Genomic DNA, 71,923 nt, shown 5'->3' with positions numbered 1-71,923 from the left:
CAGCACAGCCACGATTAATCAACTGCCAAACATACTGTGGTAGTGGTTTCTAAAATGTGAAGTTTTGCTGTTTTAAATCAGGGTAAAATCTTTGGTATCTGGGTTGCTCAGGCAGAAAAAAAAAGTTATTTGAGGAAGTCTTGTTGGGTTCTGGGAACTTTTTCAATATTTTCTGGAGTTTTTTGACAAAAAAGTGAAAAAAATATATATACTGAGAATAGTCATCAGCAACAGCCAAAACTACAAGGAAAGAGTGACTTCATCTGCATTAAATTAAACAAGACAAACGCACTTGGATGCTGCACTGTAGCTGAACAGTAGATGTGCACACCCGATGCCAAACAACAACAGGCAGCTGCAGTGCCCCCTCCCACCTCGCTCCAGATTAGGCTGACAGATTTCTTGACTTTTGTTGTTGTGCATCCCTGCAACTAAGAAGATGATTCTACCTCTGCTGTGGGGTTTGCCAGATCCCCAGATGGTCATCCAGCACGTGGCCGGAGGTGGGCTGTGAAACAACCTCCCAGCTGGACACTATGGCCAGGTCACTGATCTCTGAGCCTCCCCTGACCCCCCACCTCCCCCTTCTCTTTTTTAGGGCCAGCTGCCATCGCCACAGCCGTATCCTAATGGTGTTGAATCACCCCCCACACCTCCCTCTACAACCCCTGCATCAGTGGCTAGCCAGGCCACAGGGAGTGTCCAGCTGCCCTCTTCCCCTCCCTTCCTTGAATCCACTGGCCTTTCACTGGACACAGGAGAGCTGGGGGGGGGGGGGGGCGGGGGGGCGGCAGAGTGTAAAAGGATGGGCTAGTCTGAGCCCCCCCACACCTCCAGTAAAAAAAGAGGAAGAGGGGCAAATGGGAGCAATAGCCACAAGGATGAGCCATGGCCACATAGGCATGACATTGACACGGCCGGAAGAATAGAACCTTTTAACCATAAAAGTGGAATAGTCGCCTCTGGAAATCGGAGGCGACAGTAAATGCGTTTGTGAGTGCCAGAGTGTCTCACTCATTGTCCCCATTACATGTCTCATGGAGTGCCGGGGAGAAGAGGGGGAACAGGCTGTAACTCTATGGGCAGGGAGAGGGGGTGACGCTTAAAAGCATTCTCAGTGACATACGCACACATGCATCTGCACGAAAATGCTGTTCGGTTGTATGCAGCTAATGTGCTGCTGCTTCCAGAGACTGGTACAGTTGGATGACTTGGCATGGGCCCACCCGGCACAGGGGGAGGTACGCCTCTGCTGGGCTGGAGCCTGGCTGCCTACTGAGAGAGGGGGCTTCTGGGTTCGCTTGCCTGGAGTAATGTCGATAAATCAATAGGACACACGTCACTGCAGGCCCAGAGAAGCCACATGAAACTGTCATTGATCGGCATAAGGTGGAGTGTGTGTGAGTGTGTGGAGGGAGAGGGGGTAAGGGAAGGGGGGAGGGATGGATGGTGTTGGGATGGGAGGGGTGAGGCTGTGGGGGAAGGAGAATCCAAACGCGAGGAGCCCATGGGTCATCTATCTCCCCCCTCTCTGCTCCCTCTTCCTCCTCCTTCTTCCTCCTCCTCCCCTAACAATGAAGGCTGGTGCGTGGATGAGGTGTCAAAGGTCAGCGCAGTGGCCAGTGGCCCCTGAACAACATTGTAGAGCCACGTGCCTGTCAATAGGTCACTGTCACAGCTCACAAAACACAGAATGCCTCTGGTGCTGGAGGACAACCGCTGTGTCGTCCACAGTGGTGCAGCTTGCCACTCGCCGACATGCTGTGTTCGTGCTCGCGTTTCACTCCACTGTCATTCAAAGCGAATCCATTGCGGTTTGTCATTCATGACTGCTGCCTCAATGAGAATACATCAGAATGCACTAGTAAAGAGGGGCGACCCCCAAAGAAACGCGCAAGAGCTGGATGTGTTGCGTACAACACTCTCAGAAACCGCCATTTCCTCCTCTGCTGCAATGTCGGCAACCACAGCAGCCTGATACAGGGGCGCTGACCATAGCGAGAAGCCGCAGCTGATTGCCTCCCCTCCCACTCGTTCTTTTGCTCTCTTGTTCTCAATCCTGCATTTTCAGCAGTAGTTTCGATTGGCGATCAATACGGCACATGATCAACACGGGCCCCAGATCATGATATCCATCCCCTTCACTTAGGGGCCAACCAGTCTCAGCGCCATGGCTCTGGAGCCTATGAGCCTTCGGTTCAAAGGGGCTTGGAAGTTCAATGCCCACCGCAGTCAGACAGACGGAGATTCACTGATCATCTGGGTGTCAAGTTCTCCTGACAGTCTGTCTGGCTCGGCCTGCTGGAGAAAGCTAACCTCAACAACGGCACCGCTCCCACCCTCCTGCCTGCGTTCACTCCTCTTCTGTATTTACGCCGTTATATTTCTTTGCTCTTGCGCCTACAGTTGCTCATGGCGAGCTAATGGCTAGGACATTGATCATGCTTGCCCGACCTCCAAATTGGGGTCAAAGCACAAAAAGAGGCCCAGTCTACAATATCAGGAAACAACTGCTGATTTCAAACTGTCATCTGTGCATGTTTTTTTCCGGAAAATAATCCAGACACCCGGATTTGCACCCTAGTTTGCCTCCCAGCGTCCTCCATCCCACATCACGAAGAGGAGGAGGTCACCAAAATCCCCCCAGCACCTCATGCCCTCGCTCCCATTTTTCAGCACTGGTTTCCAGCGAGCTATTAACCTTTATGTAATTTCTTTAATTGTGGAAGTTGATGTGGGCTGGAGCACCACGTCACCTTTGCATTCGTTTCCCTGACACTTTCATTATCACAATAGGTATATGAAATAGACAGGTGCAAAATGCATGGCAGCCCTCTGTCCTTGCTCGACCGGTTGCCATGGAAACGGCTGATAGAGTAGGTTATCGATCGCTGTGTCCAGTCCCCCTCCATTCCCCCACCCCCTGTACTGACTTTTTTTCTGCAGTGATGGGCGTAGATCAATAGCCTGTATATTGTATGCTTTTCTCGCCATTCGTCCTCCATAATAGCAAAAGAGAGGGAGAGAGACAGAATTGTAAAAAATGTAAGTGATAGTATTTAACGGGAAAGAAGAAGGGAAAAAATGTGATCAAATCAAAAGAAAAATGCCTGGAGTTTGATGACATGTAAATACAGTTAAAGTGTTACTGTGTTTTGAGCACTGGGAATCCCTTCTGTTTTATGGGGAATGAAATGAAAAGAAAGAATTAAGTGAAAAGAAAGAATGACTAGAAAGAAAGAAAGAAAGAAAGACTGCAGGGCCCTCAGCATTCCTTCTCTCTTTCTGTCACAGCCACTTCAAAATCTACCCTTTTCTTCTCTTGCTCACTGTTTACACACACATGTCACGGCACATTTAACCACATATGTATGTTTTTATATCATTTTATCCAAATCTTCTCTTTTTCTTATTTAAATACATTTTACAATTAACCCTCAGAGAGAGCCAATTCATGTCTTTAAAACGTGACGATGAATAGAGGAGCCGCAGTGGACCTGGGGGAGCTCGTTTAAATCTCGCCTGAGGGATCCCTCCAGCGAGGGGTCATGGTTGAAGTCATGGAGCAGCGGATTTAAAGGTGGGCACTCCTCAAGGTGTCTCTGTCGCCCCGAGGCATGGTCATCACAATTCCAAGAGAGGTGGAAATAAAAGTGCACTGAGGACACAAAGGCTTTTGGAGACTTCTGGAGAAATTAGCCGGCCAGCTTACTGACGGTCAACAACCTTGGCTTAGCTACAAACAGTCCCACACCCCCCTGGTCTACCCTTCTAAACGACTTGATCCCATACATCACAATTCATCTCACCATTTCTCTGTTCAGTATTGATATTACACTGACAAATGAATGTGAAACAGACAGCTTAGCTGTAATGACTTCAGGGGAGTGATCTAAAAAGCAAGAGAGCCAAAGAATAAAGGATATTGCATACATTTTTACTTCAACCTGCCAACTTCTCCATGAATATATCACCTCAGCCCTCAAATTCTTAAATTTTACAGCCATATTTACCCTGAAATCGAAAACATAACACATGTAGACTGAGGTTGAGTCTATATGGAGAGCCACATTGTCCATTTTTCTCCTTCAGCACCAGGCTGATATTATATACAGTCTCTCCCCCTACACACATATATCAATATGTTTGGTCTTCACTGGGAGGAATGTGCCCTGAGGCTCCCATATGAAATTAGCAGACCATTCCCATGTTGGCTCCCTTTCATGCCCCCGCTTGCAAAGCGGCCGACGCCACTGTATCAATAATTCAGCCACAATTTAGTTGTAGTTGGGCCACATGTTACGGGTCAGTTGTAACGGGCGCTATTGCCACTGGATGCTTGATTTGTCTGGTTGGTTTGTTGAAGGTTTGTGGCCAAATGGCCTCCATGTCCTGCCACGGACTAATGCAGGTCTGGAAGTAAGCCTGTTGAGCTCTGTCAAGAGGCTTTCAGAATAATGTATAGGCATAGAGTATCAGTTTCAAATAAATATGCCTGTTTCTGTGCACAAAGTGAGTAGATGCATAAGTTCAGCTAAAGCCTAAGCCGTCGCTTTGTGGATTTAGTATTCAGTAGTATTTGCTTTAAGATTTTCCTTTCTGCAATTTTCAGTAGCACAACACAGTAGGTACAGAAGGCTTTGTGTTGTTCTGTTCCAAATATCGTAAAAAAATATAGATATTATAACTTACTGTTTATTCAAAAAACAGTGTTCTAATTGCCACTGAAGCTGAGGAAATAGTCCTTTATGAAACTGTTGACAGAATGTTTTGTGGATTATCCACAGTACTGAGGACTCGGATTCTGGAAAAAGATGTTGCTGATGAATTTTTTAAATGTCATTTTTCACTGCTGTAAGCATCACTGATTCAAATTGGATTCACCTCCGCTGTCCCAGAGTAGACAGACATCTCCAAAAAGGATACCAAATAACAAATAAAATAGATACCACTTTTTTGCCATTTATGATCTGCTCCGGTTCATTTAGAATGATTAGAAGAAGAAAATAATTAGAACTATTGCACTATTAGGCATAAAAATAAAAATTTATAGCATGTAGTGTAACAACTATGGAGTAGGTGTAATGTCTTGGGTTCAAGAGATTCATCTCTATCAACCCTAACTTCAAACAAAAAGACCCCGTCATTGATCAGTTCTCCATCTTAACAATTAAACACTGAAAGTCTGCACTTGTCCTATTTTACGTGGTGAAGAAACCTCCTCGGATTAAACAGCTTTCTTCAACATAACACTTCTAATGTCTTTATCTAAAGCCCCACAGAGCTGGCTGTATGTGAGGCCATCAAGCTGACAACAAATTGACACTTTGCAACACAGCTCATCCTAAACAACCACGTGTGTTTTGAGGATTCATCCACAGAATCCACAGTGGCCTCAAACAAGTCTTGGGGGATCTTCTCCCCCGCATGCATCCCACCAACACTGCTGGATGCTTGCCCTCCTGTCTTAAGCCAGCCTTGGGGTGGTAGGGCTGCTAATCTCATGCTATAGCTGAATTGGAAATCCGCATGTGTATGCACATGGTGGATGGGAGGAGGAAGGGGCTGGGAGGGGAGAGAAGTGGCTGCCCTTGCACCTTGGCGAGATGAAAAGCTCTCAAAGCCTGGAGAGGAGGAAAACACTGGCAGGGCAGAAGTCAAACTCCCAAGGCCGTCAGAGAGACAGCGAGGGAAAAACTACCAAACTTTTTCTTCTCCCCTCAGGCACATGTGTATGTGTCAAACTGTGGACCTGGTGTGGAATCTGAGTTATTGTATATGAAATGTACATTCAGTGCCACGGAAAAAAAAAAAAACTAACTTCTGAGCAACTTGTGAAAGGCTTCCAGACTGCAGTGACCTGCTTTTGTGTTTCGTATTTCACTGTATGTCAAGTCTGACAAATGCACTTTCTGAGATTTTCAGTGCTGTTTTATTTATTTGCCTGAGGTCTTGCATCATGCAGGACTTTTTTATTTAATTTTGGTCAAGTTGATTATGAAATGTTTTGGTATTCTGTGTGGGTATCTGTTCTGTCTGGAGGTAGTATCCTGAACGTATCAAAACAAACTTGTAGTAATTATTTAAACTGGGAATTACATTAATCATATAATATGATGGCATGAAAAGATTTTGTCGATGCTCTATTTTACCAAGTGATTCCATCATACACATTTTGTGAGACATCGCAATATCTGTGTGACTGAACGTGTACCCTGCAAAAATGCACTGATCAAGCATTTATCAAATTTATTACAGCCTGATAAATAGATTTAAGTTTCAATGTTTTAGAGACAACTGATATTTTTTAAAAAGTGTGGACTTAAAGGGAGTAACCTGAGTAATTTTAAACCCACAGTGGCTTAAAATCATAATTTAAGGAACCTAAATCAGCGTCTGTAATAGTGTGTTCTTCATAGAAAACACCATTACCGTCCAAAGAACCATGCTGGTTATTTAATGAAACAGGTGTCGGGCTTAGTTTTTTCCTATTTTTTTCACTAGTTAATAAAAGTGGATGGGGTAGAAAAAGGGGAGGTCAACAGATCAACAGATTTAGCACATGTCACAATTACAGTCAAAATGTAATAATGTATAATAATAATATTCATTTGGTTCTTTGATTGTGTCGCAAAAGAGACCACACAGTATCTGAAATCTGATAAAACCACACACATGCAATGCTAATAAACCATATTTTAGTGTTGAAATATTAGTAATTTGCAACTGACAAAGCTGTTTTAACTTTTGTTGCTTTTTAAATTCATGAATAATGAGTGTTACAGAACAGTCCTTGAAACGTCATGTATTCAAAAATCAGTTTTTCTTGTTGTAACTCCACTTTGTTTGACCTTCACAGGTACAGAATGATGTATGAGCAAAGTTTTTATATTCTTTTGCTAAAAGTTTTTTCTTAAATTGAGTTTAGCACAAGTATGTATCAACAGGAGTTTTGTGGGAGTAATTTGATGTGGAAATGTGAAACCTAAAGTGCACGTATATACTAATAATGGATGAAAAATCTTCTGCCCAGCACTACATTTTTTTCAGAAACAAAATATACTAGTATTTGCATATTCAAAAGTTAGGTGTGAGAAATATATCAGAAACAAATTCTTATTCAAAGTTAAGGATTCATGCATGTATTGAAACATGTCTGGTGCGTTTAAGATTTGACACTGAACTCAGGTCTCGTTTTCAGTCTGTAACAAAGTAGCTGAAAGCTGAACTGCAGGAAAGTTTTTGATTAAATTATCTGAAAGAGAGAGACAGTATCAATAACATATCACAGGAGAATTCATCACGACATATATTATTATTTGCCACATTCCCTTAATAATTAGGCTTAAAGACACTAATTTGAAAATTGAGCATTTGCACTATTTGTTTTTACACTTTAATACAAGCTCAAGTGTACAGCTGGAATAAAAAAATAGGGCTACCTAAGACAGTAGTGGGGGTGCAATACCAGCTAAAATACTTAATTCCTGCTAATTTCAAGACTAATTTATCTAAATTAAAGCTAAGTTTATCAGATGAAATAGAAACGCAAACAAGAATGTCTGAGGGCACTTTTTGTTTCATAGATGTAGTTTTTTCAGTTTAGTTCCTGGAACTGTTTGGTCAAAAGGGACCATAATATTATCACTCCAGCTCAAAAAGAAACAACTAAAACAAGGGAGAAACTGATAAGATAATCAAATTGACAACAGAGTTCTCAGTAACCTCAAAAATGTCCTGCAAAGTTGTGCCTTTTCTCTGTCCTTCTCACAAAGGACTTCACCGCCAATTCACCTGCTTTAATGCTTTTAACATTTTAAAGTCATGCCTCCAGCACTGGCACTGACAATAGTAATTTATTTGTCCATTTTCAGAAACTACAATAAATGCTCTCATTTAAAACGAACAGTTCAGAGAGAAAAAAAAAACACTGCAGATGTCTAAACAGCTGATGTTAGAGGTTAAGTTTTCTTGAGTGCACATAGAGGTATGTGTGCAAAAAAAAAAGAAAGAAAGGTGTAAAGCACGGAAGTGATCTATGTCCTTAAGCACCAGAGTGTGCTTTGCTGGCACTCTTGATGAGTTGTTGCTATGACTGGGTGGAAAAACAAGTCTAAGTGATGTGATCCTCCAGTCACCTGACCGTCAGCACTGCCATTGTGGGCCCCTGGCTGGCCCAAGCCCGCATGGCACGGCGACATATTGCGCAGGTATAAGGCAGTCAGTGGTTATTCATCATCCATAATGTTAACGATTACAGCATGTCGATAACAAACCCAGGAGTTAAATGAGTTTGTGCACTCAGCTACGCCTGCACCTCGGCAGTTCAAGGTCACTCCCTCCCATCCCTGACAGGAGGGATGATTCCCGGGCCAAGCTGCAAGCACACACATCTTGCCTCAAGGTCAACTGTGCCACTATTTAGAAAAAATAGATACATAAAACACTCAATCTTGTGGGTGGGTAAAGTATGGACCAAGACCTTGGGCTGGGATAAAGTTGGCCAGCAGCTCGTATATTTCGTCCTGTACTTGTATTTCAGCTTGACACTTTGTCACCCCACACCTCATCCAGCCGCCGTCTTCCCCCATCCACTCACTTTAACGTTTCCAAGTCCCTCTTATGTGACTGAACGCAAAAAGTTAGCATTGATTTTTGTCATGTAAGAGCTCACCGGAGTGCAATGTGGACGTGGTCTTGAGCGTCTCAGGATGACAAACTGTGTTTATCATTCGGCCCGGTGGCCAGCTGAATTTAGACTCGGCAGCCTCCTCTAAGCTGCTCTCTCAAACATACCATGACCAAAGCCGCTATTCACCTATGGATGGGTGAAAAAATAAAAACACAGAGGGCCTTTGTGTTTGAGCAAGAGCAGGACAAGTCGAGGGCGCGTGGTGAGAGGATACACTTGATTTGGAGTCAGTTAGCAGCTCATGCCTATCGTAATGGACAATGGGGCAAGGGCAAGTGTCTCCCTCCCCTTAGCTTTCCTGTCTCCCTCACCCTGTCTCTTGGCGTGCTTCCCCCAGGAGACACGAGCCGGGGGCTGGGCGCTCTGATGGCCAAGCGTGACATTTAAACCCCTGCCCTGTGGTAGCTTTAGGGGTCTTTGTGGAGGAGATGGAGGGAGGGGGGACACAGAGAGGTCCATCTGAGCACAGAGAAAGAAAAAAAAAGGGGGTACGGACACTGGCTCACCCTACAAACCCCCTATTACTCGAAGCACACGCACCACTCACCCCCACCACCACCACCACCACCACCACCACCCTCCTCTGCTTCCCCCTGCAGAAATCCTCACTGTGTCAGTGCGGTGGGGGCCCCATTGTGCGCAGGCCTGCCGCCAAAGAAAAGGGCCCTTTGGTGGTAAACAATTCAGCTGTCCACTCTGATCACAATGGGGGCACATCCCATTGCTTTGAGCATCTGTTTCGAGTAGGTATTGGTCCCCTTCGCCGCTCTGCAGCGCTGACCATACATCCACGGTGTGCGACTAAATCCCTGAATCTGCAGGCCCACTACCACCTGCTCTCAGCCTCCCCTCCTTTTATCATTCCTTATTCGGATCAATACTGTTGACTCCACTGCAGTATCTCTCAAAAGACAAGTTGAATAGCCTCGTGTTGGCTGTTCAGTAGGAATGCATGCTTTTTAAATAGTGTACAGTGCGGAGGCCAACTGTACGAGCTGTTTAAGGCATGCATGAGAAAGGAGATGCTTTTCTGTCATGACATAAGGCACCAGGAGTTATCTGTGGGGCCTCATTCTTGCAGCCCAATCCATGGCTACTTATCGCCCCCTTGTGGTGATTCAGCATATTTTATGCCTGCTTGTAGACTAGTTCACTGTTAACAGTTTAGATTGATGATTATTTAGTTATCTGGATGTGAAAACACAAGAGGGAAGAATTATTGAGATCTTTGACTTAGATAGCCTTAGAGTCTCATTGTGATAAGAATCTTCTCCTGGTATCAATCCTGCATTCAAAACTTTACTTAAATTCTTAACTTATGATGCTGATGAGATATAAAAGAGCATGAAATTGTTTCAGAAATTTGGTCCAACTCATTGATCATTCCGATCAAGTTTTTTACATTTTTTATATTTGTGTTTTATTAAAATCACGCAGTCATACAATTCAATGCCACTGCATTCTTAGTCTCCTGGTTAATCGGTTTTGTTAGTTTTTTGCTTCTTTTTATCGTCTCTTTCACTCATTTTACATCCTGAATTGTATGTGTGTGTATTTTAATTCACCCTGGGCTTCTTTTCTATCTCGTTTTATCATCTTTTTTTAAAGCACCTTGAATAGACTTTTTATTAGAAAAAACACGTACAACTATTCTTGCCTTTGATCAGCCAAATGTACACTACTGTCCAACCTAAACGCATTCATTATGTAGAATGGATATTTTAGAGTGTAATAAAACTATAATGTCACTGATGCATATTCAATCCCAATTAGGATTTTTTTTTTTTTTTTGCTGAAATCGGTTGACTTTTTTTGTTTTAACATAACTGTTCAAATAAATGTACTGGAATAAAAAGGACAATATTCCCCACTGAAATGAAGTGTAATGGAGAACAAAGGGAAAATCCTAAAGGAAAAACACCTCCAAACTGAACTTAAAAAAGAGTACTAAAGTATTTTCTTACTTTTGACAGATGATTACATTGCTATTTTTATGTAAAAAAAAAAAACAAAAACAAAACAAAAAAAACGTAAAAGAATGTTCAGTCTTCTTATACATTTAATTAAAGTTAATGCTTGCTTTAACCTAATGGGATTCTTCTTTTTTTAAAGTTAAAGTATAAATATTACAAAATAGTACAAAAATATTTGAATGACATATTCCCTCGATTTCCTCCAACACCTCTGCCCACTACCTAATTCCAAAGGGTTAACAGTGAGCGGGGTACTCTGTTGGGGAAGCGCTAATCAGCTCGGAAACATTTGCTGCCCTTCTGGCAAGGTCAAAGGGGTCACGGTCCCTGGGCTGGATGTCCACTCCATCCCTCGCTCCTCCCCCTCCTGCTGTAAAGCCCAGCCCCCCCTTGGGGCCTATTGGCCCTGCAGGCACAATCACTGCACCACGGCTATAGGCTCACAGGAGCTGCCTTTAATCTATATGGAGCCCTGGGATGGACTGCGGCTGTCTGTCCATCAGCCTGTCGGTGTGTCTTGCCTTGACCGTGCACAGGCGACCCTGGACCTGAGCTATCGACTTAGAGAAGCCGAACCCAGATTTGCGATTGGTCTGCAGAGGCGTCCAGTGGGCCCCTCCTGCTGTTTGACCAGCTGATTGATCTGTTAACACTGGCCGCTGGACGTGTGTCCCTGAATTTAATTTCAGAATTCATTTCTGGGAGACGTGTGTGTACAGAAATGATGTAGAGTCCCAGGATCGGAGTGAAGGATTGAAGGTGGAGGCGAAGTAAAACTGCAATTTAGATTTCTCACCCCCCCCTATTCTCAGATATTTGGAACGTGCTTGACAAGAACACTGGCCTACTCTTAAAACATGCTCTTACGTCGTTTTTCAATTTTCAACTAAAATGTGATTGAAAGTGGTCCATATTCGACTCTGTGAGCCTTCAAGTGTCTAATCTCCAAGAGTTAAACTCCTTTGGGGGCTACACAAGACAATTTCTCAATATGTGTCTTTTTCAGTGTACTTTTCTTTTTTATTTTCCAAGCCATTGGGCCCATTTTGCCCTTTGGGCACTATTTATCATTTCATTTTTGAGATACAGCATTGTTGTAATGTAAACTGAGATATTGGCTATCTACAATACATGACTAAACCTGCAAAGGAGTCTTTACCGTCATTGTATTTCATCACTTATCAATACCCAGAGAACCCCCTGCTGTTAAAATAATAAAAAGTGTTGAAAAATGCCACTGGAGTCAGGCTGTGAGGTTGGGTAACCCTGATTCATTTCACAGTTCATAAAGAGCGCCAGTGCATCAGTGAGTGGGTATTATCCACCATGGATTTCCCAGTTCATTCTGCTTTATGCTTCTCTGTTATCAGAAATGGCCATAAAAACACAGAGACTATGAAATAAATGTGATGACAAAAGACAATGCCGGTGTTAGGAAGTGAGGGCTGATTTGATGGAGTCTCTCTTTTGCACCCCCCCCCGGCCTGCTGCAGACATGGGGTGAGGGGGTGGAGGGGGGCTGCTTGGATATGCATCACAAAGGCTTCCTGCAGTATTGATCTGCAGTGGGTTAAGGCAGTCTATCAGCAAACGTCCCTCTCTCTGGGAAAAACAATAGGAGATTAAAAACACACAGCTTGCCGGGCGGGAGGCTGCTGATGGGCCCTTATCTGGGCCCAAAGGTCACTGTGTACAGATATAATCCACTTTCACTTAACAGCTTCATTTAAGGCACCTCGCATGCAAATGTTGGCATTTCAGGGTCTATTCAAAGATGGAGGTTTGTTTTCCTAAAGGAAGACAAAGTTTAATTTCGTTTTTCCTGAGACCATTTAGGCAGGAATGTGAAAGTGCAGCTGATGACTGCATTTCTTTTTTAGTCTTACAGCGCCTTAATGCTGATGGAAGCAGATACTGAGACTGTACAGCATGGCCTCCGAAGCTGCATTTCTGCACTTATCAGTCAATTCACTTCACTGCAGACTACAGGCTCATAATGAAAATGATGCCATTTTTAAAATCTGAACATCACACAAATGTATAAACACAGACATGTCATATAAACAATTCTATGTAAAAACCCACAATTATCACCTGTTTTCAGAAATGAACAAATGAACTCCAAAACCTCGACTATTTTGTTGTCTACTTTCTCAATTCACTTTTATACAAGATTCCTTTCCATTAACACACTACTGAAAAGAGAGAAGCAACTTTGCATGTATTTTTGTATTTTATTGAAGCTTGCAGTCCTGCTTTATGCACAAGTAACTGAGAATATTAACAGTAAAACAAGGATAACTCTTGAAAAGTAACACTTTTTTGCAAATTAGTATTCCAACACTTTATAACATGCAGGTTTTCTTTGAGATGTGTGTCATTCAACTAACTGTAAAACAAACACAACTACAGTTAGGTCAAACTCAAGATGCAGTTAAAACATCTTCAAACGGATGTGAGATTCGCTTCAAAGAAACGAGAAACGGTGTAACTTGTGATCAAAAGTGAAATTTCAAAAACATCAATGTAAATCGATAGAAAGGCGCTGCTGCTGTGTTAGCAGTGGGATGTGAGGTCAGTAGTGTTCTTTGGGCTCGCTGAATTTGCGTTTCTTCTTAGGTGCAGAGGAGGATGGCGTTTCCTGGCTGCTGGGAATGTCATATTGAGAAACCTGAAAGCGGCAGAAGAAACATGCAGTTGACATTCAGTAAACCACAGTATTTCATGTGTCTACTGACAGACAACATCCCACTCAGAGAGACCAAAGCGGTCGGTGCTGACTCATCTGTGAAACAAAAACAGGGTTCCTACGCATTTTCCACTTCAAAATTCGTCCTAAAGACATTTTTCTTATGCAGAAGTACAGCTGTTTCATCATCTAAATCAACTGGTGCTTTTTTTTCCGAATCAGGTTGTGGGCTGTGTGCGCACATTTTTCCACCCACAGTTAATCTTTAAACAGCTGGACACTGTTTTAGACCTCAAAATTATCAATGCACTTTTTCAGGCTTGCTACATACACAAAGAAACACTGTATTGTTAATAAAGAGGCCACAAGCACACAGTAGCTGCCTTTTACAACTTTAAAATTATATGAATATAATAGTATCACATACATATGTTAAGTTGTTTAAATATTTAGATCATTAAATTAGGATCAGGTCAGAGTTAGAAAATGCTGCAAAGAGTTTACCATTTTTTCCTTCATAGCTGTCGATTTGTTGCTCTTCTCAGTAATCCTTGTCTCCTACCACATAAACACACACTATTTTAAAAACTTGCTTAAATATGTAAGTTTTCTATATCAAATATACACTTCTAAAACAACTAAACAGTCTTGTAAGTAAAAATACCATTAATTTATCCATTCCTCTATAACTCACTCACAGTGATTTCTCATTCAAATATGTGTATCCTTGAATTAACATCATCAGTGAGCTAAAATAACCTGATTGTGCTCATATCTGACTAAGATAACTGGTTAATTCAAATAATAAAATATCTGCTACATAAAGAAAACAAGAACACTTCTTACACTTAAGACTCAAGACTTAACAACTTAATAGGTAGAATTTGGATAACTGCAGTTGAGTTTTAAATGGCTGACTGACCGTGGTAGACTTGATGATTCGTCCACTCCTGGTCCTCTTCAGGCCCACCTCCATGTCGGACGTCGTCTTCACCAGAGTGTCCATCTGACAGGGGGGACAGATGGTCTGTAATGCCAGCAACCATTAAGTGCACTCAAAGTGGCCTTTTGCCTCATGTTTACACACAGCCTACAGCCATTCTGCACTTTTGAACTGCTGAGAGGCCCTTCATCTCTTTAAATTCTCAAATACGACCACTGATGATGCCTTGTGCTGAGGGATCATTGCACTGATAGCTAAACTGGCTATCAAAAGATTTCAAATACAGCTCTGCTCCCCACAGAGGTTTAAAAAAAAAATAAACAAAAAAACCCCCAGAAATTTTAAATTCAGTATGTGCCCGGATGCAAAACTGACAATATTTGGCTTATATTCAAAACAAAAGAGGTTACATCTCATTTGTTCTCCTTTTTGTACCGTCTACAGCATTGTTTTTTTAATGAGGCACGTTTACTTGCTACTGATTAGCACTTGCTATTCTTTTGCTTTTACATTTTGATTCCTCACTGCCCATTTCCACTTGATGGTGAACAGCGATGTATACATAAGTATGTAGGATTAGGGCATTTTAATGTGCAAGTGTAGCCTTTTTGTTTTGAAATCATTTTATGCGCCACATGCTCATTATGTGTTGAGTTCGATGGAGTTAGCGTCATACATACCTCCATGACTCCCTCACAGGTATGGAGCTTCTCATTGCAGCTCATCGGGATCTCTTGAAATTATGAAAAATACATGTGATACATGAGTTTCGTATTGTTTAGACATTATATGAGTCAATATTAGAATTTAGAGTCTGTATTATGAGAATATCTATAAATTTAACAGTAAAGCTAAAGGCTTTGTCAGAGAGAATACCACTGTTATTGCAGTGTAGGAACTTAAACATTGTGAAAATCACAACTTCATGTACAATTACCATGAAAAATCATCTACTTTTTTGAAACCCACTGATACCAATTTGTACATTGCTACATTCAGTACATACAGTCAGTATAATCAGTATGTCCCACATTACGAAAACACTACACTACAAAAACAAAGCCTGACTGAACCCCAGAGAAGTTATTACGTATTATTTACCAGTGTTATCCAGGTCGGTGCTCTCATCGTCAGGCTTCTTCACATCTTCAATCACATGACTCTAAAGGATAAAGCATGTTATCTGAACACCATGATCTGAAAATGTCAGCATACTGACCACAACAGCAAACAGCTGCTGATAACACACACTGACATCTGACCTGTAGCCTCCCTCGCTTTTGCAACATTTAAGCATTTCCCAATTTATATGTTAATCCTAACACTGTTCAGTGCCTCGCAGTTATCTACATTATACTTTTTATTTACAAATGTTACACTGATCTAAAAGAGCAAAAAGTAATCAAAGCAAAAACAAAATTCATAAAATAATATTACCTTATTTGTGGGTTAAAAGGTATTACGTCTTCTAAGCTCATATCAATAACATCAATAACAACATCAATAAAAGCAGATGTATCTATGTTTTTTGAGACATCAGATCATGAATGACCTAAGGAGCCCTTTGCCCTGCCAAGCGTAAAAAAGCTTGTCTGAGCTGATAGTGTGCTGACCTGCATCAGGCTGTCATCCTCGTTCATCTCCTGAACCCACTTCTTGGTCACATGAATACTCTCCTCCACCTGCAGACATGAAGCACCACGCATTGCTGTGAATTTGCTCCCCAAAGTGCTGATTGCAGCAAACTTTATGAATTATGAGACTTGTCAAGTCAAGTCACTGTTTTTCATAGACCCGTTTTTAGTGCTGAAGTGCTTTCCAGTAAAAAGGATTATGACAGGTGTTACATATTAACCTAAAAAATTTTGCTGAAATGATTAAAGCCCTACAAAACAATAGAAAATACTACTTTACCTGATAATATACAAAAAAGCTGAGACTCCACAGTGTTAATTATAGACAACAACCTACCAAATGTAATCATGTAATTGAGACGCTATGAATTAGAGAATTCCACCAAAATAACAGAAAACATTTCGTGCTAAAAGTTTGACTTTAAAAATAATTAAACCAACATCCAAGGATTGCGAGGATCCACTACTAGTACACTTTGTTTATATTTTAATTTTTACTTCTTGTAGATTGTCTTAAGTTGCACGTTCAAGACAGTGAAAATGTTATTGGAGACAAAAGTCTTAATCTGTTCTCCAATGACAAATACTATTCCTCTTTTCTATGCCTCTGTCTCATTCACCTGCTCCAGTCTCCTTCTTTCTGTGACCATGTCCAGCCTCATACCATGGAAAGGGGTGACAACCTCACCCATGGTCAGTTTGATGGGCTCCTGCTCAAACTCCATGGTGTCACCATCAGACTCTCTAAAGCCTGGAGGCTGGTAGTCCTGAGGAGTGACTGGAATACAGACATTGAAACAAAGACAAACAAAAACTGAACAAGAAACATGTCTGGTAGAGTGATAAATGTTAATGGCGGACAGATCACACACCCATTCACCGGCAATGTTTGTTCTTGTGGTCTGACCCTCTGAGTGTAAATGCAATATTTTAATGTCGTTACACTACGAGACAAAAAATGTCATGGTTCATAAATCAAATACCTGAAAACAGACCATAATAACACACAGCGATATTCTCTGAAACTCTACATTTTTTTTACTGTTAATTACGGCAGATTAACATAAACCCACAAAATCTTATTGTGGATGACATAAGCAACAACAGCAGTCACAAATACATGCAGTAAAAAATGAACAGGACAACATACATGTAAAAACTGAAAGTGGAGGAAAACTTTGACAGATTTGGAGGAAAATACAATGTATAAACAAACACATTAGAATGAGTAAATGAGTAAAAGCTATATATCAATTGCTTACCCTCTGTGCTTGCATGTATCATTCTCTTATATATTTATACTTGGACAGTACTTTTTAAATCTCCTTCAAAAACAAGGATAACAGCTATGTCTAAAATTGTGCATGAATGCCAACAAAGACCAATATTGTAGCATGTAAGAGTTTTAAGCAGTGCAGATAAAAAAAAAATAGGAGTTCATAGATGTTCAAAGCTTTCAAAAATGTGACATATTTATGCTGTGCTGGTGGAACATTTAATTCCACTGTGTGTGTCTTACCATCATCATAGTACGCCAGCCTCATGTTGAGAGAGACAACATCTGGCAGTGGATTCAAGTTCTGCATCAGAGTGTAGAGCTTCCTCACCAGCAGGATGCAGGCCTTCTTAGTGTTTCCACACGACATTGATGACACCATGTCGTTGTTGTTGCTGATAAAGAAGCAAAGCAGGATGAGAAATTAATACAAATCATCAGGCCCGTCCTGCTTACATGTAATACATGCAATAATAACTGACATAATCAGACATCTTTATTCCAAATTTGTAGCCACTTGTGAATAGTATGAGTTAAAGGTGTTAATTAATTTAAGCCCCAACTGAATAACAATTACACAGAACATCAAGTTGCTTCCTCATATGTGAGTGTGAGCCAGCTGTCAAGCATGAAAATATCCCACCTTTCGAAATCCATTTGGGCCCCTTTTGCAGTGTACTGGATCCTAAACTGGTAAAACTCAGTCACTTTCTAACAGAGAAGATGAGACACGTGCTGTACGTGAGATAGGCAATAATTATCTACAGCGAGATATCTGTAGAATATCTTAGCATGGCAAGAAGACAACCTGAACATTACCTGAGGGTTCTTTTGGTCAGTATAAATCTAAAAAATGGACAAATGGACAAGCATCAGCCTCATGAATATTCACAGATTTCTTAAGGCAAGCCTAATAGACAAAGGTGTGAAGCATCTGTTTGGAACTTTAAAGGAGTAAGTGCAGTTGCAGTTCTTAGTATTTGCCTGCTTATCTTTTTGCGATGGTCACTCCTCCAAGCAGACTCCTCACCCTGATGTATTTATCTCAATTCAAACATTCAATATTAAGGACACACATAAGAAGTCAAAGATCAGCTAAATACTTACAGACATAATAACTGTCCGCAGCTGGTGGGGGCAGAAAAATAACAATCATTTTGACCATTTTAGTATGAGACATAATGAAAAAATGTGAATCAAGTCATACTCTGCTATTTAGGTTAATTTGTCTTGCCTAATTCACAGCAACTCAGGTAGTAGTACATTACATATCTTCTGGCTGTGTGTAAAAAGTTGAATGTGACTTACATATTTCTTCTGAATGGCATCAAAACATCCCTGCATCCTGGAAGAAATATTAAAACAATCAACAGTGTCCTCCAACATGTTTCCACATTGGGAAATTACAGTACTTGGGTCAGCATGTCCAGAGTCATCATCACATGTAAAGCCAAGTGCTTTCGTATTTTTAGTCTCTGTGTGTACTGTACATGTGTGTTGTGATAAGGAAAACTACTCAGCTTTGAAGCACAGAAAATGACACAAGTAAATAAATGGAAACTGCAGAATTATTTTTAGGATTGAAACGACAATAAAGGCATTTACATACAATTTAATTAACATTTCTTGGTAATGTGTCCGTTGTCCCTTCCTTCATTTAAACCTGGTGATAGCTTAGTGTACCACCTCCCATTTGACCTTTACTAAGAGCTACAATTATACAGTAATGAACCACAACAATACAATAAGCACAATTTAAATGCTGGGCTTTGTTGAGGTTTGCTCTTTGCATCAAAATGCCTCAGCATTCTGAAAGGCCTTTTTGTATAATTCTGAAATGTACATTATTTTTCAGTTTTGAGTAACCTTACTTTAAAAAAAAAAAAAAAAAAAACAGCAGTGGTGAACTCTGGCAGTTCACCACTTACCTTTGTATCATTTCAAGCTATTCATTGGACTTGAACTACTTGAACTTCAACAAAAAAAAAAAAAAAAGGAAAAAATTGGAGTACTCTACAACTTTTGACCGGTAGTGTACTTGGGCAAGAATATTGGTCCATCTGACTCTGTTAACATCAGTCAGCTCAGTTCAGTTTACGAAAAATTAATATTCAATTTGTTACTGTGGTGACCCTGATTAACAGTTTTGGTTAGCGACCATCAAGCTGCTGTTATTTACCACTGAAGAATCTGAATGACACCAGGACAGCTGCGCTCCTCTCTAAGGACCATCACTTGCTGATCTGTGAGAAAAAACAAAGATAAGTAACAGTCTTCATTATAAAAAAAGGGGGCTGGAGCACGGTGTTAAATTCACAGCCTTTTAATGGCTAAATAGACAGTATTTCAAATTATAGTGCTCTCATCAGAGTTTAAATGAAATATGACATGAGGCTAGCATATCTATTTAACCTAAACCAATGATGCTCCAGCCCTCCTTACTGCATTCTGAATATTTGTTGATGTGAGTAAGAATCTTCTTTGTAAATATTTACAAATATTACATGGAACCTGACAGCTACTGGGATGTGGAGACAGTACATTTATGTCATCTAACCTTCCACATTTCTGGTCCCGTAGGCTCTCCCTGGGAAAATACCCCTGAGGTATGTGATGCCAGACACTGCAATGGCCAGAAGCTTCTTTATAACAACCAAGGATTGCTGCTCTGAGACAACCTGATTAGGACACAGCTGAGCGTCCTGCATGAGTGAAAGATATTAACCACTCAGTACTGCCAACTTTACACAAAACTAGAAAGAAAACAGCTGCATTTGACGAATTTTTTTGAAAATACATGTTTTTCAATTGCAGAATGTAGTATTATCTGCAATATAAGTTTAACATGACAAAAACAGATGTTACATTTTCATTATGGACCTTCTGATGTTTATGACCTTAGGTAAAAGTGGAGATTATCATTTTTGCAACATCTGTGTGGGAAATTTTTATGAGTAATCTTAGCATCTGAAAATAAAAAAAAATAAAGTTGGTGCTGGTGTTAAACTCTGCATACTCAATGATGCAACTTGAAGTCAATAACTACTTTTGAAACGTGTGTAGTATAGTTACAGCTTATGATAACTGTAGCTTATGATGAGTATACCTTACAATGATCGCATACCTTGTATTTCAATTCTGAATATGAAGAGTATTATAGCTACTAAATCAGCGTAGTGTTATTTTCAGTACCATAAAAAGGAAACACAAAAATTATAGTGCATGAGTACTAAACCTAGATGCAATAACTACTGTTACAATTAGGGATAAAACCTAACACAGCACAAACAGTATATACAATAGAACTACAGCGTACAAAGCAGCTCAATTCTGTATTTGCCTTTTAGCTAAGCAGCTAACAGTGTTTTCCATTTATTTGACATGAGCCGCTCAGGTTAGTGTAATTTTACCTGACAAGTTCTCACTTGCTGTGCACATGCCATCTCTTTGGTGAAACAAACAACATAAAAAGCTGCAAAGAACAGAGAGAAGTTAAGTGAAGTTAATCAAGACCAGTTGTTCGCATTAGCAAATTAAGTACCTTTACATGACTGTTAACTACACCGAGCTAGCTGACATTTTAGCTAGTTTTCCTGTTCACTTCCGCAGTGCGGCACTAAGATTGAGCTAATTCTAGCCTAGCCTGCTAGAGTTAGCTCATCTTGTACTTACATGGGAGAAATAAAATAATATTTTACCGAAACAACACAGTACAGACGTATTTAAAATCCTAAAAACTAATTTTTGTTTGCTAGCTAAAACGGTTCCCGCTAACTGATCGCCGGCAGCAATAGCATCACCAGGAGGAAGCCAATCACAGAGCGGGTTGACAGGCAAAGGCCGAAAACAGATAAATAATAATCATGATTCATTTTCAGATCTCAATTTCATGAATAATTCTCCAATTTAATTTGTCCATTCATAAAAGTGACACAGCATGTATAAAATTAAATACCAACATGTTCCATCGATTATATATCTTTTGTGTTGTTCAGGTGATTTGCGTTGATGCAGTGCGGCCCCCGCATCGCACCGAGTCTCCGTACTGTAAACCCATTGGTCGATTCGCTGTCAATCATATAAAGCGTTGCAGTTACTGCTATCCCATTGGCTCTATGTGGAGTACTACTGTTCTCCTATAGGTTACTGTATGTGTCAATTATAAGTGGGACCATCCCACCTTCACCCCCCACCACCGCCACAGTGATGTCACATCTCGTTACGCCATTTTTGTTGGGGAGCAGTCGTGTTCAGAAAAGCAGGATTAGATTCAGTACAAGTACATCAAACGATAGCTCCTGTAAACATCTCTTTAAGTTGTCTTGCAAACAGGACACCTGTTTGTCCACCACGCTCACACAATGTCTTCAGAAAACCTGGACTCGGACACTCAAGTGGACTACGAGGACGAAAAACAGGTGGGTTGCAGACTGTTGTCTTGATGTTGGTAGCTAACCACCGAGCATGCTAGCTAGAAGTGGCTAGCATCAGCTAGCTCAAGTGAAGTGTTTGCAATATGCTTATCGCTGCACCGAGGCAGAGCGGGACTCCTGGAAGATACGTATGGCTGTGATAGTGTGCTCGGCGGGATGAAAATGGTTTTAGTTGGAGCTGTCATAACATGCAGAACACCTTGCCTGTGTGTCACTTTGTTTTGTCCCTTGCCTTGTGTCATTGGCTGACGAGTCCACAGCAGCTCGGGCCTCATTGGTCTGTACTGGGGGGTCTCGAAACGTGCTATAGAGGGTCTGCAGTCTCCTTGTACAGATATAACTTGTGATTTCACTCAGTGCACTTTGAGGTAGTACAGATGCTTGATCTAAAAGAAATCTACCGTCTTTTTCCTGAATGCCACATTGGGCAGAGATCCTAATGGTCTCGTCCTGACAAACCTGTTTCTCAGCAGAGTCCTGCATGCACAGAAACCATGCACTCCACCTCTAGCCATAAAGTCACAGTGAATTGAAACTGTGTGCACATTGCTTTGACAAACAAGGCATTTTATTACTGTTGACATACTTACAGCCAAACACCAATCACAAATCAATGTCACAGAAATTCTGTGTGAACTAGGTAATTTTGTAACAGTGGCTCAAACTTTGCCTAAAGTTGTAGCTTGTCTTAAACCAAACTTTAATTTTTGTCAAACTTTTCTATCCATATTAAATGTGTCAGAAAGATTGTGTATAAAATGATGAATCCAAACTTTTCCATTTGTTTGAACAATTCCGAGTTAAGATTTGACTATTTCACTCATAGCAAGTGAAATACAGCTTCAGTGAGGTACTGGAACAAGTAAATACTGCATATCTGTGAAGTCAAGTAGTGTTGAGAAACTGTTGAATCAAACTTGTGCCTGAGGGAAATTTTCCAGTTCTGCACATAATAGTTATACATAACAGAAAGAGCGAACGCACAAAGAATTTGTTGTTGGATATTGCAGTTTCCCTGCATTGGGACCGAATATAGTAGCTCATAAATTTCTCGTCATGGACCAAAGTGAATCAGCACACTCTGTGCCACACGTCCCCCCTCCTCCTGAGGGAATCTGTTCATCGGCTTCTGTGTCCTTAGTCACATTTTATCCCTGCCCTAGCAAGCTTTACAGGCTGAGTGCCCTATCTTGTCTGCATAGTGGAAGTAGGTCTCCACTGTGTGCTGCTCGCTCCAGGTGTATGTGCAAGGAGTGCATAAATGGCCTTTGGAGTTTGTCCGCTGTAGTCTTACAGCAGTTAACAACTACTGTTTCCTGAAATAGTTTTAATGTGCACTTAAAATACTTGATTCACACTGTGTACACAAGGTGGTGGCCCAAATGATTGGCCTCATTGACTTGAATAATGGGTATCTGACCGGTTTGGCCAGTATTAGTCAGTGGCAACAGCACAGATACATGCTTTGTCTTAACAAGTTGCCACCTCCGAGTTTTAGGTATTGGAAAGCACTGTGAAGTTTTAGTTTCTTTCACAGATTTTTTTTTTCTAAAAACAAACAAGGGGATTCACATTACGAGAAGAAAAGGAATGACAAGATTTAATTTAATATTGATATTTATCATAACCAAAACGTGCTGTTTGTTTCACTGTAACTAAAAAATATTAGCATGTAATAACCTGTGATTTAGCAATTCACAACACTGTGATTGCTTGTCCTGCTTAAGGGGAAGATTCAAAACTGAATTGTAGGTCTATTATGTGCAATTTTTTTTGGCTTTACAGACTTCTCAGACATATAACCATCTGCCGCGTCAGGTTACGGTTCTGATTTAATATAAGTAGATTTGCAAAAAACACCTGTATAGATCTGTGAGCATCAGATTTCATTCTTCAAAGACCAGTCTTTAACAGATACATGCATAATGTTCCTATGCCAAAATCCTTATTAACATGATTTCCCAACAGGGCTTTAGTTGTTATTTGTCAATGTCAACTTCTGAAAAATCTTTCAGGCTTCTTCTTCAGGTTCATGTTGTCCCAGAAGTTGTTGTTCTTTGGTTTCGTCCCAAGGCATGATTTTGATATGAGAGACTGTAACAAGAGAACATTCATGCTCTGACTCATGCTACCATGAAGTGTATTTGGTTCTCAATAGTCATTGTTATAATTTTATCCCACTTCACAGCAGAGGCTTGCAGAAGTAATTTAAGTGTGAATTTTTCAGTGGCATTGCCCTTTGCTCTACAATAGGTTTTACTGCTTAACTGTGGTGTTTTTGTAGAAGCAGCAGAATTTTTGGAATTACTGGGTGACCATAAATGAGTGCCTGTCATTCAACCAGCTGTTCTATTTGTACTAAAAATTTTCCTGAAGCTGCAGCTGACACTCTGAGGGGGCCCTAACTTCTGCAAAACAGCAGCCTCTATGTCTATTTGTTGTGTTTCCCCAGGACTCCCAGGAAAAGAATGCAAATCCAGTGAAGGCAGAGGAGGCCAAGCTGAAGGCCAAGTACCCCGGCCTCGGCCAGAAACCTGGCGGCTCAGACTTCTTGATGAAGAGACTACAGAAAGGGGTAGGTTATCATGTTTTGCCCACGACACCATCTGCCACCGGATTGTGCCTCGTAAAAAATTGGTTAGAGATTTGATGACCGCAGAAGATGTCTTTGAAAAACAACTGAACACTGAAACAAAACTGAGAAAGTTTTGCAGCTATGTGGCCTTGTTGATGTTTGTACTGTGGTCATTCCAGCTCCAATGCATCACTGTCACAGAACCTAAAAAAATGAACTTAAAAAACATTGTTTGAAAAGCAGCTACAGACAACATTGCATACACTGGAAGAGTTTTTGTTGTTCATTCATCAATCCTGCAAGGCTAAATCTACTGAAGCAGAGAGAAAAATAATTTCTCCACCAACTGAACCTCAGTAGACTAGAATCAGCTTCATCAGTAGCATGTGAAATACAGCCTCTTTGAAGGAGTGCTCTTAATTTGTATTTTGAACAGCAGGGCAGAGCACCCCAAGGCAACTCTCTCTCCCCTCTAACTTTTCTCAACCAGAAAAACTGTTGCTCCCTCCACCTACACGTACTGCATATACTACAGAGAACTTCCACCTCTGGAGCTTGTTGAAAGTCATTCTGGGAAACGTGGGAAATCACTGGCTAGGAGTAGGAGTAGTCAAGGCAGGCTGAGGGAAAAGCCAGAACAGAAATTGCAGTACTTTATCATAAGATAATCAACACCATCACAGACTGATGATAAGGTAGGTAACTTCATAGGAAAAGGACTTTAATTTTGAAACTTAGGAATATGATTTGACTAAAGAGCGAAGCATAGTCCCTGTGGCAACCCACACACCATCTTCTTTACTGATGTGTGAGCAGTGTCTGCAAAAATTATAGTGCGTTTTGGTCTGAGTCGTGCTCTTCTGTTGGTGCAGAAGTTGCTGTTTGTCTCCAATCGGTGATTCCCGTTAAACATAATGCAAGAACATGAAAAGACTGCACTAGACAAAAGAGCAGGAAAAGCTGCACGTCTGTTTTACAGTAATATGTCATCATGCTGTAGCATCTCTGCTATTTTCTTCCCACGTCCTCTTGTCATCTTATTTTCTCCTTTATGGTGTGTTTTGTATGGAGCTGTATACATTCAGTGCAGCTGTGGACCATGATGTTTTAAAATTTGAGAGATATTTACTAGCTGCTATTACACAGTTGCACAGGTGTGGAGGTGTGTGGGTTAATGGGGCCTTGCATTAGAAAATATGCAATAGGCTTAACTCAGACTGCTAAAGCCTCATTTGGTTGTAGCACACATGGAGTATGGATTTTGTCCTCCATCTCTTACACTGGGATAGCATTTGGAAGGTTCTACGTAGGGCTTGTCACGACAAGAGCAGCGTTTCAGCGTCTTTGAGTTTTTGGAAAAGCGCTTTATAAATAAAATTTATTATTATTATTATTATTATTATTAAGAGCAAGAGTTTCAGTGAGCAATAATTCTTCTGTTGTAAGACACATGATGTCATTGATGAAAACCACGGCTTGTTTTCTTTGCTTAATTTAAAAGTGTATGTAGCACGTCTCTAATGCTTGGAGCAACTCTTGTGTCTGTTCTCCCACAGCAAAAGTACTTCGACTCGGGGGACTACAACATGGCCAAGGCCAAGATGAAAAACAAGCAGCTTCCTGTGGCAGGACCCGACAAGAACCTGGTGACTGGCGACCACATCCCCACGCCACAGGATCTGCCCCAGAGGAAGTCCTCCTTGGTAACCAGCAAGCTGGCTGGCTAGCCTTGATCGTCCCAGAAGCACCCTCTACCCCCCTGGGACTCCCGGCAAACGTCCCTTCACCACCTCACTTGTGTCCCAAATATGTCCACCTCCCTCCCCTTTTTTCCCTTTTCATCCCCAGGCACCACTGGCTTTAACATATCGGGCAGAGTTGTATAAGTTGAAACTCCATTTGCTTGTATGTGGGTGGGGCGGGGTGGGAGGGATGGAGGTTTAGGTGGCCCTAAAGGTCGCAGCCTTCTTTGCCTTCCTACCACGCACAGCTCTGCCCCCTCTGCACACTCTGCTCTACCGCCTCCCTTATATCTTGGATTTCAGTGTTCCAAGATGCATTACAGTAGGTGTGTGTCACCGGGCAGGGGTTGGATGGGGTGAGTTAATGCACTTTGTATTCTGTATAGTATGTTTTGTTCTTTTTTTGCATCCTGAATGACACCAAAATAATGTGTGTAAGGGAGTTAGGAACCATGATCGCAGCGTGTTCTTTGATCTTCACGTTCCCTTCCTATGCCGGTGGCTGGCTTCAGCTTGACGGTCTGAGGAAAACGTATGTGAATAATTGCTTGCATACCAAATCTGTCAAGGGCAGCTGCCTAGTTTAAGAGATGCTTACAATTCACTGACACCCTGTTGGGAAATGAATAGAGGGTTCCTTGCATCTTTTTTTTTTGTCAGACATAACCTGATGTTAACTGCTGCAGCTCAGCCAAATGGGGATTTAAAAGAGAAACTTTTTCTTTCTCCTTTGCTAGTGTTGCTTTAATTTCATACTACCTTTGCTCCCGTTCTCTCGAAATATGCTGCATGATTGTAAAATATAACAAATAAGAAAGAAATTTAATGTTTTTTTTAGCAGGAGTGGAGCATCTGTTTAGTGATGAAAAGTATCAACATACACACAAAGTCCTACAATGTCCACAGTCACAGTTCGTTCCTTTGCTTTTTGCTGTCCTGACAATCCATGTACACATGCTCCTGTTTGCGGCCCAGGGCAAGAACCAGCTGAGTATATCCTTGTATTATTTTTAAAGGCTGGGAACCCTGCCAGTCTCTGAGCTCAGCCTTAGTTTGGTTGCTATTGAGTTGCATCAAGACGTGTGTTTACTATGAGCCTAAAATATTTGTGGGGGGATAGAAGCACCCCGCATAGAGTATATGCTTCTGTAAATAATAGTCAAACAAGCACGCAATTTGTGATAAGCTTGGCGCTTTGAGGACCAGACCAGCTAGCATGCCTGAGAGAAATGGTAGTGCTAAATCAACTCACTTGGGATTACATCCTGGGATTTCTGGCTTGAAAATTCTTTGCTTTAACAACTGAGCCAAACTCCACACTGCAGCTATCAGGCCCAGAGACTGTGGATACATTTGTCTTTTCAGTGTGACTGTTAGCATCTATTCATCTGATTTAAATTTCAACTGGAGCCTGAGCTGATCTGGTTGATGATATATAGAGAGTGCAGTGATCACACAGATATGTTACTTCCTACTAATTTCTTTGACACACTGATCCAGACACCGCTATAAGTTAACTGCATACAACTACAACATTGAGAAGACAAAAGTTACCACAGTTATAGCCTTCATAGTTCTGTCCCGCAACGGCACATATGCAGATAAAGTTTTTGTAGACATTTGGGACCGACCAATAGAATGACTTATTCTGAAGTTGATTTCAAATTTTGTGCAGGAGATTGTTCTCTCCGTGTGTTAACACTTTTAGAATATATCACAGTCAGACATAGTGGTTCCCTTGACAACTTGCATTCTTTCACAGCAATTTACGTCATGAAACACTAACCTTAGTAAAAGAATCCTACTACTTTACTTCCCTACAACCTTAGCTGGAATATAGACCTACTCTTACTACCAGCACCTCAATAAATATCCCAAACAGACGCACTACACAGACTGATCTTTGATCTCAGGGGTGTCAGAGGGTAAACAGCTCACAGACTGATAAGCAGAACTCCAATGAGCATCATCTCGGGCTTAAAGTGGGACACTGCATGTCTGCAGGAGCACTCACTCCAACACTTGGCAAAGCAGAGAGAGATTTTATAACATGAGAGGGCAAAGTGTGAGCTTGTGCTCTGCACTCCAGTCCCACCTGTTACTGTGGTTCAACCTCTGAAACAGGCGCAGTCACCAAATCTCCAGACTTTGAATGTGTGCCCCTTCGCACATTCAAGAATCTGAATTGGATGCCGGCACTCACTGAGAATCAGTGTTTATTACTACTTCAGGGAACCTTCACATACGCACACTCCACCACATAGGCTAGGTGATAGGGTGCATGCACCATCACATACTCAACCTCCCTTGTTTTTCATTGAGACTTTAAAATGTGTCAAATTTGCAGTGGGTGAAAGAGAACTGACCTGTACGTATGTGCTTGTTATGGTGTTGTATGAATGCACTGCTTTTCTTTGTTCCAACTATTGTAAATAGACTTCAGCAGGAAATGTTTTTTGTTGTTTCCCACCTGCTTTTCACTCTTTCAAAGCCTGAGCTATTTCTGATTCAGTGGTTCCTCTCTCCTTTCAGTTTATTACTACTTCTGCTATATCTTAGTGTATTGCAGAGGCTATGTGAATCTGTATCATATGAAAATATATGTAAATGCTGCTGATTCAAAGACAGATCTAAGACATGATACCCTGTAAAGAACACCTGTCCTCCTGGTTCTACCAGTCCAGCTCTGTTGTCCTTAAGTATCTCAGTACTATAACTCCTGTGACAAAGTCAGTTTGGTTTCAGACTGTGATGTAAATTTCAAAGCTACATTTATTAACTGCATTGTTAGATTTAATCCAACTGTTGGTCTGGCCATAACTTAAAAAAGTAAAGTCTGAAATGCTTCATGTCACTTTGATTGACAAGGACAGACTATTTTTTGCATTATATTGTGTTTAAAAGCCTACATTTTCCTGCTTTAAAAAGACAACAAAAGGTATGGTTGAATATGAAACAACAGTGGACAGGGGTTCTTGAACGCTACTTGATATTTGGCTTTGCACGGAGCAGTTCAATGAGAAGAAATAGCAGGGTATGTTTCAAACCCAACACACAGGGTGTCTCTTGTTCAGCTATGATTAATACGTGCCAGAATGTATAAAGAAATGACAGGCTGTGTGCTCTGAAGTACTTTTGTGCTGCTTTTACTTTATCCGTTTTCTTGTTTTGCAAGTAAATGTTTTTTTTTTCTTGTGTTCTCTTATTGCATAATTAGTGTATTTCATCCTGGCCCAAGATAACTGCAGGGAAATCAGAGGCACCCTTGCTTCCAAGAAAAAAAAGGGGTTTACATGATATAGAGGATTACTGGAGAACACAGGAATGATTTTAAGACTTCAGAAAGTACAGGGGTACTTGGAATGTTTCAGTTGTGTGGGAGTAGATGAGAGGATTTTTGTCAGTATTTGAAATAAACTTTTACATTAATAAGACTTCCTGGCTGGTTTTTATTCAAGTCAAGTCTCTGTCCTTTCACAACAGATGTACTGGTTGAGCCATAAGAAGAAAAGTTCTCAAGTTAAAACATAAAACCCAGAATCGTACTGGTAAACACACGAATTTGCTAGAAGTAAGTAAAAGCTCCTACTGGCCGCTAGGGGGAGGCACAGTCATTCATTTGTAACTTCACGCTGGTAAACAAAGTTCTCTTTTTCCAGCATAAACTAGTAATTGTTTAGAGGAAACAAGCTGCTTCGGAAAGATCCCTGATGTTCCTAAATTATGGAAAAGTGTTGATGTAGGCTCATGTGATAACAAAAAGGTTATGTGTGATTATGTGCTAGACAGAGTGGCTGTAAACGTCTGTGTCCCCTTTTGGCAGTTTACAGCAGTCCACATGAAGGGTTGCTTTTTCTTTATTAGTGTAAGATCAGAATTTGTAGCCATGTATGAAAGCATAAACATATCACAGGATTTTACTTTTTGCACTGTAACTCTTATAAAACAAAGCTCCACCTTAAATAAAATATTTCTTATGGGGAAGATATGTTTATTTAGGCTGTAGGTTCCACCTTTGTATTTGTCATTGTTTTCTTCTATTAATAGTTTTTGCTATTGTGGTTAATGTTGGGAACGTTTCAAAGAACGTTTCCTCGGTCTTTTCATTTTTGATGTCATGGAAAAATACAGCAGAAGCCCACAAAAAATATCAGTGACACTTTTTTACATAATTAATATTTCTAGCTTTAAAGTCACAATGACTTTGAGTCGTTCTATTTTTTCTTCTTTTGTAATTTAAAACTAATCTAAATAAAAGAACTATGAACAAAACGGTTTGAAAGGGGAACAGGGCTTCAGGGGAAAATGAAGCACGTCCCCATTGACGTTCACTGACGTCATTGCCGTCGCATATCAAAACTGCGCAGCTCCGTTTCACAGCGCTTCACTTCCGTTTCGCCGTTTGTCAAATATGTAGTGTAGGTAAACGTAAAAGAACACGCTAGCTTTTTGGTTCACATAAGCTAGCACTAAATCTTAAATAAACGACTTTTTTTGTAAGCAACTGAGTAATCTCTAATCTAAGAATCGAAAATGAATATGATTCCGACGACGACGAAGAGGACGGCGTTCATGAACTACTTAATTTTTCCTCAAAATGGAGTCGTGGAGGGACCGATGCACTATGGATCCGGAGATTCCTCCCCGCAGATTGCCGTGGCCTCCTCCATAGACTCTCACAACGGGAATGTTGGCTCCAATGAAACCCCAAAACGGCCGAAGAACCTGGGAGTGAATGGGTATGCGTCAAAAAACCTTCGACAAGACAGCGACAGTATGGAGGAGGGCTCTTTACCGTGCACCCCGGAGCTGCAGTCGGACAGTGAAACCGACGTCTCCAGTTGTCCAGCAGGAGACGAGTTGCTGGAGAATGACACGAGGCAACTCCTTCGCCGTTTCTTAAGAGACTTTACTGGACTTTCAAAGCCCCGGTGGAATGAAAGCAAAGCATTATCAACAATGAAAAGAGTTGTGGATGACGTTTTGGACAAACACAGATACGCATACAATGGTAGGTAGCCACCAGTATGTGAGGCTTTTTCACAAAGACAGGCCTTAGCATTAGCCTGCGTTAGCTGCAGGCAGCATTTAACACTGCTAACTCCTCACTACAGATTCCATGTTTGGAAGTGCTGTTTTGACCAGTAGGAGCCATTTTACTCACAAGATTTACAAGGAAGTGATACGTAGGCATTAGTTCAGTGTAACTCAGCAGACATCCACTTGTAACTCATTTCGTTGGAAGTAAGTTGTAAATGGAGCTGATGGCTGTACAAAAATACTAACTCAGATGTATAAACAAGATACACTTCTGACCATCACTTTTATTTTATAGGTATGATCAACAAACTGTCGCTGGATGACAGAGGGGATGATGTGTCGTTTGTCAGTGCAGTAGCCAAGAGCCTCTTTGCAGACAGGACGACCAACTGGGGTCGTATTACGAGCCTGGTGGCCTTTGGGGCGGTGGTATGTCAGTACCTGAAGGAGAGGGGCAGGGAGAACTGCGTGGACCTGGTCAGCCAGGAGATTTCCACATACCTGCTTTCTGAACAGCGAGACTGGCTGGTCAAAAACAACTCATGGGTAAGTTCTGACTAATGTCTGAAAGACAGGAAGTAGCAAAAATGTTGGTTGCGTAACTGCTCTCATTGTGCAACAAAAGCTTATGTGTCCATCTTTGCCTCTCTGTGTCACCCTCAGATTCTCATGTCTTTTTCAAATTTTTTTCTCCCCAGGATGGTTTTGTGGAGTTTTTTCGAGTAGCAGACCCTGAGTTGACGGTCAGGAACACACTCATGGCCTTTGCTGGATTTGCTGGTATTGGGGCAACACTGGCCCTGCTGATCAGGTGAATTTGTTGGACACTCAAGAGGCTTGGTTTTTTTTTACCAACTTTCTCTGCTTGGGTTTGGACTAAAGACGATGGAAATGAAAGACTAAACTACAGATAAGATGGTCACACAAGTAGTTCCTTTCATCTGTTTGTTGGGCCCCCTTCCACCTGCACCTGCAAAATAAGTCATTTTGCTATGAAGGATTGGACTTTACCTTCAACATTCAATGTTCAAACAATTAGGTTTTATTTAATTTACAAAGAAATTTATTTTTCTAATAAATGTAAAATATGTTTCTATGCAAATTGAAATGGTTATGGGGAGTCAGTTGACCTGATTTGTGCTATATTTTTCTTCTAATTATGTTTACTATTTGGTTTAAAATTGTATCACAATTCTCTGGTGATAATGGTTTGTTAGCAAGCCCCAGGCCAAAGCAGGAAGGGAAAGCTGTGTTTTTTTTTAGATCGTGCAGCCATGAAGCCCATTTCCATTCAGCCCATTTAGAACTCCTGGATTCTTTGTGTGGACATCTCAATCAAATGAGGGGCAGAAAGGGTGGATTTGCATGAGTGTAGCTGCACTTCCTTGTTATGAAAATGTTGGATCAGCACCAACCACATGCTGGACTTTTGACTGTACAAGATCCTGGACATTTTGAGTCTTTTTGAAAAAGAAATGACAAACACTGAGTTGGCAAGATTGAGATGCAGATTGGCTGTACCAGAGGTGACAGTCACTGGGGAGTATTTATTTTTTCCCTCAGAGAATGCAGATCATAATTAACAGTAAACATTCGCGTGTAAGCTACAAATCTGTATAGAAAAATAAAAAGTGAAATCTAATTCAAGTGGTTTGACCTTTTGATACTGTCTTTTTGTTGAGGGAATTTTGCAAAAACAGAAGATGAGTTACATCTACACTCATTCTATTATGTTGAAATGTAACTGCACTAAACTAAGTTTAACACCTCCGCACTTGTTAGGCTTTGATGTTTATTCACACCACAACCCAAAGGCAGAGCAATGACTGCTATTTCCTAGAAATCTGATGAGGCTGTGGCAGCACCTTCATCACGCTGAGCACTCAGCTGCATCCGCAGTTTTGCAAGTTGCAGTGGTTGCTTGCTTATATCTGCACAGAGCTGGTGCAAAACAGCTAAATGCACCAGCTAGACTGAGAAACTGGGGTAAAGCCAGTTCATAACATCCTCAGAGTTGCATAACATGGTCTTCTTTCTGGGCTGCAAGCTACCCAGAAACTGGTGACTGATCACCATGACATATTTGATTGGATATTTGAATGTTTGATAGCTGTGATGTGATTTTTTTGTTTGTTTGTTTGATTGATTTTTTGGTGTTTTGATAGAAAATTTCAGCCATTTTGTCTTTAACCCACACACATTTTTGAAAAGTTTGTAGTCCAGAAATTTCTCAGAATTCCGCTCAACTGTAGTCTTGCTGTTTGTATTGTTAATCTTTGAATACAATAATATTTTTGCACTTACTGTCATCTGAAACCTTAAATCTTTGAGGACCACATCGAACCTTGAGTAGGGGAATCCTTGGTGATGTGTGGCTTCGCCCTTGTTTGTTCCGATCCTCCCGTTGTCTTGGGTTACAGAACAAACAACACTCATCAAGGTCTTAGGAGGAAATGGAGAAGAGCCTCTCCATGGTGATGATCCACAGCAGAGCTCTCCTAGTTGTCTCCTGCGGCTAGGGATGTTAGCCACCACCCTGGTTACCTCCATGCAGTTCAGCATGAAGAACAGCCTTTACACAGCGGGGAACTGAGGCTGAGGCAATTTCAGAGAGCAGTTTGCACCATCCACAAGTGGATTGGAGATGCAGAAAACAGACACCACTGCAGTGTCTTGGGAGTGAATGTGCAAAGTGCACACTCTTTTAACAACCTTATTGTTGGAAATCAGGTTTTAAGAGCAATATATCATTAAATTATGTTATTTGTATATGCACCATTTCCTCTTTTACCTGGAGTATTAATGCTGAAAAATGTTTTTTTATTTGATATAATGATATATACGTGTGTCTGAAGTGTTGTTTTTAGCTCATTTATCAATAGCTGATATGTTAACATATGCAAAAACAGTAGAATGGTGTAAAAGCTTAAGTGCTCATATAGAAAATTCAGGTGTGAGAAAGTAAACTAATGAAATGTAGGTAACCAAGCATTAAAATGTAATGAGGGCAACACAGTATTGGAGAGCAAACCATCACCTAGCTTTATATTTGCAGACTTAAAGTCGAATTTGCATGCCGAATAAATGATCTTTGTTCTCAGGCTTAAATAATGTGTATGAAAGTGAAAATAGGACAATTTTGAAAAGGGCATTTACATGGAAGAGTTTGAGAAGTTCTTATTGTGGTTTTGCTCCACAAGTGGTTAGGTGGTCAGTTATCTAATGCAGCAGACAAACACTTTTGAGGAAGCTGCAGCAAACACCATTCTTTCAAGAAAACTAGACAGCTTTTTTTTTTTTTATTTACTGCTGCTTTCACAATTTCCAGCTGCAGTTGTTTGCTTTGAATGGAGTAGTGCAGCTTCTACACCAGCAAAGACGTGCAGTTGCAAAATGAAAGCTTGTGAACAGGTGAACACATTCCTATTGTGGGATAGTTTAAGGAGTGGTTTTGAAACTATTGTCTGTACATGTACTTAACATTCTGATACTCTGAGGAGTATTGATTATATTCAGCTACAATCATTTCCCAGGTATTGCCAGTCCAGAAGAATTTTTCAGCACTAAATTGTCTTACCTATGCTCAAAAAACTTTCTCTGTATTAAGAATTTCTGAAGTTAAATTCCTTGGACTAGTGGTTCTCTGTAGGTCATGGGGATGTGGACTTTTTGGTGGCTCCACTAAGGAAGTTTGAGTTTTCAGAACTAAATAAACCCATTTCCTCATTTTTCATTGCTCAAATGTTTCTCTTTAGCAGCCAACATAAACTGGCCTTTTACAGTTTGGTAATTTGAGCTTTGAGGAACAGCCTTTCAGACATACAGGGCATTGGTTGTATGCCTCTTCACTTCCCCTTAGCAACACCCCGCCCACTGGTTTAAAAAAAAGCAACAGTTTCTGGGAAGTCAGCTGACGCACAAGTTAATCTTTTACAGCGCTCGGCAGCAGTTACTTGTTAGACGCTGCAAATACTGAGAATTCTGAGTCTGAGATGCAGAGATAGGAGAAGAGTGCGCAGTTTGCAGTAACACTGTAAAAGGGAAACAGAGTTGCTAACTTAAAAAGTTAAGTGCTTGCATATCTTGCACCAGAAAAACGAGCCACAGCACTCAAACATCACAAGAATTTCCAGAGCCGCTTCACTGGCAAAGAATTAGAGACTTGTCTTACTTTGAGCTTCAGAACTAGTCTCTAATTAAATCTTAGCTTACAGTCTGGGCTCTGCTATTTCAATATGTTTATATAATTGTGCAGAGTACCCTGAGGGTGTATGCTTAAGTCTTTCCTCTCTTACTTGCAGAAGTGCCTTTGAGCAAAACATGTTTAAATGTGTCTCAGTGCATTGGTGTAAATAAGCATTTAGATCCTCTGTTTAGTGCTATATTGTCTCTGGTCAGTGATGAGCCTTCATTGCTGTGGTGTTTCCACACTGAACTTTCCAGACTCATCACTCACTGTGACCTAAATTGTCAGGTGTTTGTTTTTTTTCTTCCTGCCTTGATATTTCTCTTTTAGTTTGAGTTACTGAGGCCCATCCACCCTGTTTATCTCTGCCAACACCAGCTCCTCAGTTCTTTGGAAGCTGCGATTAGCAACCACGGTTTCTTTCCCTGGAAACACCTGTTGAATGCCAGCAACTGTATCCATTATAATTCATGCAAAAAAGCAGAAATGTGCATATGCAGCCTCTCTGATAAAATCCATTACACACACGTTGCTCCTTGCTGTGGCTGGTATTTTGAATTACACACCAGCCTTCCAACTCATTCTATAGTTAAAAATGGATGTTAACACATTCTCCTGTTTAATCTTGTTTGGAAACCAAAGCAGACACATTTGTCTTTCGGTCTGGTAATGCCCTTCAACAGAGCCAAAGCAGCATCTGAACAGATAAGCTGGAGTGTGCTGAGCCTATTGATTCATGGCACATTAGGGAGGTTGGATTGATGATCCAATGTGCACTAACTGCACATTCTACTGTATGCTTTGAGTGAAAGTATGTAAATGTATTTGCTTGCTCTAAAATTTAAAAAATAATACAGGTTGATGCTTATGCATGTCTGTAAATGTTCAAATATGAAAATCACTGAGACTCTGACCTGGTATTAAAAAAGAATTGCTGCTAAAACATTTTATTAAAAGTAGTTGCATTATAAACTAGCTGCTAGTCACATTTTGAGGAATTTTCACTAGTCTTTGCCATTGTCTTAATTTTAACACGATCATCATCATCATCATCTTTAGGGTAAATGCATTTTGTCCTTGCATGTCAGCCTTTGTGTTCTGTGTTAGTGATTGATCATACAGTTGTCCACCATTTGCTTCACACATTTTCCAAGCTTTCATGAGCACACTGTTGTCAAACAATGTTGTGTTTTGTTATGGAATACTGAGTTGGAAAATAGCTTTAACCAGAAGTTTGAGAGTAATTGAGAGATCAGAGGTCAGGTGGCTCCCATTCATCAGCGGTTCAGCATGAACAGCTCATCTTGGTGAGACGATACTGATTGCAGACCATCCAATCTGCTGGATGATGTGTCACGTTCCTTTCTGAGCGGAGTCACCCCGTCTTTTGAAACTTTAGTCTTGACCATAGTGCAGTATTAATAGATGACTTATCCACGTTGGCACATGTGACGTGAAGCCTGGCAGCTCTCATTCCTCCCAGCTCACCTCAGAAGATCTTTTCTTTGTTCAGTCTGTGTGCTTAACTATATTCACCAATTCCCTGGTTTAAAAGTGTGTTATGATGGAAACGCTTGGTGTCATCGCTTAACTTTTAAAGAATGTTAGATTCTTTCACAGATTATTTCACTTTTGAACCATATTTTGTTGCATAAGTAGCTTATCTGTGATCTTGATATGAACATGTGAGCACTATTTTTGACATTATAGATAGGCTGCCTCTATCGTGGTCAAGTATAGAAAGATACGCAAATCATAGAGACAGCAGGGTATTTGTTTTCAAGCTGAGTAGCTGATCAGGTTTAAGATTCAAAATAATAACACTATTTCTATAGCAACTGCAGAGTTTACCAAGTAGGATACTCATGAAGACAGTATTACAACACAGTCAGGCTAATCAGAAAGGGGAAAATGTGGAAAGATTGAGTTAAATATAGTAATGCAGAATTTGAATATAAATAAATCTATACAACAAACACCAGCTGATGCAAATGAAATAATAAAAACACCAAACTGCACATTAAAGGTAAGAAAAAATACACGTGGGATAAGAGCAAAAAAAAAAAAAGATTTGAAGAAAGAGTAACAATGAAGACGTGAAAATGAAAAAGGGGGGAAGAAATGGAGAAAAAGGTGCAAAAGATAATGGAAGAGATGAACCATAGTGCTCTACAGGTCGTGTTTTTAGGTTTAAAAAAATTCAAGCACTTAAACACCATATTGCTGATCTAATCTGTTTCCGCAATTAACTGATTATCCAACTAATTGTTTCAGTTCTACAAAAGACTCTGAAGGTATGTCACAGATTGCATAGATTCTGTTATTTTCCATTCTGTAACGCTGCAATTTTGAAACAAGGGATGTTTCTAGACAGATTCTTGTGTTATCTGTGAAAATACCATTGACGAAACAATGTTTTAGCCTAAGGGTTTTAAACTATAGAGCTAGAGAAACTACACTTAGGATTTTGGATACATCAAATTTACTATGCCAATTCATTTTGGGGTTGTCTTTCTCTCCTGTGATATGCCTTCATTAATGAATATTCATATGTCTGAGTATATTTACACTCATATCGCTCTGGCTGCTGTGAGACGGCAGCTACGTGTCACTTCTTTGCTCAAGCAGAAGCTGTTGTAACTGCTCTGTCTCTCAGAACATGGTGTTCTCTACAGCAGGTCGATGACCCCGCATGAAGTCATCAGAGGCTTTCCATGTTTTGTTTAATTCACAGAGGAAGAGCAGTTCAGTATCAAGGCCTGCATTCTGTCTGTGAGGGGGCAGGATATTCCCAGCAATATTCCCAGCTTGTTACCAACAGGAAGGAAGTAGCAGGACATTTGGTCTAAGAATAAATACCGAGTCTCAGCAATGTTTACATGGCACTCCTCAGCTGGCACATGTTCAGCTTGTCTTTATCAAGAATTAACATGCCAGTGTTTTCCTTCTTCATTTTTTGTTTCTGTTCTTCCGTATTCTCCTTATTCTAGAGCAAACAACACCTTCTTTTACTTTGCATACACTTCGGTTGGCACGATGCAATGTGTTCGAAAGTTTAACATGTGAAATGTGAGTGACAAAGTGGACTTAAGTAGAAGAGTTTTTTCAATGTGTTTGTCATAGTTTAGCAACCCAGTGGCTGAATATGTTGTTAAATAACATAAATACAGTTGGGATTCTGCAGTAACCTCATTTCTTAGGAATAAGCTGTGCTAATAAGATCAAGAAATATGGCTGGATCAACTTGTTAGAATCCCCTAAGGCAAAAGATCACATTTGACCCTTACTGATCCCACTTTTTTTGTGCAATGTCCTGCACCCTGCTGTCAGCACAACCAACATTATACTGGAATGCTGCCTGTGTTTGTGGTTCTTTATGGAACACAGTTTTGTTTAGATATCAAACTAGATTTTGATACGATGTCCAAGGTCCATCTTTGTTGACATTGTATTTTAGTGATGCAAATTTGCCAACAAATTTGCAAATAGTCAAATTACTAAAAATAACTGACGTGCAGTGAACCTGCAGCTTCTCTTGGCTCCAGGTCAGCTGCCCGTCTGGCCTGGTTGGTAATCCAGTCTTGGTAGGGAAGCCACAGTGGCAGCACCATGGTGGCATTCAATGAAGCATAAGCACCAATAGCTGTGCATCCTTAGAAAATGATAAAGTCAGAGCTAAAATGAAACCAAAACTAAATTAAGTCTAAATCGGCCCAACAGCACAGTTTTGATATGATTCGGACACATTCACACAATAAAGAAAAACTAATAAATCTAAGTACAAATCCTGATCTGCTACTCTATCTCAGGCCAAATGCACCAACCCCTAAAGATTAAAAAAAAAAAAAAAACATTAAGCAGTTTCAAAGTTGAACTACATACCTGTTAAGGTTCCCCACTTTAGTTTCAAACTGTGGTTTCTTTAAAACGTGATTCGTGATTAGCTGTATTTAAACACAGCTTTTACCGTGACCAGGTTATTGCAGTTTTACACGTGATTTTCCACTTTAATCTAGTTTCTACAGATAACATAATCACATGTAACTCCTTCAAGTTTTAAAATTCTCCTGTAAATGCACATTTAAAACATGCACGAATGCAAGGGTGCCAATGTTTATGATATATGGTCCTCTTGTGTTTATGACACAGTTGTTAGGGAACTATGAAACAACGAAACTGGGTGACAAACATATGAGAAGTAGGTCATCCATTTCCTTTTTTAGTCACTGAACCTGCATGAACCGTGACAGCAACATGCATTCGCTCCGGAGCCCCCCTGCATTGTGTTTGCACAAGCATCAGGACCTGGCTAGAAGATGTCTCTCTCCATTGACTTTTGGTATTTCAGGGTCAAACTGCGACAGGTCTGGGCTTGTTTGACCCGAATGCTCCAAGGTGTGATGTTATGTCTGGGTAAACCATCAGGTGGGTCAGGTGGTCAGTGTCAGTTACAGCATGTCGCCCCTCTCCCCACCACTCGAGTCTTTGCCTTTTGTCCAGAAACCGCGTGTTTGCCGAGCATTGATGGCTGTTTGTTGACATCTGTAGCCTCCAACGTTCTGTGGAGTTCAGTGGTTCAAAAGCCATTGAACTCACATGAATGGATGGCATTGTGTTTTTTAAAAAAACCCAACAGTGATGCTGATAGTCATCCATTTCTGCGGTCATTTAGAGAAGCTCAGCAAACAGCCATCCGTAATTCATATGACTGATTACCGTTTCGCCACGGCAAACGCGGAATCATGCATCTTGCGATCACATGCCATGGCACTTGCTGAATAGATGAGTGTTTCGAAATCCTTCTTTGAGCTGGAGGATGACTACAGGAGAAGTTCAATAGATGACTTCATTGTCAGCAGGATAATTATTCACCCCCTTCTTCACCCAACTGAGGCTGTGATGAGCAGCCGGTCAGCAAAAAATGAACACATGACCTTGGAGAATGAATCACGGCTGTGCATCTCCAGTGTCTGGGCTCAAAAGTTACTATGCAAGCAGAACCGCAAATATTTGAGTGCACAGGCAAATATCAGTACTGCAAGGGGGACAAACATGCTGAATCATACTCTAAAAATGTAATAGAGTTGGTCTTCAATTCACTCAGCATGAATCGTCCAAATCCTGTGGCGCAGCATGGCTCTCCACGCAGACAGCACTGACCAAACAGTTGGTCAGTTTTTGCCGCAGCACAACACATTGTCATCTGCTAAGAGGCTGTGGTGGCCAAACGTGCATGGAAGCGTGCATTCTTGGTGGATTAGCGGGCAATGTGAAGATTATTTATTATGTTTACTTCACAGTTTTTGCTATGAAAGATGAAATATTTGTCACTGTCTCTGAATCAACTCCTGGACTGTGTGGACATTTTTGGCTTCTGATTAGTCTCCAAGTTTAAGGATCTTCTAGTTTTGCCTACCTGATGGCATTTCAATATTTTTGCAGTTACTCAGGCAACCATCATTGGATGGATAGCAGTGGAAATTACCAACGGCAATTTATTGCCATGTGTTTTTTTTTCTTTCTAGAGTCACATACGAGAATTGGTGTGCCCTGAGGGGTTGTCGGGGATTTCCTAGAACCACTGCGAAGGAAACCAAAACTTAATAAAAACAAAAAACTCAAAGCAAAGAAAAAGAAACTACTTACTGATGTCACATTAAGCCTCAAGGTCAGATCATCTAAAATGAAGTGTGGCAGCTGTGGTTCAGGCAGCAGGGTAAATTGTCCCCTAATCGCAAGGTCAGCGTTTCAATCACCCACCCCTCCACATGTCGAAGTGTCTTTGGGCAAGACACTGAACCTGAAGTTGCTCCCAATGGCAGCATGCTTGGCAGCTCTGTCATGGCATATGAATGTATGAATGAGAAACACAATTTAAAGCACTTTGTGTGCCACTAATGCAGGAAGACACTATATAAGTACAGACTATTTACCATTTATAAAGAACAACTTAAATGAAATCCAAATTTTCCAATTTTATCTTTATTTTTTTGACATAGCCATATAAAATGTGTTACTGAAACTGGTAATATATTTCAGATCTATAAGATCCTATTATTGCATGCATGCTATAAGCTAGTGTACGCTAATGTTTTGTGAACATGTGTCTGCAGTGTGTGAGATGGTTTCAAATATAAATCAGAACGTCTCTAAAGAAAATGCAAGACTATAGCATAAAAATCCAACAAATCTATATAAAAAACAACTCCAACTGATCACATATGAATTATTCAGATCATGTGTGCGCTGTAGGTCAGGGAAAAAAACTCAATTTAAACCCATCTTCTTTGGCTGTTGCCTGACAATTAAAATGTTTGTTCAACTGCCGTATTCATCGTGTTTAAGTGAGACAAACTTTGTTAAAAGATTAACTTAATCTCGTTAACCTGACCCAATCACAGTCACATGTTGATGTTGAAAGGATTCTCACACTGGGTATCACTTGTTTTTAGCACATAGTGTATGACCTCTTTTCAGCAAAGAGAAAAAGTGTAGATGTTTATCAGAGTTGTACCTAATTCTAATGAACTAGCTGTCAACCCGCATGAGAGATAGTGGTAATGGAAAATAGCATATATTTCAGATCACACATGTAGTTTGTTTTTTTTAGAGTTTTGTCCATTTATTTTGATTTATGTTTGAGAGGTTCATACTTATGAGCCTCTTTGTGACCAAAACACTTCATGTGAAACATGGCTTTATCTTGCATTGTTTTGATGCTTTCTTTCTCCTGGCATTGTATTGTGCATATGTCTGGGGCTACAGCAGTTAGAACCAGAGTTTCACCCTGATGAACTCAATGTATAGTTTTGAATAATCAGACAGCAATACAAAAATATGACACTTTTACATGTAGGAGTACATTACAGCTCCAATATGTGTATTTCAACATGAAAGTTAATGCCTGTGTGCAAGGTGTAATACTTTGCACTAAAGCTGTCATTGAGATCAGCGTTTGCTCCACAGGTCTATGCAGATTTTAGATCATTTACTGGTTTCTCAGTCTATCTAATCGAGCCCTGCGGGCTGCCTGCTCTAATATTGAGGTCAGTAGTTCGCAGATTTCAAAATCGCAGATGATTTAATCCTACCTTTCCAATATGAAATGACAGATCAAGGAAGACACCAGTGAGAGAGGACAAATATTTCATGTGACCAATAAACTACATAGTTCTTGCTGCGCGTGTCTTTGCTTTGCTTTTAGTTATATGTTTACTAGTTTTATAACGTAAAGACTTTATAAGATTACTTTCAGGACTCTGCGTTGCTCTAAAGTATTCTACCAATTTAGCATTGTGTGTCATTGCCAGTTCTCTTAAATATCAAAAAAGGCATAAAAATTGATGGAGCAGAACCACAGATCTTTCCTGACTCCACACGTTCTTCCTTCTTAGCAAAAGCTTACACCTAAATACACACAAAACAACTTGCTCTTGAAGATCTGACCACTGACAGTTCAGTCGGAGTATGTTACGCTACCCTCAAGCAGAGCTGATGAAAGGTCTGGTCTATATCTCAATTTGAGCAGCTCCCTTTGGAGCTTCAGCATGCTTTATGCAGCGTTTTTCACATAAATATACAGAAGTACTCTCCATCCTGCATACAGACTTCTGTGTAAGGTATTTTGGGATATGAGTGAAGTTTCAGTGAAAGTACAAATGTAACTTTAGAAGCTTGTGTATTGAATAGAGGTCAACTTTCATGCCCCCAGTTTTTTTTTTGTTTTTTTTTTGTGGCGAAAGAACAACTAACAAAAGCAGAAATAATTACAATCGATCCCTGTTTAGTCTGTTAAAAGAAATGCAACCTGAGAATCAGTCTAAATTGTGGATTTCCCAGAGATCAGTTTGGTAGTGTTACCATGAAACTATTATCTCACCCGTAAGGTATCAGTACACTTCTCCTTAAAACAGAGAGTTCTGTAATGTCATGCAGTTTCGCCACTTGGATATTAGCAACATAGCAGCCTGTTGGAGAAACTGGGGTTAATTGTTTTGCTTTGGGACACCTCAGCAGGTCACTTCTATCCTGCTGCTCTAGACCATGACACGTTTCTCTTTCTTGAGGCTTGGCACAAACTTTGTCCAGCTTATGTATAATCAGTAAACAATGATAATGGCCCAGTATCAGAATGTTAGGTGCTGTCCAGGTTCTGATCAATGTTTTACCAGGCGATTCATTTTAAATGACTGTTTTCAGCGCGTGGTTTCCCTGCTAGATGCTATCTAGTGTACCTACATACCTATGAAAACGATAATTAGGGGCTTTACAATAAGCTTTTGCCATTGTTTTGTCTCAAGGCCTTTCTGTGAATTTGGGTCATGGCTGCAGTCTTTCATCCTCCCCCATACATGACGATATGAGGGATTAGTGCACAGACAAAATAAGAGCAGAGCTGATAACCAAAGACACAAAGAAGGCCTGCCAGCTCTGGCCTGTCGCCTTCACATTACCAGAAAGAAAGCTGTTTGGTAAAGTGTTGATCCCGTGTTGTTAGTCTGTCATTTCATGGAGACAAAGAAAAGGTTGCTCATTGTGTTTTAGAAAACACGATGTGAAAAGATGATCCCCTCAAATTCTACCGTGAATGCTCATCTGATGGATTTTTAGAATTACGCATATTTGTGATATTTTCAGCGGTTTTTAATCCAGTGTGTTAGTGTCTTAATCCTACACTGGTAGCGTTCAATCAAAGGTCCTTTCTGCCAGAAAAGAGGTTTAGCAGAAGATCAAATGTGCCCATAAACAGTCATGTGTCTTGTGTGAGGTTCCTTTGAGTAATTTAAAAGAATAAAGCTTGAGATATTTTTCTTAATATTAACAATTTCCTAGAAAATAACAAAAACACTCACTTTCATTATTGTCCAAAAAGTTTTAAAACTTAGTGAGACACACTGTTGCCCTGACTAGCATGGTCCTTCATTACCATGTACACTTTGTAGTCTATTTTGACTCAACCAGCTGTAAATTCCCCCAACAGCATTAGAATAGTATTAATCCACAAGTGAAAATAGTCCTCAACAAATAGATTGTTTACATCTGTTTGACGAACGTTTGCTAGAAACTACAGTGACCAGCAGAAACCGTACCACAGATTAGCTTTTAAAATTTTCCACTTTTAGTAGGAATCAATGGGCTAGAGGGCTGATGGTCACATACAAGGAAAGTTAGAGCACTGAGAAACAGACTAAGACACTGTTGCTTTTGTTCTTTTTATAGGATTCGTTGGCAACAGAACAAAAAACAATATAGAAAAAAGTATGTCAAGCAAAGTCAGCTTTATTCTTTAGCACCTCAGTTTAATGTCTAAAATCAAAAATGTTAATGTAATGAACCAGTGTGATTGAAGTTATTGAAAAATGATCAGTCTGTTATAATTTTAACTGATCATGTGAACACTGTCTGCAGTTTTACAAAATAACATTGACAGTTTAATGTTTTTACTGCTACTGTACGACATTTTAATTGAAAAGAAACGGTTAATGATTAAGTATGCTGCTCATTTCCCCATACTGTCAATAGGGGAGATTAATAGATTCAACTGCAACATATTAAGCTGTGTGCACATGAAGAAAAAGCAACCTGAGTTCCATTTATTTTACTCTGAATGATCATTTATTCTCCAAATTAGCTTTCAAGATATACAAATTGGCTTAAGGTGCATTTACATTTGCCTTAGTGCATAAGTGATAAAAAAGACTTTTGTGCCCTACCCAGAGGCCTAATATGTGAGTTTAACAAGAAACTGATGGTTTAAATCTATCATGAAATATTCTGGTAAATGAAGCGGAAGCATATCAAGGCTGTGAATCTGATCAATAGGGTGAATGTGGGATCAAACTGTCTGAGAAATTACTGTGTGGGCGAATGTAAAGCAATTAGAATGGATCAGCATCAGTTAACTGATATGATCATTGACATGCTGCTTATACTCATGGTTGTCTTGGTTAATTAATGCTTAGCTTTCTAATTGCATATATGAATGGATGTGTCACAAACACAATAGCAACTGTGTATTGCTTTCTGTGTTTTCTAAGGCACTGCAACACGTGACCAGTTAATTTTGTTGTGCGCTCAACTGACAATACTGAAAGTTCGTGTGAAAGCACTGAACTAGCAGGTGCTATCTGGTGTGCTGTAGCATGAAATGTGTACAAATGTATGGAGCATGTTTGCCATGGGCTGTACACTATGTCATCTGATCATTGTGTTTGTGCAGGAGCTGTTGTTTGTACTTCTGTATTTGCCTGCTTCAACAATGAACCAAGACTGATTTTCATATTTCCATGTATTTTGAGGCACATTGAAGGTGTTTTTTTTCAACCAGTTGACGAGAGAATCGATATTTACTAGTTTAGCTCTAAAGAAAAAAAAACCTTCTGGTTTGTGCGAAGAGTTGACATACCTTCACTGCTAATTCACTTACTTGATGTTCTCGGAGTTTGTATCTCCTGGTCTGAGGCATAAGGAAGTCAAAAGAAAATTGTGTTGTCTGGATGAGGTTGCATTTAATTCCACGAGTGGAATGTGTTTCTGCATGACACCACATCTAATAATAAGTCATCTATTCCCATAGCAGTCACAAGTTGCAGCAATGGAAAAGCCACTGTAGATTATGCTGGTGTATGCATTTGATGTTCCATTTTCTGTCTGGATCTACTGTAGTTTTTGCCGTTCATTGATTGTGTTCACATGTTTACCAGGATCCAATGTATGAGGCTTGTCCTGGTTTTAATCATATTCAGGATTTGGTATTTACATGGAGCACATAGAAATCTGGTCATAAATATTGCCTTATACATGATAAATACTTGCATGTCGGTTATTAATTACTGTGGGCTGTTTATGCAGGCATCTTTGATGTTGACAACACAAACTAGCAATTTCATTTGACATTCCTGCAACTGGTAGTTTCACTTTGAACTAATTTACCTCTACAGCCACATAAGACAAGGTGGAGTTGACTGGTGGGATAAGGTCTTTGTAATGGAGGTCATTGACCCCAAGTGGAGAAAGAATCTAAGGAATCCTTTTACCTGGCGTGCAACATAGTTGAACTATTCATGAGACTACAGCGGAAACAGCAGTACGAGTTCTGCTATGTGCCACACCTGCTCAGGTAGTCAGGCGTGGTCAGAAACGAGGATAAGATGCACACATGTAACATTATTCCAGTTTCTTTCGAAGTACTCTTGTTAGCATAGGTGGGTTTCTCAAAACCAGGATAAAGGCTTATCCCGGTGTATGAAATCAGGATATTGTGTTTATATGCCAAAACACAAAAGCAGGATACTTTAAAACCCAAGTAGTCATCATGTGTGGTCCATTTAAATCCACAATCTACAAATGAATACTAGGATCCTCAAAATGTCTGTTCCTCTAGTGCATGGGTCAGCAACCTTAAACACTCAAAGAGCCATTTGAACCTGTTTCCTACAGAAAAGAAAACACTAGGAGCCGCAAATCCCTTTCAACATTTAAAATGAAGATAACACTGCATATATATCGTTTTTTTTTACCTTTATGCTATGTATACAAAAACTATAGTGTGTTGCATTTATGAAATCAATGCTGCTACAGAGAAAACAAAATTACATTAAACTTAACCCTATGAATATATGCAAAAAAAATTTAAAAATCTGGAAACAATTACACAAGCCATTGAACTCACAAATGCTTTTATTCTTTATACTACAAGTGTTGCTCGAGTTTTGACCTGCAAAAAATATTCTGAAATGGGAAGCAAACAGTAGCGTCCTCAGTTAAAATCCAGCATTTCATCAACCGATCCATCCACCCCGACCTCCTCCTTATGCAAACTTTATGCACAACATTATTACTATGGCAACTTAAAGGCTGCTGTCACTGTAACACTTGACTACAGGTCATATTAACCTGCTTGATAAAAAAAAACACTATTGAAGTTGATTTCTGAAAAAAACACCTAAACATACCTTTTTAACACTTTGGAGATGTAACGTGTTGGTGAGCTTTAGCAGCACTTATTTATGATGTTTCTTACCTTTGGACAAAACCATAGCAGCAGTTTAACCCTGCTTTTGGTCTTTTTACTAACGCCATCTCCATCTTCACTTCACAAGTATGAAAACTGAGACACTGAAGGACAAACTATAGCTATCGCTTTATGACAAACACAATAATCACAACAGATGCATTTTCAAAGGGGAGTTCAAGTACTTCACAAATACTACTTGTTGACTTCCTCTGCCTTTATGTTTGACAACAAAAATAAGCTGTGAAAAGCAAAGCCACCAGGGTTGTCGCTAGTAATGCAAACTAAAGTACCATCGTAACAATTTTGCTGAAAATATTGCTAATGTTCCCACTGGAACTGTGTATTTTTGAAAGTCTAACAACGTGTGACAAATGCCTAGAGGCGATTACATTGAAAATAAACTCCTACATGACAGTCACACAGGAAACTGTCAGAATATTTACTTAGAAGTGCGTGTTGTCAGAAATAGGCTATAAACAACAGCCTCCCACTCATATCTGCATGTGAACAAACAGACCTGTTCGCCTTTATGCTGCACACCCAAACTCCTTAGTAGAAAATGATGTCATTCCTCCTTTCAGCTCAACTAGTGTCAAAATGCATGACAGAAAGAAGTGGTTAAAGCTCTAATATTTTATGATTGTTCAATTTATGCCACTACTAAGCTGTATTTTGTTATTTTATTGCTGCTGATGCTGAGCAGATTCCTCTGATAAATCTGTGATAGGTTACCTGTCCTCTGTGGGAACAAATTGCTGTTCTGAGTGTGTTTGATCTTGAATGTGCTGCGTGCAGCATTTTATGCTTCTCTGAATTAACGCCACGCTTCCAGTGACCCCAACGGAACCTTCTCCCCTGCAAAAAGATTGTTGATGCTGCCTTCATTTTTGGATAAGCAATCAAAATTAGTGGCAGATACAGCTGAGATACATCTTCTAATGGGTAATTGAAAGAAAACAGGGGGTACTAAAAGAATAATTAGTCTTCATTATAACTTTAGATGGATGACATTGTACTCAAAAAATAATTCCTGGGTGATCTGATGTGTCTTTGTTGGAAACAGAGTCACACAGTATTGACATACAGCATATGTTACTCTGTGGTAGCAGCAACATGGGCTGAGGGTTTGTAGCATTCAAACCATATGTCTAAAGCACGTTCTGCTTTGAAAACACAAACTAACCGAACAGCGAAGGTCACCAACCTTTACCGATTCCAAAAAATAATAATGATATTTTGTTTTCTCCTAGAAAGCTTTTTTTTGTGGTTGATTCCTAGTTCATCTTACAAAATGTATGATGAAGAACACATTAAGCATCCCCCAAATCCCCTATTTTGAATATCTATGTCTGTGTTGGTGGTTGTAATCGAGCAGGTCAACAAGCCCCCTGAGCCTGCAACTAAAACATCCAGGTTGAACAGTATGACTTGGGGGAAATAGGTGTTGACTAACACTGCATCACGTTCTGGAAACACGATAGGCGTGAGACAAGGAGGATGCACTCCTGAGAAAACAGTCCCACGTGAGGACTTGGTGTTACATGCAGTGATTAATAATAGAGATAGTGTTCTCAGGCCGGTGGCACCGTGTGATTAAGGACATTCACACGAGGTCACGGAGAAGGAATCGTGAGAACTGATGCTTTTATGTCATCAAAATTCTCTATCTTTATTTACACACACAAAAAAAATGCAATGACCTCTGTAAATGTACACACATAAAGACGGGTAATATTTCGTATAGCTTTGGAGATTTGATGTTTTGTCAGGTTGATATTTGCTGTTTAGCATGCTAACACAAAGACTGTGAACATAGCACAAAGCAAGCGTAGTCTTAGCAGCAGCAGAGGCAGCAGTCGGTGCTTTGTTTGTGTGTCTGTGTGTCAACTATATTGTGTATTGTTTAACACTGAAGCTTATTGTTCTGTCAGACGTGTGAGGCCATTGTTATTCTCTCTACATCTGCCGGTATCTGAGATCTGATGGGGTCTGAGTGGCACAAATTATGCCATCAGTCCAAGCCCGGGTCCAAAATTTGTCTGTACAACCAGTCCACTAGACAAAAAATAGTGCACATTCTTGTGCACAGCATGCATATGTGGAATGTGTAGATGCCAATGGAATGGGTCCTACAGAGCAGATTAGAAAGTAGCATCATATATACTATCTAGCGCACTCTCTCAGATTTGAGCAGATGGTGAAATTTACATAACCCAAGCGGATCCCTGGGTACTCGCGGATGCAGAAAGTATAAAGCCATAAATATACTCTAGTGCACATGTACATAGATAGCCGCAGAGGCAATGGATGCGTGGTTGTTGCTAATATACTACTTTTCTAGTCTGCAGGAATCCACCTGGAAGACTCAATTCCATACATGCGCAGTAAATCATATCTACATAATCCATGCATGCATGCTATTGCCAAGCATGCAAACTTCTGCTCTTGTAGTGTAATTAAATCTGATCCACACATGGAGGGGTCCATGAGAGTCCGTGAAGGGAGATTACAGACTTTATGTCACGTGGACCCTTGCATACTTGCACACATTGGCTTAACAATGGCTTTAGAACAACTGCACATTCATAGAGTCTGCAGCTGTACATGTGCGTCTCCACAAAGGATTATAATCCTGGCTTGGCACAGATGACTCAAAAATGCACCTGAAATGCTTCTGTATAGACAGCATCAAGCCTGCTAAACATCAGCTGTGGGAGTGCTTGGAAATTCAAGCAGGTAAAATGAGGAAGAGGGCACAAAAATTCAAAATGAAGAAAGATCCAAGGCTCTCTTCTGGCAAAAAGTTTGAAAGCTTTTATTCAGATTACTCTTTCATGATGAAATTGTAAACACACAGACAGTGCTTGTGCATGTTTAAATACAGCTGGGTTGCAACAGCCTTCAGGGTGTGATCACAGTACCGTACACAGTATTTCTCATCAGAGGTTGCAGGAAGACTGCAAACACCTGAGCAGAAAGCTAATGACCTCACAGGTGACTTTCTGCTCAGGTGTTTGCAATCATCCTGCATTTACTAAAGGGGGATACTTTGCTCTCTGAAGAAAGCTGTTTGTGCTGCTATGCATGGGTAGTAATCCAGCTTTATTTTAACATGTACAAGCAATGTCTGTGTCTAACCTTCTGCTAAAAGAGAGGCTTGGTACTTTTTTCTTTTTAGTGTTACTTATGTAGCACCAAATAACAGTAAAACTCACCTCAGAGCACTTTACATACTAAGGTTAAAAATTTATAGGGAGAAACCCAAGAATTTCCCAGTTGAACAAGTACTTGGCAACAGTGAGGAGGAAAAACTCCCTTTTTAAATCAAGAAACCCCTGGCAGAATCAGATTTAGCGTGGGCGGCCATCTGCCTCAGTGAGGGAGTGCAGAGAGATAATATATGAGCAGTAAGATAGAACATACAATATAGCAATAAACACTGGGGAGGCCTGTAAATGCTGATTAGAAACATGCAGCTCTAAAGGCAGAGATACCTGCAGAAAGGTACAGGGCAAGAGAGGACAAAGCACCACAAACTACAGGAGAGAGAACACACAAAGTCAATGACGTGCAATGGCGACATTTAAATGCATGTAAAAGTCAGCAGAGGAAGACATTTGCATCATGGGTAAAGACGTTAGCATGCTATCACTGCTAGCATTAGTTTGTTCCATCTGCTTTTTCAGCTTTGCATTCCCTCATTTGACTCGATTGTGAGTCAGCACATGGTGTACAACTCAAACGTTGCTGCACTTATTGCAGGTTCCCGTAGGTTCTTTTCGTTGCCTGCAGAAAGCCTGGTCTTGCAGGTCTGCTGACAAACCCATGGTCTCTGTACCCTGGACTTGGAACCTGACAAGCCCAGGTGGTCACATGCAAGCCGCCTTAAGTGCACATAAACTACAACACATTAGCTCAGTGATCCAAGGTATTTTCAGGGTTCACTAAAGTCCAGCCCATCCTCTTCCAGCCCAGGAAAACAAGAGCTTAGCGCAAAGGAATGCAAAGAGTCCTTCAGTGGGCCTTGAAGGGGCTCCACAGCTTATATAAAGAGAGCAGGAGCAGTGTAGTGTTTCCCTGCCTGAGTTTCAGCTTGCAATCCTCCTTGTCTGAAGCTCTCTGGCTTGCCACTGCATCTTTTGTTCAAGAATGATAGAATTCACTTCATACTTTTTAGTGAAATAAGAGAGAGAGAGAAGCACACAATTCTTAACAAACATCATGAAACAGATTCAAATCTAGAAAGCCACAAGTGCACAGCCTGAATGTACCATGATACCATAGCATTTTGAACCAAAATTAAGGAAAAGCAATCATTTCCCTGCATTTAAACCAGCACAGGAATAGGAAAGAACCTTCATTCCTGTCCTGTCTGAAAGAACATTTTCTCCCTCTGGCATTGTCTGTTTTTTAAACATCATTTTTGTGGCTGTATAGATTACACCCATCAAATATCAGAGACTGCAGCCGAGCTGTGTCTCAAGCATACGGCATGCGCCTCGGGCTGCCAACATGTAAATGCAACCGATTTAGGATGATTTGTTTACCTGCCTGAACACATTTAGACTTAGACTGGTGCCATGTTTTCACAGGTCACAGTCATTTCCTTGTCATGGTTTAAAGTCATTTCCAGAAAAGCATGTTTTTTTGACAGCTTTTCTGTAAGACTGTACACAGCTGCCCCCACAGAAAAATTTCCCTGCTTCACCTTAAAAAAAAACAACAAAAAAACCCTCAACACCTTCAGTGTTTTGAATGAAACACCGGCCAACTTTTGCATCCCACACACATATCTGACTTAATTAAAGGTCCCGACACTGGAGTCTGCGGACGGGGGAAATACACGTCTCTGTTTAGAAAATGTGAGGCAGTGCTTGGCAGTCTCTCCCCGCATTCTTTCACTGTGCTCGCCCACGCTCTCAGCAAAACAGTGCCTCACAGTTTCATATTGCAGCTCCATAGAGCGACACTCCTACACAAGTTTCAGGTTTGCCTTTGGTGATAAGAGTGGCTGTGTTCAAATGATATTCCACCCTAAATCAATCTTTTTAAAATGAAAGACAACCCCCTTTGAACTTGGAAAGTCACTGAGAAAAGTTTATCCTGAGTTTCATCATAGAAAACAGAGTGTGAGCAGAAATGCTTGTAGCAATAACAACACTTCTGACTGGTATCTTTCAGAATAAAGGTCTCACAAATGTCAGCAGACACATTTGACAGAACGTGGATGAAAATGGTCGGAAATCCGGCAGTCTGACTATCTAATGCTTCTCCTTTTGAAGCATCTTGCTAGATTTTGTTAACTACACTGTTCCTTAGAGCTCGAGCACTAAATGGTGCGACGACCCTAGTGAATCCCATGGGTTTATTATTGTAAATTAAAATTTTTAAATTCATGCAAGCAGTGCTCAGGTTGAGTTTTTGGTGGATATATTAGAGGTTAGAGACAAATATGTTTAAGGTGGAGGACTTCTTGCTAAATTTGTTGGCGTTGTCACATTTCAAATACGTCATGAACCTATCAAGCTCACGAGCAGCGCGTGGATCACCTCCGGCTCATTCTTTGTTTGAATCAGCTCTGGACTCATTCATTGGCTAGCCTGATGAGACTAATTCTGGACTACTGGTTACTGTAAATTTGCATTTTAAATGGTTTCTTTCCCTGTCAACAAAATATCCGACTCTACGCTGCTACTTGTTAGCAAGTGTTCACATCTCTGTTCACTTCTCTTCAAAGTTTTCTTTCTTACTCATCAACCAGCATTCATTACATAAAAAAAACCATACACATAACATACATTAAAAAAACATTAAAGTTTAGTGTGTTGAGAAGAATGAGCATGGTAGTACACCGCATAAACAGCATGACAGTTTTCCTCGCTTGCAGTGGTTTTTGATTTTTTTAAAGAAAAGTTCATGCACATAATGGGATTAAAAACACCTTTTCTGAAAAAAATCAGCTCCGAACAGCATAAAACGTGCTTATTTTCTGTGATTTTTTTTGTGACACTACAAAAAGTGCACTTCATATTCACTTGAGAGTTAGATGTCAACATAACCAATGAGTAAGCTAGGCCATGTTTATTCCAATTTTTGTGTTTTTCATGCTGCTGTTCTTTTTTTTAACTGGAGGCTGGAGAAGAAGCTTTTTTTTGTTGCAACAATGGTTTCATTGTTTCAAAGTTTTATGGCTTTATATCTCACAGCAATCAATTTTAACTGGTGCACAGCCTCCAAACCTGAAACTAAAATCTTTTTTTTTTTTTTGAGGGTTATGAATGGCATTTTTATTGCCACTTTAAGAGACTCGTGATTCACCACTTTCTCACTGGTTTTGATGAGTCAGGTGGTGACCATGCGAACTGTGACTTCCTTCAAGTAATTAAAATTCTTCGGTGCTCTGTTTTGTGGTCAAGTTATCCGGTTGGATTAGTCTGATGCTTGTAGCATTGAACATTGTCCAGACTTCCCTCCCTTTATATAAGATTAGCCAGTGATGGTTAATCTGTCCAAGTTATGCATTTAGACGTCCTGTCTAGACAAAGAAATGGATGATGGATGGATGTATGATATTCACTCCTATCTTTCCACTTTGTCAGCTGTGCGGTCTGCTTTTTCTGCCGTTTTAGATCTTTCATGTTGTATTTGTCTGCATACAAGTTAACCGGTGAAGAACTGACTCCTGCTGAGTTTCGTTTCTCCCCCTTGTTCCTGCTCTCAGGAACACAGGAACAAATGAATGAACATCTAGTTAAGTGAGGTCTGCTTCCTGTTTCCAGATATCTCTTCCCTTCTGTCATAATCAGCTGTTTTTCTGCACCGACAGCATCATAAACTTTGGACCACATTAGTGTTGACTGCTTTTAAGCCATTACATTCCTCTTTCACCAACAAACTGTCTAAAACAGGATGTTATGCACAGCATGTCAGTCTTCAACAAGGATGTCTTCCAGTGCAGCTTTATTCTTCCTCTTGTTTTTTTTGTCCCCCTCCAGCTTCTCTATCAGCTGACTGTGTTTGCTTCCTCCTAAAGCAAATTTACTCTGTGTTGCATTTGAAAGCCAACTCACAAGAGCAGGCTTGTCTTTGGCAAAGTCATATACCTGTAAACGCATGTCAGCCCACAGCTCAGCCTTTCATTCCATCTGTTTCATCTTTTCTCTCCAAAAACAGTACTTTTTTATTGCTTTTTTACTTGTTTTTCCAATCACTAAGTCCGCTGCAAAACTTTAACACAAAGTATAAAGAAAGGAGCTGTTTGTTGCTGCGCTGTTTGAGAGGAATGGAAGGAATGAGGATTAGAACATAGGCGGACGTCACTCCAGAGTCTGAGAGGAAAAAAAAATAAAAATCTTGGGAACATTGTGTGCCAGTGTAACTCACATGAGTGTGTGTAACACTGCCACTGGATTTCCAGAATGGAGTGGGAGATTGTGTGTTTGTTTGGAGGCTATTTGAGCCTTGGATGGTTAAACAGGAATAGCAAGGGCTTCTGCTTTAGCTACAGTTCAGTAAAGCTTTTCAGCCTTGGCCTTTGTCCCTGCTTTGAATAGTGAGGTAAACTTTGAAGTGCCGTCCTTTAAAAGAAAAAGACAATTGAAAGGCAGCCGACCTACAGCTGGTAGTACAACTGCCGTTAGAGCCTCTCAAGTCAAGATCCAACCTGCTCTTCTCATTAGAGTTCGGTTTTTCCAGTTTTCCTTTTGTTTGGTGTACACAGGAAGGTGTGTGTGTGTGTGTGTGTGTGCTGTGTGTTTGTGTAATGACTCCTATACAGCATGAGGGAACAGCCGGTTTACAGCAGGGCTTTGGTGAATAATATTCCCACGCATTTCCCTAGCAAACAAGCCTTACAAGCAAGTCATCACCATAGAGATAAACAATCTCAGCTGACTGTGAAGGCAAACAGCATTTAAAGAGATACACCATTCCCAAGTGTCCAGAGCACACAGCAGCCCGCAGTGTAGGCAGTGTTTACATTCAGGATTAACTTCACCTTCTCATGTATACGAAAGAAGTCAAGGATGTTGCCTGCAAATGAAAACGTGCAGACATGGAATATACAAGTATATATAAGTACTTTGTATTGTGCTGAAAGTCAATTTTGAGATGCATAAATTTAAGTATTTCAAGTTCCTGAGTTCATCTAAACCACTACATTACTGAGGAAAATGTACTTTTAAACCACTATGCTTATTCAGCTTTAGTTAATATGCAGATTAAAAATATTGGCTTATAAAATGCAATGCTTCCTTTGCAGTCTAGTCTCTGTAATAGCTATAATATATAACAGGAGAGAAGACATGAAAATGGTATCTGGAACATTGCAGTTAGCAGCACATTGCGAATAACACGTTGAGATATGTGCAGACGTATTAGCTTATTCACAATTAGCAATAACAAGAAACACGTTATCATTCCTCTGTTGTTTCTGATCGCCTGTGCAATAGTGACTTTCTTTTAGCTCTGTTTTTGGTCTCCACCGATTCCTGAGGGAAATATCTGCTTCTTCTGCTGATAAATGCTCCTCTGTGTTCATCAGATAGTGTATTGGCAGCTGTTTGACATAGGGTAAGGAGTGGACGCACCGTTTTTACTGGAAACAATGCTTTATGGGAACAACCTGGGGGGAAACACAACAATGTTGCTGCGGGCCAGACAGCTAAACTGATTGAGGTGATAATATTCTGCAGATTCATCACTGCAAGCGCCTACGCTCTCATGCTGCCATTGTCATTATAAAATACTGATCGTCGGTTATAGGGGAGTATTTTGAAACTCTACTTTTCCCACTATTGCAAACATGTATGCAGGCTTTCACGCATGTGTTTGTGATTGGTTACAACAATGGTTGGAACAGGGCTGAGAGGAATTCATACGTGTACAAGCCACACATACGTATTTGTATTTTGTCGGAAAGTTTAAGGAAGCAGCTTATCTTTAAATGTCGGTTCTCTTCTTTACCGTTTTTTTAATTTCAGTTAATCATTAGAAAACAACTGATTACTAATTTCTATTTTTCCTGTGCTGGAATCAGAAAGCCTTTACGTGCACACTGGGTGCATTCATTCATTAAGGAAATGATTTAGTTTACTGATAGAGCTATTATAAAGGTCAAGTCTGCTATTATGGGAAATATTTCCCTCCCTACTGCCACCACCTGCTTGCTCATTGAGTATCCAAAGACAAGTTTGGATTGTTGGGTTCTCTGTTCTTTTTTTAAAATTTGTACGGTCTTCACTTTGTGCTATGGGATGACATATGGTGTGAATGGACGCTACATAGATAAAGCTGAATTGGAAATTAAACTGAATTAAATCTAGTTTTAAACACTGCAAAGCTCCCTAAAGCTCTAGTGTTTGTAGGGATGGAATTTCACTTCCCTGCTGCATTAACTACAAAAGAAGATTGACCAAAGGCTGTCTTACTAAGCTGTTTTAGCCAACCATCTCCAGTAAATGCTATAGTCATTTCTGCACTGCCACTGCTTGTGAAGGCCAGGCATCCTCAAAGAGGATGGGGTGCAGTATTCTGGAAAAAATTTAAACATCAGGCACTCATCAAGAGATTGTCATAACTGTAGTATTTTAGGATATTGCAACAGTGATGATCTCTTGGATTTTTGTCAAATATTTTAATGATTTGTCTATAAAGTGAGTACACAGGCTTGAGTGTAGTCATACCTGTCTGTGATCAGGTTATAATGCAGTAACACAAATGAGGAAAAAGCATAGTGTGTAAAAAGAGCTTTGCAGCAGATACTTTAAAAATTATTTAGTTTAGATTTGCTGATGACTCTAGCAACTGGTTATTTAAAGACAAGTTTGTGTCAGTATTTAGCTACTTATGAGTGGCAGATTTACCCTCTATCTCAAAGAACCAAACAGACTGCTACACATATTGGAAAAGAATCACCTACTCCACCTTAAGTTTCTACTAAAAACAGTTAACACCTCACTGCAACTGCGTCATTAATGCGCTAAACATGTAGTGACTATTGTGAAGAGTCACAGGAAACAGAATGCATTTCTCACATTGAGAAAGCCTCTGTTTCTATATATGTACATAAATACTCAACTTCTCCATTGAATATTTTATTGAAGGCCAGGGTGTAGTCAGACTTGAAGAGTGGAAGCTTCACCTTCAGGTTCAGTTGTCTCTTAACCTCAACAGTTGGTTAGCTGGTATGGCATCACGCTACTCTTATTACTCCTTTTTTGGGAAAGGGTGCATCTTCAGTGATGACTTCAGGCTGCACTCGTGGGTGTCACCTACCAGTTTAACCAATAACGTTATAAAGTGACCTCAACAATTCTCTCTTTCTGTTTGTCAAGAAAGAAACCTTCCACTGTGTAATGGCCCACTTCAACATCATGTTTCATCCTGCTTCCATGGGATTCTAATTAGCATTTTAGAGGCATGCATATGTAGGTCAAAGATTTTAGAGCACAGCAGGTGGCTGAGTAAAGAAATCATATATTGATGTGTCTATGTATTTAAAACTATTGAACCTTAATGTGCCTATAAAGTCTAAATAGATTCACCTCCACACCTTACTATTTGAGAGTTTAGAAAGTTCTGAAAAAGGCACCCATATCAGCTGCAAACCATCCCAGTGCATGCTGGAGCTCATGGTTTAATTACATTAACAGAGCTATATCATCAGCAAAAAGTATAAATGCAGTTCTAAGGTTAACATACTGTGAACACTTCACTCCTTGGCTGTGCTGGCATTTTAGACACAAAAGTAGCAAACAAAATCTGCAACAAGGGTAACCCCTGTCTGAGCCTCACACCCACTGAGAATTTGCTTAATTCCCTGTTTTGAATACAGACACAGGACAGGAAAAGCATTGCATGGCTCGTCTGAGCAGCCCCACATGGCACCACATCTTGTTACATAAACCCCCACAAAACACCCAAGGGGGCCTAGTTGGTGGCCCTCTTTGAGCTTTAAAAACCACCTTTAGACTCCCATGACCTCGTCAGTAGCTTTGTAAGAGTACAGCTTCCCTCAAGAAGGCTCTGCATCATAACAGCAATCACAATAATTGAGATAAAGTATTCGAAATGTCAAAATAATTAGTGCAGAGTGGAATTACATAATGAACGAAATTATTCAGTATTTTAATTATGTTAAGTACAATCAACAATAAAACCTGGTAGTTTTGAGACAAAACAAGCCAACTGTACACAATATTTGAAACTAGTGGACTGTTAAAGATGTTTCAACATCAGCGCAACAGAAAGCGCTGAGGTGGAGTGCCTGGCTGGTTAGTGGCCCGTATCAGCTGGTGTTTTTTCGGTGCTGAGGAAAGTACCTAAAAGTTGGTGACAGTTTGAGAATCCTGTGAACGGAAAACTGCAACCAAGACAAATTTGTTGACCTATCCTGACCTCGATTTACTGATAAATTTGACTGAGTGCAACTGAGAATGCTGCAGCTGTGGCCTGAAAGACGTGGCTATGTCAAAGCTTGTTATTACAAGAGGTGCGTCTCTTCTTGTAAGTCAACATAAATTAAATAAAGAAAAAGAACGGAAGGAAGGGCTAAACAGGGTTGTGTTTATAATTATGAAAGGCTATAAAAAGCAGCTTTGTGTTCCTGGTTTTTGTCTCCATCATCGTTGCCATGTGCTTGTTGCTCTTGTGTCTCCACACTGTGTATGTGGTGCTATGACGTGCACTTTCTTGGATGTTTTGGCATTAAACTCTGGAAAATATTAAAGTTACCACAAGTTATGACTTCCTGAGTGTCAAAAGATATCTTAATTTGATAGAGCCACATGATTTTTAATTACTATAATTCCACAGTGTAAAATACAGTCTCCAATGTAAATGAGGACCAGTCTCAACAAAAATTATCCTCAATAGGTAAAGATGATAATGAAAAGATACAAAGTACACATCTGCAAAAAAACTAACAAAAAACAATGCACATCTCTGCACCAGAACAAAGCTGAAGCATTGCAAAAAAATATGCATTGAAGAATTGCATGCAACTGTGAGATAGATCTGCAATTTAATTCAATAAAGCAAATTCAGTGATGCATATTAATAGATTTAAATATGTGACACAATAACAAAGTAATTTGCATTCCCTCTCTGGTCATCGTTTAACCCCTTAAACTCATCTGTGTATCAAAGTTACATACCTACATTTTTTCCCCATGAAAACAATCTCTTCATACCTTACAATGGCCAAGATGTAACTCTACATTGTAGCTACCTTTACAATCTGCCGATCTATGAAGTCCCTGCATTTTTGTCCAGCCATCCCTCTCCTGGTTGCTGCAGCTCAAGCGCACCAGCTCAAGCACACCAGCTCACTTACAACTCTTCACTGTGAAACTCTTCTATGCTACACAACGGTAAATTGTAATATTGGTAATGCTCTAAGCCATCCATTTGTCTTCTTCCATTTAGCCATGGTTAGGTAGCAGTAGCAGCAGGCTAAGCAGAGTTTTTCAGACAACCTTCTTCCGAGCATCGTTTTCCAAGCTCTCCTGGGGAATCCCAAGGTGTTTGTAGGTCAGATGAGATGTGCAGTCTTTCAGAATGTTTTGGATACCTTGGGGTCTCCTCCCAATTGGTTGTGCCCAGAATGACGAACCACGACCACCGCACCATGATGCTCTGGCACCAATCCATCTGTTGATGTCACTTTGTTTGCCTGTCACTCATAAATAAGATAATGAGATACTTATGCTTATTTGCTTGGAGTAGCAACTTACCCCCAAACCCAGAGAAAGCAATCAACTGATTTCCAACAGAGAATGATGGCCTCAGACTTGAAGGTGCTGATTCTCATCCAAGTTACTTCACATTTGGCTGCAAACCGTCCCAATAAATGCTACAGGTCACAGTTTGGTGAAGCCAACAGAACCACGTTATGTGCAAAAAACAGCGACATGCCTTTAAGGTTGTATCATTATTCTTTAAAATTCTTTTCCGACAGTGTCATGAGTTGAAAACCAATTCTGTAGCTGATCAATGATTTGAGAAGCCCAACCTCGCAGGTTGACATGATTGGTCTTTCAGGTTTGTTACGTACAATATCCTGGAAGTCTGAATCCATGTTTTTGAGACTGTCATTGGTACATCGCAGTTTCTTTGCTGAAATGTTCAGCCATGGCATTGACTGGTTATTTTGCAGAAGATGTAGCTGTGTATTAAAAACCACTACATGGGCATTTTCTTTTCAGTGTCTTAAATCTCTTTGTAGTCACAATCATTTCAAGTCCTTATAAGGGACTGTAGACTGAAATTCTGCCCACAGAGGTAATCATGATTACGCCAGTTCTTGCTCACTATTATAGGTTTGTTAGAAGCAGTTTTTAAACTCCCCCAGCATGTAACAGCAGCTGTCTGTGGTGGAGCCCAACAGCTGAGAGAGGATCAAGGCTCTGAAAAGCTGGATGACAGCATGCGCTCTAAATAAAAGGCTCACATCATGAGTAACTGGGATTGCACAACAAGTTAAAGACCATTTGTGTGAATTATTACCTGTCACGTTATATCCCTTTAACCTATATTTAGATGAGGAAGGGATTTGCTGAGTTCACCTGCTGCTTTCTGGGATTTTTTTTTCTAATTCCCATTTAGCACACACAGCAAATACAGTCAGCTGTGGAGTGATGAGGTTGGTGTGATGCTTGTTGATCAAGGGCACTTGAGCAGAAGCTGTAGCACGTTAGAGACAGGAAGGAGTCCGAGCCAGAGAGAATCAGTTCAGCAGCTTGGCATAAATCATATTGGCCAAGGCTGAAGTGCAACAGTTTATATTTGGGAAAAAGACAAACAAGGCTAAGCAAGACTAAACAGGAGTCAGCCACACTAGCAGCTCTGTCAGGCTTTATTTAGGCACAGGATTGCCTACATCAGCATGCTAATGTGGTTGCAGTGAAAAATAGCTGAGGACACAAAGTACAGATTTGGATGTCTGTAGTTTTGCAGTCAACTGGCCTTAGAAGTTTGAATGGAGATGGCGCACTAGACGTGGCATCATCAAGGCTTTTACAATTCATCCTTAGTGAGTCAAAATCATTGCCAGTATCAAAAAGTTGTTAAAATACTGTACTCAGAACAGCAAATGGCAACTTCATGGTGAAAGTCTTGGATCACCGAGGATAGTGGTGGACAAACCAACACTGCCAACTCTCAAATCATGCTGCCTGAATAGCTAAGAACCAGTGGCTCTGGCTATTTCTTCAAATGCCTAATTCCAAAAAGCACACGGTCTGATATATTTGAATTCCAAGCTGATCACAAAGTGAATTCCTGCTTTTTTGTGACTGAAAGACATGGCAGATTACACGGTGGATACTGACCAGTTAGCTGGCGAGGTGTAAAAAAAAAAAAAGGCCTCTCATCTTTTATGCTCAGTGATCATTTCGTTCCCAATTTCTCCCACTAGAAATTGGCTCGAGTTAGTTATTTTCAGAATGGTGTATAATCTGATTTGGGAATAAAACCAAAAGGTCGGACCTCTTTCATCTGAGCAGACTATGTCCATTGTCTCTCAAAAGCAAAGGCCACAGTGGCATAATGTTATAGTGCATAAAGACTTCTGCAGAATGATGACTTCTTTTAACAATCACCACAATTATTTCAATTATATCAGTTGAAATACACAGTTTTTGTGGAGCTCATCATTATTTGGCATCTGGAGTCATGCAACTCCTTCTTCTTTTCCCCATCCTCAATGCTGTTGACCCCGTGTTGACTTTTTGCCTACTAAAATCTGTGACATCAGCAGCCCGTATTGATGACTGGCTTGTTGATATGTGCTACCCATGACCCAGACTGACTCTTTGTTTCCTGCCAAAACACAATGGCAATTGGTGGGTTGAGGTATTACGATGATGAAAACCAGGGAAAGCAAATGGAGAAGAAAGCAATGCACAAAGACGACACAGCCACTGTAAAGTTTTAAGAAAGAAATATCAAGGGAACTACATGTGATTTCTTCTTCTGCAGTGGTCTTGCTGCTGTAGGACTAACACAGAGCACTGAAAACTCTTGCAAGGATGCACACATAAGTTGTTGCAGAAGTGTCACCTGTATAAGCACGTCAGTTGCAATGACTGAAGTGTGTACTTCACACTGTATACCAACTTGTAAGTGCATTTTCCTTTTTCCTGTGTGTTCTGTGTGTGTGTGTGCACCTTGATTTCACTTTAGACCAGTTTTTCGAAACATATTGTTTGGATCAGTTATCAATCGCAACCAGAAAGCTGCACACACCTTTCTGCACACACCCCAGAGTCCAGTTGTTGAAAGAACATTTCAAACATGCTACGCCAAGTGCAATTTGGCTGTGGTACAACCTATCTGCAAAGCTGTAAAGACAAGGACAGATTAAACAGTGATCACAGAGATGATTTACAGTCATGCTTGTGCAGCACACCCATGCCATCCTGAGAAGCTGAGAAAACAGAAATGCATTTTGCACACAAGGTTGGTGCTTCAAACCCGGATGTTTCCGAGCCTTAACAGCTTCATAACTGATCGGCATGAATATACCGATTAGCTGGCATCATTTCAAATGAAAACACTTCTAACGTCTAATCAGTGTGCTCACATGGTTGATTAATCATTTCAGAATAAACCAGATAGAGATGGAATGAGGCCTTAAATGCATAATTAGTATCAGCAGGGTCACAGTTTCAAAGCATTTGCATGCCAGCGAAAGGAACTTCTTCAACAGTTCTGATTGTGAGTTGGTGTATAATCTAAAGTACTTGCAGAGGAATGGTGTAATAATCTGTATTTTCTACCTTTTGCAGGTGATGTGATGTGAAGACCAATGTTCTGCCAATGGAATGAAAATGTTATCAAGGGGAGAGTGCATCAGCTCGATAAACTCGACCGTCACTGTGCATTTCTACAGTGCCATCAACTTCTGCAGCTTCCATCCATCACCATCTGATTGAATACTGTTATTATATATAGTGATAAAACACAAAGAAAGCCTTGACATTTGAAAGTTATGACACAAGTTCTGCCCCCTATTCATTGCACCTATTACTTACGTCTGGGCTTTATGAGAACACATGCTCTTTAGTAGTTTTCTTTATTACATTTTTACTTCATAGCCAATTGCTTAACCGCACTGTGAAAGAGTTACTGTACTTCAATAATCCTCAGTCCTATTTAACCATGCAAAAGTTTTTGTTTTATCTGCTAAAGCTTTGTCATCTATTTCCATCCAACTGCAATGGAAAAAATTGTCAGTTTGTTTTTGGTGCTCACAGGCCTGAAAATTTGTATTTAAAACATTGAAGAGCAACTTGTCTGTCCAGAAGCAGTGTTGTCTGCACACTCTGTATAACTTACAGACTTTACTGTGAACACTGTTCCCATGAAACTACTGTCTAGTTGAGAAACAGACCCAACGAAAGTTAACAGCATTCTTTATTAACCTGGTTATTGGTTGTTCACATTTTTTGGTAGGTTTTGTGGTGCACAAATGAAATTCCATTTAAGTAGCTTTGTTGCATTTGGGAGGCCGTAGGAGTTTTAATGTCATATAACACTTTCTGCATATTCACTTATTTTCCTCAGAAAACTTTCACAGAACAATTTGGAATTTGATAAACATACAAATTTGCAGGTTTTAAAAATTGAAGCAACTAATAGCTATGTGGTGAATGAATTAGGTTTAAGGCTTTGTTAAAAAATGAAAAAAAGAAGAAACAAAAAAAAGATAAACCTAACAAAGTCAAAAGTGGCAACTCAGAGACTGAATTCAGAATATTAATTTCGATGTTCCCGTTTTAAGTTTATCCTGATTTTGCTTTAAAATCATTTATATTTTATTGTTTGAAATTAGAGTGTGTGTTACATTATTTATTGCAGTTATTTAACAGCAGAAAACAATAATTTTATTCTCTAAATCAGAGTATCACACCTCTGCGGTCCGTGTACGGATCTGGTAATTGGATTTTCCGTTCTGAAATGGGTATTGAAAAACAAAAAACGAGTGGTTATTTGATTTTCGTTTTAAAATACAAAAATTTAAGTTGAAATACAAGGCGTTTTTCCTTTTCATGATCAAAAAGGGATATACGATTTTTTTTTAAAAAATGCTTTGATTTTGGTTTTATATTTAGAATAACAAGAAAGTAAAATCAGTAAGAGACAGAAACGAAAAAAAGGTCCGTTTTTTCATTTTCTGAGACCGGAAGTGGTCATTAGCAAGTGTGGAGCCAAACAGAGTACGGTGCATAGACTGTATATAATTTTTTTTTCGTTAGTTTTCATGGTCAAAATGAGAGATCAGGTGGCCGATCTTAAAATAAATCAATATTGATTTTTTTTTTACAGAGCGTTAAAGGTTTGCGAAGCCAGGGGGCGGGACTACTTGATTGACAATCTGGTCTGGAATGATTGACAGGTCCTATGGAGGAAGCAGCAGAGACTCTGCTCTCCTCGTTTGGATTAATTCTGATATAATAACTGTTGGTTTATTTATCAGTGGAGCAGCACAACATTTTCCACAGACAGTTTTCCTGCCCGTTGGCTTGTTTTAACCAGTTTTCTACCTTCGGCTGATTCTACCAGCAGACACTGAAAGGACTCTGATAGTTCGGTAAGTAAATGTTTATTTTCGTATCGGTGCCGCTTTTAATGCACTTTATATGCAGCTTTAGTGTCAGATGTAATGTGTGCCATGCACTCCAGATGTTGGTGGAGTTTGTTTCAGTGTGTGTTGACCAGAGAAGAGAGTTAACATAGTAAATATTAGCTTTAATGTTAGCGATGCTAACCGAGCTAGCTGCTCAGTCATAGTCTGATTAAAGCTAACGTAGCATCAAGCTGTTTATGTTTACATAAACAGCTGAAGTGTGTTGTGTTCCTGTAATGTGGTTCATTAAGTTCATAAAACTGTGGCTGGTTTACATTAATGTAATGTTCAGGAAACTTAAATGTGATTAAAACAGTAACGTTAATATTCTAGTTGTCAGTAATCCGCTTTAATTTGACACTAAAACAGACTCTGATAGTTTTAAATGACATCAGTTTCATTAATTTGTTGAAAATTGTCTAATTTGTTGTTATGATGTTGCTGCTGATTCATTAAAACCAGATGATCCATGTTGAAGATACGTTTAGTTCTAGTATCAGAAGTACAAGAAGGAAAATGTAAGTTTAGTTCTGCTACATCAAAGATTTCAGGATTAAAATAACTAAATGAGTCTTTATGCCTCAAACTTTATTTTTGCAATAAAGAAATAATGAAATAATCACAGATAATAAAAATATAAATAGCAGAGAAAACCTGAGAGAATATTTTCCTGAAAAGTGTGTGAAGGAAAAGCAGCTTTTTTATCCTGAAAGATCAGAATCAGCTCCAACATCTGCATCTGACAGCATCAAGTCAACCAGAAAGAAAACAAAAAAGAAAATGACTTCTTTCTGATCACATCTGTTCCGCTGCTCACAGTCTGCTGATGCTCACATTCTTCACATTTATAGTCCATTTTTAAAAGTTCAGCAGACAGGTGGTCTGCTTTGGAGTGTGACGATGTCGTCGGTGATGTGGAGAGTGAAGTTTCCGTTTCACCCACAGCGTGCTTTATGGCAGCCGGGTCAGACTTGATGTTTGAAATACTGACCGACAGCTCAGATTTAACTGTCTGTAGTTCCGTTTTGATGGGCGTCACTCAAAGTCGCCAGGAGCTGGGTCTTTAAAATAACCGCCATCTCGTTACAGAGTGAAAGTAGCAATTCCTCCTTAAGGTCAGAGATTGCAGCATCTGAGGGCCTCTTCAAAAGAAGACATAGTTGATGAAGGTGTTCTGGAGCAGGACCAGAAAGACCACGACCAAGCAGCCTTGAGATCTTAGGCAGCATCTCCCTCAGGTGGGTGTCAACGCTGTTCACAGTCAGGTCGGTGGTAATCCCGTCAAGAAACAAAACAGAAAAAAATCTAGATTATAAATCAACATGTAACTAAAGCACTGTGTAGAACGCCATAGTATAGCATGTGGCTCAAAAAACGTCATAGTATAGCCTTTGGTCCAAAAAACGTCATAGTGTAGCATGTCGCTCTTGAAACGTCATTGTATAGCATGTCCTCCAAAGAACGTCATAGTATAGCATGTCACTCTAAAAACATCATAGTGTAGCATGTCGCTCTGAAAACGACATAGTATAGCCTTTGGTCCAAAAAACATCATAGTGTAGCATGTCGCTCTGAAAACGTCATAGTATAGCCTTTGGTCCAAAAAACGTCATAGTATAGCATGTCGCTCTAAAAACTGGAGTGTTTTTCACGGCCTCTTTTACATTACTTCATCATATAGCATGCTTTTACAACATGTTGAAAAATTGCATTTTATTTTCGACATAGTATACTATGGCGGGTTTTTTTGCGCGAAAATTCATGATGATTTTTTTCAAAGAGAACCTTTCTGGAGTGTTTTTCACGGCGTCCTTTACATTATTTCATCATATGGCATGTTTTTACAACATGTTGAAAAATCGCATTTTTTTCGACATAGTATACTATGGCGTTTTTTTGCACGAAAATTCATGATGATTTTTTTTTTCAAAGAAAACCTTTCTGCATTGTTTTTCACAGCCTGCTTTACAGTATTTCATCATATAGCATGTTTTCACAACGTGTTGAAAAATGACATTTTTCGACATAGTATACTATGGCGTTTTTTTGCACGAAAATTCAGGATTTTTTTTTTCAAAGAAAACCTTACCATAGGGTTTTCATGGCCTCCTTTACATTATTTCATCATATGGCACATTTTTACAACATGTTGAAAAATCGCATTTTTTTTTCGACATAGTATACTATGGCGTTTTTTTGCGTGAAAATTTATGATTTTTTTTTTTTTTCAAAGAAAACCTTTCTGGCGTGTTTTTCACAGCCTGCTTTACAGTATTTCATCATATGGCATGTTTTTACAACATGTTGAAAAATGACATTTTTCGACATAGTATACTATGGCGATTTTTTGCGCGAAAATTAGATTTTTTTTTCAAAGAAAACCTTACCATAGGATTTTTCATGGCCTCCTTTACATTATTTCATCATATTGCACATTTTTACAACATGTTGAAAAATCACCTTTTTTTTCGACATAGTATACTATGGCGTTTTTTTGCACCAAAATTCATGTTGATTTTTTTTTCAAAGAAAACCTTTCTGGAGTGTTTTTCACGGCCTCCTTTGCATTATTTCATCATATGGCATGTTTTTACAACATGTTCAAAAATGACATTTTTCGACATAGTATACTTTGGCGTTTTTTTGGCGCCAAAATTCATGATGATTTTTTTTCAATGAAAACCTTTCTGGAGTGTTTTTCACAGCCTCCTTTACATTATTTCATCATATGGCACATTTTTACATGTTGAGAAATCGCATTTTTTTTCGACATAGTATACTATGGTGTTTTTTTTTGCGCCAAAATTCATGATGATTGTTTTTCAAAGAAAACATTTCTGGAGTGTTTTTCACAGCCTCCTTTACAGTATTTCATCATATGGCAAGTTTTCACAACACGTTGAAAAATGACATTTTTCGACATAGTATACTATGGCGTTTTTTGCGCCAAAATTCATGATGATTTTTTTTTCAAAGAAAACCTATCTGGAGTCTTTTTCACGGCCTCCTTTACATTATTTCATCATATGGCACGTTTTTAGAACATGTTGAAAAATTGCATTTTTTTTCGACATAGTATACTATGGTGTTTTTTTGCGCCGAAATTCATGATGATTTTTTCAAAGAAAACCTTTCTGCAGTGTTTTTCACAGCCTGATTTTTTTTTTCAAAGAGAACCTTACCATAGTGTTTTTCACGGCCTCCTTTTAATTATTTCATCATATGGCACGTTTTTACATGTTGAAAAATCTAATTTTTTTTCGACATAGTATACTATAGCGTTTTTTTGTGCCAAAATTCATGATGATATTTTTTTCAAAGAAAACCTTTCTGGAGTGTTTTTCACAGCCTGCTTTACAATATTTCATCATATGGCATGTTTTCACAACACGTTGAAAAATGACATTTTTCGGCGTTTTTTTTTTTGCGCCACAATTCATGATGTTTTTTTTTTCAACGAAAACCTTTCTGGAGTGTTTTTCACGGCCTCCTTTCCATTATTTCATCATATGGCACGTTTTTACATTTTTTTCGACATAGTATACTATGTCGAGAAAAAAATGCGGTTTTTCAACATGTTGTAAAAACGTGCCATATGATTAAATAATGTAAAGGTGGCCATGAAAAACACTATGGTAAGGTTTTCTTTGAAAAAGAAATCATCATGAATTTTGGCTCAAAAAAAAACGCCATAGTATACTATGTCGAAAAAAAAAAAGAGATTTCCAACATGTTGTAAAAACGTGCCACAAAACGTTGTTTTGTCCCGGCTGTCTGAAGTAGGTGAGGAGCAACACCAAAACAGTCCAAACGCTGGTTTCCAGAGGGTTAGACGAGTATTTATTTGAAAGAGGAAGTTTACAACAACACAACATGTGAGGGGGTTAAAAGCAAATGGGTGTTAGTAAAACAAAAATAAATAAACAGAACTAAAAGTGAACTTCATGTTGACATTGATGGGCATTCCAACCAGGAACAAAGTAAAAGATAATCAATACGAAAAAAAACTCTTCCTGTTCACCTCTTAAAACCCAAAAACACACCGCAGTAGCATCCTAAACTAAAACTACCAATGGGTTCCCTGTTTTCCTTTCTGAACAATTCAAAGGTCCCTCTCTATCTCCCCAGACATCCACCAACCACTGGAACACATCTCCAAAGTTCTGCTGGGCCAGCTCAGCTTCCCGTCAGAAGAAGTGCAGCCACCTGCCAGATGAAGGAGCCTTTTGAGAGGCAGCTGGCATCGTGATTGGACTGTACTTTGGTCTGTTCCAATCCAGCTTCAGTTCCAGAGACGGCAGGCGGGACGAGTCAACGGAGGCCGGGTGGACGAAGGCATGAAGCTGAGTACAATCCAGAAAACAACAGAGGAGGAGAGCAGCGGCCAGAACAAACAGAGTAGCATGGTATGTCTCTTAGAAAACATCATAGTATAGCCTTTGGGATGAAAAAACGCCATCATATACATCGTATATTGTACAAATAACAAGTCAAAGGAAAGAGACATACATTGTAGAATTGTAGTAATTGTGGGCTGACTGATTTACTGATTATCAGTATTTTATTTTTTACTGATTTATGGTAATAAATACATTTAAAAATGGTGCTTCTTTGTCTCTGAACCTTTATCTACCTGTGGTCGCTCTGTCTTCTGGAGTGATTTGATTGGTTATACGTCACGAATACAACTCCTTTAACTTAACATCTGTAAACAAAACAAAAACGTATCAACAACGTTTTCTGTTAAAGTTTGTGTTATTCTAAGTTTAACTCCAAGATTTTAAATACTTTCATGTACTGCAAATGAATATCTACTCCAAATGTCTCACTAATAATCATTATCAGCCTTAAAAACCCACAAAACACCTCTTTATACTCGACCACACTTAGTACAGTCCGGTTCCCCCTTCTATAAATCTACTTGGAATCATCCACTTCCTGTTTGTCAAAGTGGCCTTCTACCTGGACAGGTTTTGTTGGAGCTCATGCAACAAACATTTTGGGTAACTGCACTTTAATATGGATGGATGACACTGAATTAGAGTCTGTTTTAATGAGACTGAGTTAAGATGTGAAGCTCTGTCATTAAATAGTAAATTATTTCTCAGAATTCACAGAGAAAAGTCTGAAATATTTGCTAGGTTAGCGTCCCACATGTTCTTTGGCTCAGCTAAAGCTAACTCTCTCCAACTTCTGGATCTCTTGAGGTGCTTGTTGTTAAAATATCTTGCTAGAGGTGCTGAAGCTCAGAAAGTCTGAGATGTTTGTTCAAAATAAGCTCATTCTCAAGTCATACCTGAACTGTGCTCTTTTGTTTGAACTTTCCCTAAACTTAGGAGTTAATAACAGAGCAGCACATCCAGACTGAGTCTCATTTATGTAGATATTAAACTTCAGTGTCATTCATTGATGTTAAAGTGCAGTTTTTCAAATGTTTGTTGCACATGCTCCCGACCAAACCAGTCCAGGTGGAAGACGATGTGAAGAGAAAGCTCCAGAGGATGAATATCACACATTTACGTTGGAAATAAATGTCCTTTAATTAGACATCGTCATGCAAAAGTTGGATTTCCCTTTAATGATGTTCAAATCTTTGTTGAGTGTTTTGTTGATGTTGGTTTCTAAATGTTTTCTGACACTCGGCCCCAAAGATTAAAACCTTCTACGGCTCACAAGCTGCAACAATTCACACATTATCAAGTATCTTTCTGACTAAACTAAGATAAAAAGTGAAAAACTGCCTGATTCCTGCATCATGAATGTAAATCTTTTTGGTTTTTATGACAGTAAACTGAATATATTTGGGTTTGACATTTTATAAACCAAAACAAGAAATGAATTACTGGAGAAAACAATCAACAGATTAATGGACAAAGAAAATGTGTTTTCCAACATATATGGCTGAATTACTCCAACATTACAAGATACATACATTTTGAATTCAATTTTATTCATATAACGCCAAATACAGGTCAAATTGTCTCAAGACGCTTTATTTTTATATTTTTTGTCATATTTAAAATATGACAAGTAAGAAATTTAAACCTCTTGACTAATCCAATTTATTATTTGTTTTTTAGGAGACTAGTCGACAACTAAAATAACTTTCTCCACTAAAACTAATAAACATGAGGTCAAATAGAAGGAACAGTTTTAAATACTGCAGTCCCACGACGACAAGAATAAAGTTTGACAACAAAAAGTAAATCTGCTGGTGGATTCCATTAAAGTCCTAATAAATGATAATAAAGTGTGATACTAAAGGTTTGTGGTGCTAAAAATGTCCAAGTAAAGATATCAAGTTAAACATCTGGATGGAGGTTGATAAAAATTGACCTTGTTTCATTTCTCTGGAGCCGACTCCATGGATTTTATGGATGGTGGTTAAAGACCTGCTCTTCTAGTCATCTTCCTTCTAGTCGCTGTAAAAAGTCAGTCCATCCTGGCCGACTTCAACATCTCTTCATGACAACTTGTTCTGCCTCCGACCTGGTGGAAACTCCAGAAACTCGGGGAAACCTGTGGAGACTCGAAGAACTCGTAGAGACTCGAAGAACTCGTCGGGCGGGGGAAGGTGTGGTGGGTGGTGGGGGGAGGTGGGGGAGTAGAGGGGGGAGGCCGCCACCCACCTCCCCGCCTACTCTCCGCCCTGACTCCACCCTGACTCCGCCTTGGCTCCGCCCATGTGGTCACTTCAGGAACTACGATGCCAAAGGGACGACGAATTTATTTCTTTTTATCTGATCTGTAGCTCAGTGAGTTAAGGATTTGCCTATGGAGCTGCAGGTCGCCGGTTCAAGACCAGACACTTCTTAAATTTTCTCAATATTCTGACAAAGACAAAGAAAGAAAAAGGCCGGTGGCGGGTCTTGAACCTGCGACCTTCCAGTCTGTAGTCCGTCTTCTTTTCCCCTGAGCTACTCGCTCAGATACTAATTCTTCTGGTTTTTGCGCATTTATCATCTATTTTTTGTCGTTTTTGAGTTTTTTTTTTACTCGAGTCTCGACTCGACCGTTTTTCTCAGGAGGTTGGACTTCAGCCTTTGTGCTGGAGGGTGGAACCCTCAGTTCCAAGACTTTCCAAAGCCTCCACAC

At 39.8% G+C, this 71,923-nt stretch overlaps 3 protein-coding genes across 7 annotated transcripts; 2 read left to right on the top strand and 1 right to left on the bottom strand.

The window, feature by feature from the left end:
• Positions 1-12,894: 12,894 nt before the first annotated feature.
• hormad1 (HORMA domain containing 1) lies at positions 12,895-21,228 on the bottom strand. 4 transcript variants are annotated; one of them, XM_023274918.3, is made up of 16 exons: positions 21,163-21,228; positions 20,618-20,679; positions 19,765-19,909; positions 19,387-19,450; positions 18,516-18,552; positions 18,315-18,335; positions 18,027-18,053; positions 17,851-17,918; positions 17,451-17,602; positions 16,552-16,709; positions 15,911-15,979; positions 15,399-15,459; positions 14,978-15,030; positions 14,277-14,381; positions 13,859-13,912; positions 12,895-13,336 (listed from the first exon to the last, which is right to left on the bottom strand). In XM_023274918.3, the coding sequence occupies exons 1-16, from the start codon at positions 21,173-21,175 to the stop codon at positions 13,241-13,243; spliced, it is 1,185 nt and encodes a 394-aa protein (XP_023130686.1). In that variant the 5' UTR covers positions 21,176-21,228; the 3' UTR covers positions 12,895-13,240. The 4 variants fall into 4 exon arrangements, with proteins under 4 accessions (XP_023130686.1, XP_023130687.1, XP_023130688.1 ...); XM_023274919.3 differs by having other exon boundaries at positions 14,277-14,360; XM_023274920.3 differs by lacking the exon at positions 21,163-21,228 and adding an exon at positions 20,880-21,018.
• A 204-nt stretch (positions 21,229-21,432) lies between these two features.
• On the top strand, positions 21,433-29,391 carry ensab (endosulfine alpha b). Its single transcript, XM_023274898.3, has 3 exons — positions 21,433-21,625; positions 24,093-24,215; positions 25,772-29,391. The coding sequence occupies exons 1-3, from the start codon at positions 21,569-21,571 to the stop codon at positions 25,940-25,942; spliced, it is 351 nt and encodes a 116-aa protein (XP_023130666.1). The 5' UTR covers positions 21,433-21,568; the 3' UTR covers positions 25,943-29,391.
• Positions 29,392-30,339: 948 nt separating this feature from the next.
• mcl1b (MCL1 apoptosis regulator, BCL2 family member b) lies at positions 30,340-69,434 on the top strand. Of its 2 annotated transcripts, XR_008602795.1 has the most exons (5): positions 30,340-30,968; positions 31,293-31,543; positions 31,696-31,808; positions 62,988-66,066; positions 68,957-69,434. XR_008602795.1 is itself a non-coding variant. In XM_023274890.3 (3 exons), the coding sequence occupies exons 1-3, from the start codon at positions 30,491-30,493 to the stop codon at positions 31,810-31,812; spliced, it is 846 nt and encodes a 281-aa protein (XP_023130658.1). In that variant the 5' UTR covers positions 30,341-30,490; the 3' UTR covers positions 31,813-32,644. The 2 variants fall into 2 exon arrangements, 1 of the variants encoding a protein (XP_023130658.1); XM_023274890.3 differs by lacking the exons at positions 62,988-66,066; positions 68,957-69,434 and having other exon boundaries at positions 30,341-30,968; positions 31,696-32,644.
• The last annotated feature ends 2,489 nt before the right edge of the window (positions 69,435-71,923 follow it).

This window comes from Amphiprion ocellaris, chromosome 9, assembly GCF_022539595.1.
Source record: "Amphiprion ocellaris isolate individual 3 ecotype Okinawa chromosome 9, ASM2253959v1, whole genome shotgun sequence".
In the NCBI taxonomy this organism is placed as follows: domain Eukaryota; kingdom Metazoa; phylum Chordata; class Actinopteri; family Pomacentridae; genus Amphiprion; species Amphiprion ocellaris.
Note: the sequence above shows the minus strand (reverse complement) of the source record. Positions and strands in the feature narration are given on the sequence as shown.

Coding starts and splice junctions, on each gene's coding strand:
- mcl1b (XM_023274890.3), top strand. CDS start 30,491: ATGAATATGATTCCGACGACGACGAAGAGGACGGCGTTCATGAACTAC. Junction 30,969..31,292: donor ACACAGATACGCATACAATG/GTAGGTAGCCAC, acceptor TTTATTTTATAG/GTATGATCAACAAACTGTCG. Junction 31,544..31,695: donor TGGTCAAAAACAACTCATGG/GTAAGTTCTGAC, acceptor TTTTCTCCCCAG/GATGGTTTTGTGGAGTTTTT.
- ensab (XM_023274898.3), top strand. CDS start 21,569: ATGTCTTCAGAAAACCTGGACTCGGACACTCAAGTGGACTACGAGGAC. Junction 21,626..24,092: donor ACTACGAGGACGAAAAACAG/GTGGGTTGCAGA, acceptor GTGTTTCCCCAG/GACTCCCAGGAAAAGAATGC. Junction 24,216..25,771: donor TGAAGAGACTACAGAAAGGG/GTAGGTTATCAT, acceptor GTTCTCCCACAG/CAAAAGTACTTCGACTCGGG.
- hormad1 (XM_023274918.3), bottom strand. Junction 15,031..15,398: donor CACCGACCTGGATAACACTG/GTAAATAATACG, acceptor CATAATTTCAAG/AGATCCCGATGAGCTGCAAT. Junction 14,382..14,977: donor CCTGTGAGGGAGTCATGGAG/GTATGTATGACG, acceptor CTGGCATTACAG/ACCATCTGTCCCCCCTGTCA.